We start from the raw sequence: 72,089 nt of genomic DNA, 5'->3' as shown, positions 1-72,089 counted from the left end.
CATATAGTTATCCTCATGGCTATGACAAGTAGACAAAATTGCCGGGGCTAAAATTGGGATCTTGGTGGTGGAGTGGGATAGCGGTAAGGGGAGATGGGGAGAGATAAGGGAGAAGGGGAGAATGGGTGGAACTTGGGGAAAAAGGATGACTGGGATAAACGAAGGCTGGATAGGGGAGCACGAAGCACAATTCTTAGTTAAGGGAGCCACCTTATGGTTGTCAAGAGGCTTCAACCTAGAGTTCCTCCCAGGAGCCCAAGGCGATGTCCCCAGTTAGTTCCTTGGGCACCTGAGGATAGGGAACCTGAAATGACCCTATCCTATAACGATACTGACTAATATCTTGCATATCACCTTAGAATCTTCATCTGGTGATGGAAGGAGATAGAGACAGAGACCCACACTGGAGCACTGGACTGAGCTCCCAAGGTCCCAATGAGGAGCAGAAGGAGGGAGAGCATGAGCAAAGAAGTCGGGACCACGAGGGGTGCACCCACCCACTGAGACAGTGGAGCTGATCTATTGGGAGCTCACCAAGGCCAGCTGGACTGTGACTAAAAAAGCATGGGATAAAACCGGACCCTCTGAACATGGCGAACAATAAGTGCTGATGAGAAGCCAAGGACAATGGCACGGGGTTTTGATCCTACTTAATGTGCTGGCTTTTTAGGAGCCTAACCAGTTTGGATGCTACCTTCCTAGATATGGACGGAGGGGGGAGGACCTTGGACTTTCCACAGGGCTGGGAACCCTGACTGCTCTTTGGACTGGAGAGGGAGGGGGAGAGTAGTAGGGGGAGGGGGAGAAGGGTGGGAGGAGGGGCAGAAGGATGGGAGGAGGGGGAGGGAAATGGGAGGCTGGGAGGAGGTGGAAACTTGTTTTTTTTCCTTTTCTCAATAAAAAAAAAATATCATTATAAATCCTACTAATGTAGATGCTTTTTAAAACATTTGTACACATATTTAAAAGAGTTTAAATCGAGTTATTATGTAATTGTGTACTCATTCTCCTTCTAGACACCACAGACTATTAAATAAAGAACACAGTTGGAAACTCATTACCATTTTTGAGGTTTTGTCTAATGTGGGCTTATGGACCTTCAAATACTACATGCTGTGGCTGGTACTCCTGTTTCCAATATAGAATTTGAGGGTAAGACCTTATTGCTGAAGACGTTACATGCTTGAGTCTTAGAGCATGGATAGACCAAACTTGTGCTTGCTTTGTAGCTTCATCTATAGTGGCTAGTTTCCATCATGCTAGAAGTTTCTCAACATGTGACTGGATTCTGGCCTCTGCATGGTATCAGGGACTGACTTAGCTAGAGTTATTTGGGAGTGAAGAAAGGAAAGACATAAGACAAACACACAGAAAAGCCAAGATCAGGTAGACTATGCACACTTTGATGGAAGGCACCAAATGCATCCCAGAAACTCATCAGATTCATTTTATTCATCTGAAGGAGGGTACAGGTTTAGTTAATCTTGGTAGAAAATCTTTGTATGGGAGAAGCCTTAGGTTGCAGTCATCCAGGTAGAGGATACTCGGGTTGATATTCTTTGTGTACCCTGTCAACATTTGCACTCAGACCAGAGGAAGACTTTGCTTCAGCATCAGAAAAGTGACACTTCCATGGATCTGAGTTATTAGGGTCTGTGAAATAGCAGTGCTGAGTCAACAGCACATATTCACTTATTACTTCCTCTGCTCCTTACACATTCAATCAATGCTTTGTCTGCTTCACACAAAATTTACCCATCAACCTTCTCAATCAGAGAGCCTTGTAATTTACATTAAAGACCTGCCTGGATTCTGACAAGATATGTTGTGGTAGTTTGAATGATATCCAAACTTATGCAGTGAAAGAAACCAACAAAACCAGAAAACTGGTGAAGATGTAATTGAATGAGGGTGCCATGTCCTAGCCCCGAACTAGTACAATTTGGCAACTTTGTCCATGTAGTTCTGTCTCCAGAATCAAGGATCCAACAAAGGGGTTATGGGGAATCTCCCTCACAGCTAAGAAAAACTACTTATGCCAGGTGTGTATCAGGGATGTCCCTGCATGGAGGCCTAGATAGGATAGTATGTGTAACTCTAATGATGAAGCCTTGATTACCTTGGAGACTCCATAATATTAGAGATTCTGGAACCATGATATACCTGTCAAAGAGAGATGATAACAGGGAGTGGTAATATCCTGAGACAGAAAAGTATATTGCAGTCAACAAAACTGAAAGAAATTGGAGATCTGAAGTGCATTTTGACATTAGACAGGAAGATGCAGGTTGAAGATTGCCTAGCTTGTTTTTTGGTCTTGAGTTGATACATTATTCCTCACTATGCTCCCATTCCTCCCTTTTGGGATAGTAAAGTATAGCCTGTGCCATTATATTTTGAAAGCATGTGATCTGCTTTTTGCTTTTGACTTTATATGTGATTACAATTAAGAGATTGCCAAGAATCTCAGATTAGACTCTGAACTTTTAAAAAGGGTTGAGACTGTTATAGACTATGGGAATCTTGAAATTGGACTAAATGCATTTTGCATTATGATATGACTACAAACTAATTGGATCCAGTTCATTGTATGTGGGGATTTGAATGAAAATGATCCCCACAGATTCATAGGAAGTGGCGTTATTAGAAATGTTACCCTGTTGTAGGAGGTATCTTGTGGAAGTATGTCGCTGGATGTGGGCCTTGAGATTTCAGAAACTCAAGCCAGGACAACTGTCACTCTTTCTTCCTATTGACTACTTTCCCAGATGTAAAACTCTCTGCCTCTTCTCCAGAACTATGTCAGTCTTTATGCTACCATGTTACCTGCCATTAAAATAATGGACTATATCTCTGAACTATAATTCAGCCCTAGTTAAATGTTTTCTTTTATAAGAGTTTCTGTAGTCATCGTGTTCATTCTCAGCTATGGAAACCCAAAGACATATGCCTTATGTTGCTTCAATGACAAGAACGTAACATGAGTAATTATTCACTTTATTGTCAGATTTAAGGTCTTTTTAGTATGATATTCAAACTTGGTACCATTTCTAGAACTTGAGGCTAAAGCATGTCGTAAGACTTAGAGGTAAACTTATACCCATTTTCCTGCTAAATGAATATAGCATTAAACTTACTCCTAGTGAGTTATCTTTATACCCATAGGTTGATGCATCTCTCAAGTCTCATCAGAGAAGCTTCTTTGGCATTAGATAACAATTAGTAAAAAGACTCACAACTTGTCAAAGCTCATAGAATAAGAGAGTATGGAGTTTTCAGCCTTATTTGGGACATCTATACCCTACCCCAATGTTCTGAGATCCTTGTAGGAAAGAAGGCAGAAAGAATGAAAGAGCCATACATGGTGGATAATTACAAGGAAACAGTGTTTTATTGACATGACAGTGAAGGTTGTTATGTGAACTAACTCTGTTGGGACAGCAAACACTAAATTTGCAAAAAACCTGACCTGAAAAAATTCCAATATGGAGAGCAGAGGTAGGCATAGAGTCCAGCTCTTTTCTGAGGCAGTATTAGTGTTTGATAGCTGCTTGGAGAATGAGAATAAGTTTTCTCTAAAGGTATGAACCTTGGTAAGTAGACCATGTTGCAAGGCAATGGATGACCTGTGAGTATAGGGACAGCACACATGGGATTTGTTGACTCCAGAAAAAATTAAAAATTTGTAAAAAAGGAAGACACATATTTCACTCTATAGGGGAATAATAAACATAAATTTCTGTCCCTCCCAGTCCCACAACTGTTCAGTCCCAAAGAAACACACAGAGGCTTATATTAATTATAAACTGTTTGGCCTATTAGTTCAGACTTATTATTAACTAGCTCTGATAACTTTAAATAACCTATAATTCTTGTCTATGTTTAGCTACATAACTTGGTACCTTTTATCAGTGGGGCACTCTTATTTTATTTCCTCTGTATCTGGCTGGTGACTGCATTTCTATCTTTCTTCTTTCTAGAATTCTCTTAGTTTGATTGCCCCACCTATATGTCCTACCTGGCTACTGGCCAACCAGTGTTTTATTAAATCTATAAAAGTTGAAAATCTTTACAATGTATAAAAGATTTATCCCATAGCAGCTCATTGCCCTGCATCTACTTCATATCTGGTTGTCCTGCCTATAGTTCCTGCCTGGCTACTAGCCAATCAGCGTTTATTTAAAACATAATTGAAAGAGTATAGACAATTCTCCTGCACCACTTCCCCCTCTTTTTTTTTTTAAACAAAGGAAAATATCCATAGTCTATTTTTTGGGAATGTGGGCACAGTATTCCAGGACACTTTCTGCTGGTTGGGGGTGCTGAAGAAAAAATTTCCTCACTCAGTAGCTGCAACAGAACAAAAGTGGCAGTTTTAAAATGTCAGCTTTCTGGACTATGCTGCCAACTCAATCTCTGGCTCCTGCGGGAGACAGAGCATTTGGATGGGGTTTGTGAGCAAAGTGCTATGATTTCTTTGATGGCAACTGAACTTGCTGTGTGCCTGGAAGTGGGGCACTGTGCACGCCTCAGAGGCACAAGCAGCTCCGCCATGCTGGTGATATGGTGCACAAGGCTCAGGGGCACAAAGCAGCTTCACCATGCTAAACTGGGAGGGGCAAGCAGGCAGTACCTGTATTTGACCTAGGATTGTCACAGTTTAGATTCTTAAACACTTACCATTTTAAAAGCATGTGCAGTGCCCCCCTTCCAGGCACACAGCGAGTCCAGTTGCCATCAGAGAAACCATAGCACTTTACTCACAAATCCCATCCAAATGCTCTCTCTCTCTCTCTCTCTCTCTCTCTCTCTCTCTCTCTCCCTCTCTCTCTCTCTCTCTCTCTCTCTCTCTCTCTCTCTCTCTCAGGAGCCAGAGATTGAGCCGGCAGCATGGCCCAGAAAGCTGGCACACCAAAACTGCCATTTTTTTTCCTGTTGCGGCTGCTGAGTGAGGAAATTCTCTTTGTGGCATCCCACCAGCAAACAGCAAAAAGCTGTGTTAAACTCTGTCTTTGTGTCTAGAATTCCTTTTAAAGCCTTCTCAGGTTAAGTGGAGTTAGTTTACCACATTGGAGCACCAGATCATTACCTGCTAGGGGAAAGCAGAAAATTCACTTTGACTTATAGGCACAAAAGAGGACTTCCTAATAGAACCAACATGACTGTCAAAAAAAAGTCAATGAGATCATTCCTAATGGTATTCTGATATACCCATAGATTGGTACCTAGCCCAATGGTCTTCAGAGTGACTTCGCCCAGCAACTGACGGAAATCAATGCAGACCCACAGGGAAATATTACATGGAGTTAGGGAAATCCTGCAGAAGAAGGGGAGGAAGTATTATAGGAGTCAGACAGGTCCAGGACACTACAATAAAACCAACAGAATCAACTAACCTGAACTTAGAGGGTCTTACAGGGAATGAACCTACTACCAGGGAGCCTGCATGGGATTGGTGTAGGCCCTTGACACATGTTACAGTTGTGTAGTTTTGTCTACTTAAGAGACTCCTAACAATGGGAATGGGGGATGTATGACACTTTTGCTTGCTTTTTGGGATCCTTTTCTTCTCCTTTTTGCTTTATCCTGCCTTAAAAAAGAGGAGGTTCCTAGTCACATTGCAACTTGATATACCATTTCTGATTGATATCCATGGGAAGTCTTTGCTCTTCTGCATAGAAATGGAAGAGGAGTGGATGAAAGAGAGAGAGGGGAAATAAGAGGCTTGTGAGTTGAGGAGAGAGTGGAATTAGGGGTCAGGATATTAAAAAAACAAATAGATGAACAGATACACACACAAAGAATATAAAGAAGTCCAACGAAGGTAAGATCAGATATCTGCACCTAGAATTAAAATCTTCGTAAACCCAGGAGCCTAGACAAGAGTTTAAAAACATATTATAAAAAGAAATAAAGATAGATAGGAGGAAGAGGAGAAGGAGGAGGAGATGGAGAAGGGGGAGAAGGATAAAGAGAAAGAGGAGGAGGAGAAAAGGAGGAGGAGGAGGAAAAGGGGAAAGAGGAAAAGGAGGAAGAGAAGGAGGAGAAGAAGTAGAGTTCCGGCCAAATAAGTCTCTCTACAACTCTAGCCAACAAATAAAGAGCAGTGAATACTCTGAGCTCTGGTTACTTTCTCCTTTTTATGTAGTCTAAGACCGCATCTCAGAAAATGAAATTTCAAGTAAGGGAGTTCACAAATCTATTCATTTAATCATCATTATATCTCTTATGTATAGACTAATCTAATCGAGAAAAACCTCTTTTTACTGGTGTGTACCTGGAGTTTTGTCTCCTAGGTGATCCTAGACACTGTCAAATTGACAATCACTGTTAAACATCATAGCCCTTTGTTATGTGATGGAGGAAGGTCATTGGTTAAATAAAAAGAAACTGCTTGGCCCTCATTGGTTAGAAGAGTAAACAGAACAGAATGATGGGAGGAAGAGGAAGTGAGCTCAGACTCCACAGCTCTCCTCTCGGGAGCAGTCGCCTCAGAGAGACGCCATGTTCCCAGCTCCCAGGCAGACACATGCGATGAAGCTCCGACCCAGGATGGACTTAGGCTAGAATCTTCCCGGTAAGCGCACCTAGGGGCGCAACACAGATGATTAGAAATGGGCTAAATTAATATGTGAGAATTAGCCTAGAAGAGGCTAGATAGAAATGGGCCAAGCAGTGATTAAATGAATACAGTTTATGTGTTGTTATTTCGGGCATAAGCTAGCCAGGCAGCCGGGGTGCTGGGGACACAGCCCTGCCACCCTTATTACTACAGTTATGTGATTGCCAAAGAGTAATTCCAGGAATAATTACTTCTCATACCTAAAATAATACCAGGTTTTAATTCTTATGCTCATTTTATTGAAAAATTTCAAATACTATAATTTTGATCATGTTTTTACCTTCTTCAATTCCTTCCAGTTCCTCATCAACTCCATATGAACAAAACTTTGTTATTTTTCTCTCACTTTCAAAAAATACACAGACAAACAAAATAAACATCAACAAAAATAATTCATGAACATCTCCCCAAATTCTACAACAAATGAAAATCAAAGTAAACAAACAAAATACAATGAGGCAAAAAAAGAAACAGGCCCACCAGAAAATGAGACAAATGTCCATATAAATATCATTGAGTTTGTTTTATGTTCACCAAATGCTCCTGGGATGGAGGCTGCCTGCAGTGTACATAATATACCCAGTGGGACTCCATTAAAGAAAAGTGATTTTCCTTGATTAGCAAGTATCAATTGTAGACAGCTTCTTAGTTTTGCTTGGGATACTGTGTCCAATTACACACCCCCACCAGGTCTAGGACCCTGTCAGGCTTGAACCTGAACAGTTCTTGAGTGTACCGTCACAGTCTCTGTGAGTTTACATGTACATCAATCCTATTATGTTTCACAGATAGTTTTTTCTTGAAGTTATGTTTCAACTCTATATCTTACAAACACTCAGCCTCTTCTTTAGCATAGCTCTTAGTCTCAATGAGGATTTGATGAATGTGTGCCATTTAGGACTGAGTGCTCTTAGATCTCTCACGCTGTCAACTTGTAGGTCTCTGTGTTAATTCTCATGTACTATAAGAAGCTTCTCTGATGCAGGTTGAGCAAAGCACTGATCTATGGGTAGAGTAATCATTTTATTGCTATGTTACTTTACCATAATAATAGTAATAGGTATTCCCATAGGCCTAAGACCTATCTAATATCAAATTATTGGCATTTTTAGCAGTGTCAGGTATGGGTCCACTCGTGGGATGGATCTTCAATTCAATAAGAAAGTGTTTGATTAATCCTACAACATTTGTGTTACTATTGCAACAGGATAACTTGTAGGCATGACACAGTTGCAACTTGCCAAGTATGTAGTTATATAACTCCACGTTTGAATACTAATACTTGTGACTTGTATTTGTTTTTCAATGATCAATAGAAAAATACCAAGATATAATGGATAACAGAGTAAAAATATATTATGAAAAAATAGTTTAATTTTTCTTTATTTGCTTGAAAATACTTCTTGAATCCATGGGTTTGTTCTGACAAAATATGATTTATTTTTCTCTAGAAAAGAGGTTACATAAATTATTCTACTTTGGTATCCTCCATAATCAATGAAAGTTGATACATGGAAAGTTGGTCAGGTTCTCTCATAACTAGAGTGTGTGGAAATACCCATTCAAACAAATTTAAAGCAAATTGTACCAATTTCTCAGATGCATATGTTGGTTGAATTTACTATATAGTTGTTCTAAAGAAATCTATGAAAGCTTGAAATGCTAACATCTTCTTCTAATAAGACAACATTTTGAGAGTCACTAAATATTTAAAAAGTATTAGAAATAAATTATAAAATATACTTTTGAATGGATAGTGATTTTGTCATACATACACATATTTGGTACATTATGTTTAAGTAGAAAAATAAGAGAGGAAAAGTCTTTCTAGAAGAAAATCTTCAATTGTTGAAATATTAACTAATTTATTTTTGTTTATATCATTTAAAAGGTAGAAACTTGAAGGTGCTACCTAAATTGATCTTAGGTTTCTACTTAATGTGAAATTTGTGTGGCAGTGCTAGTGCTCTATTTGTGGCAATCGTCATCTTTTCAAATCATTAAGTGCTTCTTGCTTTGTGATTTTGGCCCATGAATCTGGTATTCTTCCTATATCTGTAAATTTTCTTCCATATTTCTCTTCAAGATTTGCTTTGAAGTGACAGACAAACCATTTCCAATATGGCTGGGAAGATGAATCTGGGGTGATGCTCCATGTAGCATATTTACATCCTGCTTCTCAATATTTCTTTTATGGGACGTGCCGTAGGTCAGTTAAAATAAATACAATATCACTTGGTTATCTAGTCTTTCTTGGCTTTGTTTAAGACTGATGAGCTCACTGAATTTCTTTCTAATGTCTGAAATAAGTGCATCTTTAAGCATTAATAACTTATTTTCAAAATTTGCTTTCCATTGAACCAAAGATTAACTATCTGCATCTTTTTCAAAATACTTGTCAAATTCTTGCTTGATGGTTTCATATTTCTTGTTAGCTGGATGTTCTAATGCATTACTTGTTAGTGTCAGGATTTTCCCATTCTGAATCTGATTGTTAAACTGATTCTGCAAGTTAAGTACATGACTCCTCAGCTCCCAGGTCCAGTGGTTATACATGGATTCCATTTTACTCATGGCTATGACCTCTTGGGTGTTCCTGAAACAGAAAATGAAGTTCTCACTGAAAAGGGCTTTCCACAAATCCTGAACTCACAATTTTACGCCTGAGATCTTCATGATCTTTCTTTATTGGTCTAGCTAGAACTTCAATTACTGTATTTAATAGATACAGAGATAGTAGACAGCCTTGTCTTGTTCCTGATTCTAGTGGAATTGCTTTGAGTTTCTTTTCATTTAATTTTATGTTGGCTGTAAATTGACTTTATTATGTTTAGGTATGTTCCTTATATACTTGATCTCTCCAAGACTTTTATGATAGAAACATGTTTGATTTTGACAAAGACGTTTCCAGCTAGATCTAATGAGATCATGTTTATTTTTCAATTTGTCTATATGGTAGTTTATATTAACAGATTTTCATATGTTGAACCATCCCTAATCTGTGGGATGAAGCCTACTTGAAAATGGTAGATGATCTCTTTTTGTGTTACTGGATTAGGGTTTGGAGGATTTTTTGCTTTGGTTTTGTTATTGATGACAGGGTTTCTTTGTCCAGCCTTGGCAGTCTTGGAATTAACATTGTAGACCAGATTGACCTTGAACTAATAGATCCTCCTGCCTCAGTTTCCTGAGTACTGGTATTAAAAGAGTGTCATACCACCACCCAGATAAAAATATATTATTGAGCAATTCAATACCAGTGTTCATAAGGAAAATGGGTCTGTAATTCTCTTTCTTTGTTGAAATTCATGTAATTCAGGTATCAGGGTGGCTGTGGCCTTGTAAAATGAATTTGAAAATGTTCCATCTGTTTTTATTTTGTAGAATAATTTGAGGAATATTAGTGTTAGCTCTGTTTTGAACATCAGGTAGTATTCTTTGTTGAAATCTTTTGGCACTGGGCTTATTTTGGTTGGGAGACTTTTAATGATTGTTTCTGTTTCCTTGGGGATTATAGGTCTATTTAGTTTGTTTATATTAATAGGATTTAACCTTGATATATGGTATCTATCAAGGAAATTGTCTATTTATTTTAGATTTTCCAGTTTGGTGGAATACATGTTTTTGAAATATAAACTAATGATTTATTGCATTGCCTCAATGTCTGTTGTTTTGCTCCCCTTTTTTTCTGATTTTGTTAATTTGGATATTCCCTCTTTGCTTTTTACTTAGTTTGGATAAGGGTTGTTCAATGTTGTTGATTTTCTCAAAGTACCAACTCTTTATTTCACTGATTCTTTGTATTGTTTTTTATTTGTATTTTATTTTTCATCATTGTTTGATTATTCCCTTCAGTCTACTGCTCTTGGGTGTGCTTACTTCTTTTTGTTCTGCAGTTTTCAGGCATGCTGCTAGTATGAGAACTATCCAATTTCTTTATGAAGGAATTTAGAGCTACGAACTTTTCTCTTAGCACAACTTTCATTGTGTCCCATACATTTAGGTATGCTGTGAATTAATTTTCTTTGAATTCTAAAAGAGCTTTGATTTCTTTCTTTATTTTCATCTTGAGCAGTCAACTAAAGGGGAGTTTCCATGAGTTTGTAGGCTTTCTTTTGTTTCTGTTGTTGTTGAAATCCAGCTTTAATCTGAGGAGGTCTGATAGGATACAGGGCGTTATTTATATTTTCTCGTATCTGTTGAGACTTGCTTTATGGTGATTTTGGAGAAAGTTCCATGAGGTACTGAGAAAGTTCCATGACGTCATTTCTTTTTTGTGGTCAGTTTTTGAGATCATATGAGGTCAATTTTGGAGATAATTCCATGAGGTACTGAGAAAAATAGTGTATTCTTTGTGTTTTGGTGAAATGTTCTGTAGATATCTGTGATGTCCATTTGGTTCATCATATCTGTTAGCTACATTATTTCTCTGTTTGCTTTTGTCTTGATTGTTACGGGAGGTCCTCCCACTCCTCCAGCCTATCACCGCTGAGATACCAGCCCATTGGGGTGTGGTCTCTCTCCCTTTAAAAAAGCGGCCACTTCCCTCTCCTCTCTCTCTTCATTTCCTGCTCCGCCGGCGAATAGACTTCCTTCCTGGTTGCGCAGAGGGCTGACGGTGATCTGTAAGTTTTTTCCCCTTTAAATAAATACCACCCTATTAATCATAATTCCAAACTGGTGTGGCATTGTTCATGACTTACGCCTTCAATTGGCACCCAACGTTTGGTTTTAGAACCTCTCCTTTCCTTGCTCGGCTGCCGGCCGCGAGTTCGGCTTTGCGGGAGCCCTCCCTTCCTCAGCCACCACCTGGGCCTTGCAGCAGCGGCCTTGGCCTCCCCACGTGGATTTAAACTCCACAGGCCCGCATAGTCTCTGCCCACGTGGTTTGCTCTTTTCTTAGTCGTTTTTAAATCTCCCTTGCAAGCACAGCTCTTAAGTGGCACGAATCACAGCACACAGTTGCTGAAAGCTGCAACCCCTCTGGGTGACTCTGTCACGTGGAGGCATAAGCGACTTCCAGGTTGCTCTTCTCTACCCCTGGATTCTGGTTTCTGGTTCCATCTCTGGAATTGATTTAATTATATTTACTTTATTGAGCAACTTACATTTTCCAGTTTTAAACAAATACTAGGCGGACTCTGAAACAGGACCCTGTTTTTGTCAAGACTTGGCAACAGCGCCACCTGCTGGATAATAGGTACTATGGCAGTTTTCGTTTCCAACGCTAATTTTACTGTTCTGGTTACCAATACAATGGGTTATGGGGATAACTTAATTTACTGGTTACTAGGTTTCAGTATTCTTTTGCATATTCTATCATTTAGGAAGATCATGGCACTCCTAAGAACCATACAATCGATACTAGAAACTCATGCAGGTCAGGAGATTCAGGATTCAAAAGAGACAATAATAAAGACAATAATAAAAAGACTTGAAATGATTGAAGAAATGATTGGAGCTGGTGAACAGAGTAATAAGTCACAAGGACAGGATACAATGCCAACACCAGCTATCAGAACTGGCTTACCCAAGGTTTTAGCGGCATACCCTATACTTAATTCTGACAAAGCGTCAACTTCTAAAGGCTCAAAGGGAGTCAGAGAAGCTAGATGGACGCCAATAGCAATGAATGATCAAAAAGAAATTAAGCAAGCTATTGTTAATTTTGGCTTGCACTCTGCATATGTAAAGGAAATGATAAGGACTTGGGCTTCTAATGCTAGAGCTACCCCCCATGATTTCCATCAGTTAGTGTCTGCAGTTTTAGATCATGGACCTTCCTTGATGTTTGGAATTTATTTCAGAGAAGAATCCAAACATATGGAACAGCAAGGAAGAGCAAAAGGTGTTGAGGTTTCCCAAGATCAAATTCTTGGTGCTGGAAATATGCTGATCCACAGGTCCAAGCTCTTTATGATGATGAAGTACTGTGTCTATGTCACCAAGCAGCTTTAAATGCTTGGAATAGGATACAAGATCCAGCAAAAAGGGTTGAATCATATACTAGAATTAGGCAGGGACCGAGAGAACCCTTTATTGACTTTTTGCAAAGATTAATTAAGGCTCTGGACATAGGGGTAACAGACCCAGAAGCTAGACGAATACTTCTTGAATCTCTAGCTTTTGAGAATGCAAACATAGAATGCAAAAAGATAATTGGGCCTTTAAAGTCTAGATCAGCACCTATGGATAAATGGATTCAGCATACGATGAATGTTGAGACGTTTAGTTATAACGATGAACCTTGGGTAGGAGAAGCGATTTCCACAGCAATGAGGAGACATCAAACTGCCAGGTGTTTTAATTGTGGTAAATTAGGACATCTGAAAAGGGATTGCAGGCACAGAATTTCTAGGAATATTATCTCCTCTGGGAATGACAAAAATAGGAGACCTAGGCCTTCAGGTATATGTAGGAGATGCGGTAAAGGCCGACATTGGTCCAATGAATGCAGGTAAACAACAGACAAACAAGGCAACCCGTTACCATCGGGAAACTCCTTGAGGGGCCTCTCGCAGGCCCCCAAGCCAACAGTGGCCCAGTCATTCCCAGTCACAGTGGAGAACGTGCCTCAACAAGAAAATTAAAAGCTCCAATTTCTGCTGTAAAAAGTAATACTGGTCTAAATGATGAAATACGTGTGGAGAATGAGTAAAAAAACCCAGTAGGACAGAGTAAACGTATATTTTGGCAGACTTCTATTAATGATCAAAGACCAAAGCTAAGAGTCTGTATAAATGGCACTTTTATTGAAGGCTTGTTAGACACAGGTGCGGATGTAAGTATCATTACCCCAGAATCTTGGCATCCAAATTGGCCTCTTCAAGAGGTAGATGTTCAGTTCCTGGGAATTGGAACCCTATTTCTTGTAAAACAAAGCACAAGATGGGTTGAATGCATAGGGCCCGAAGGGCAAATAGGAAGACTAAGGCCATATATAGCCAATATTGCCATAAATTTATGGGGCCGTGTCCTGCTACAGCAATGGAATACCCAGATTAACATTCCTGTATTTCCAGGAACTCATAATTCTGGGAAGGATATGATGAGGTATTATGGAAAAAGGTCACCAGCCATTCAGGCTGTACAAGAACATACAGCAAATAACAAACCTTTAGAGGTACCAACAGCCCTACCTTTAAAATGGCTAACTGAGAAGCCAATATGGATCAAACAGTGGCCTCTAGCTGAAGATAAACTACAGGCATTGGAACAGTTGGTGCAAGAGCAACTAAATGCTCACCATATTGAAGAATCAACCAGCCCTTGGAATTCTCCTGTGTTTGTTGTAAAAAAGAAATCTGGTAAATGGAGAATGGTGACAGATCTAAGAGCTGTCAACAAAGTAATTCAACCTATGGGCCCACTACAATCTGGAATTCCTTTGCCTTCTCTGTTATCAAAAGGATAGCCTCTTATAGTTATTGATTTGAAAGATTGTTTTTTCACTATACCGTTACAAGAAAAGGATAGAGAAAAATTTGCCTTCACAGTGCCTACTTATAATAATTCTCAGCCTAATAGGAGATATCAATGGACTGTCCTCCCACAGGGTATGCTCAATAGTCCTACACTGTGCCAATATTTTGTAAGTAAGCCATTGGAAATAATTCGTAAACAATTCCCCAAGTCCATCATTTATCATTACATGGATGACATCTTGTAATCTGATTCAAATAAAGATACTTTAGAAAGGATGTTTGAAGAAGTAAAGAAAGTCTTGCCTAGGTGGGGATTACAAATTGCCCCTGAAAAGATTCAAAGAGGAAATTCTATTAATTACCTAGGTTACAGAATAGGGTTAGAGAAAATTAAAACGCAAAAGGCACAAATTAGGAGAGACCGCTTAAAGACTCTTAATGACTTCCAAAGATTGTTAGGAGACATTTCCAGTCTACGACCAGCTGTTGGGATAACACCTGATCTAAAAGTTCATTTAAACAAAACCTTAGATGGTGATAAAGATTTGAATAGTCCAAGACAACTGACAGCTGAAGCAGAAAAGGAACTGACAATGATTGAGGAAAAATTACAGGAGGCACATGTGGATAGGGTGAACCCAAATCTCAGCTGCATCCTAGTCATATTGCCTTCCAGAATTTCTCCCACAGGATTCTAATGCAGAGGGAAGATATTATTTTAGAGTGGATATTTATACCTTATAAACCAAGTAAAAAAGTAAAAACTTACGAATTAATTATAAAAGGTAAGCTGAGACTTCGTCAACTAGCAGGTATAGACCCAGCAGAAATTATAGTGCCTTTTACTACTGAAGAAATAAAAAAGTCATGGGAAGACAATGAACCGTGGCAAAGAGCTTGTGCTAATTTTTTGGGAGAAATTAATAGCAACTATCCCAAAAGTGGTAGACTTAACCTCATAAAAAGAACTTCTTGGATTCTTCCTAAAATTGTACGTGATGCTCCAATAACTGGAGCCCGTACTTTCTATACTGGTGCAAATAAATCAGGGAAAGCAGGTTACAAGTCAGATGAATTGAGTAAGGTGGAACAAAGCCCTTATAATTCTGTCCAGAATGCAGAATTATATGCCATTCTTATGGTTCTAAGAGATTTTAAAGAACCTCTTAATATAGTTACAGATTCACAATATGCAGAAAGAGTTATCTTGCATATTGAAACTGCTGAATTTATACCAGATGACACAGAGTTGACTTCATTGTTTATCCAGGTACAAGACATAATCAGGAACAGGCTTTGTCCGATGTACATAACACACATCCATTCCCATACAGGTCTGCCTGGTCCTCGAGCCCATGGCAACGCTGAGATTGATCAATTATTGATTGGAAGTGTGTTGCAGGCCTCGGAATTTCATAAGAAGCATCATGTCAATAGTAAAGGCCTAAAGAAAGAATTTTCCATTACTTGGCAACAAGCTAAGGATATTATAAAGAGATGTCCTACTTGTTCTTTCTATAATCAAACACCGTTGCCTGCAGGGAGTAACCCAAAGGGTACTAAGAGAAATGAAATCTGGCAGATGGATGTGTTCCACTTTATGGAATTTGGTAAATTAAAATATGTACACCACACCATAGGCACGTATTCAGGTTTTCAATGGGCTACTGCCCTGAGCTCCGAAAAGGCTGATTCAGTAATCACACATTTATTGGAAGTTATGGCCATCATGGGTATACCTGCACAAATAAAGACAGATAATGGTCCAGCATATGTATCTAAGAAAATGAAACGCTTTTTTGATTATTATAATATAAAACACATTACAGGTATACCAAATAATCCTACAGGTCAGGCAGTTATAGAAAGATCAAATCGTACTATAAAGGATATGCTGAACAAACAGAAAGGGACTGAAAATACCCCCAGAAATAGATTACATAATGCTTTATTAACTTTGAATTTTCTTAACGCTAATGAGAAAGGAACGACAGCAGCAGAGAGACATTGGATAATGGAAAAGTATGCTGAACTAAATCAAACGATGTATTTCATAGATGTGCTGACCTCTCAATGGAAGCCAGGAGATGTGCTACGTTGGGGAAGGGGTTTTGCTCTTGTTTCCACAGAAGAAAAATTGTGAATACCATCAAAATTAATAAAGTTTCGATTTGAAGAGGAGAAACCTCTTGGAAAGGAGAAATGACAACTCATCCACAATGATGATATTCATACAGGTGGTAAGAAAAACATATAGAATGGGGGCAGGGTTCTGTTCTTATCTACACAGGAAAACACTCATCTTTGAGAAATTCTAGGGACCCTGGATGTTTGGATACTGACAGATGGAAAAATACCTGCCCAATAGGAAATATCAAGAAAACTGAATGTGTTGTGTAAGTAATATTAAACCATATTTCTAAATTTATAAAGCTGATTTTGAAGTTGGACTCTGGCTCAGTCCCTCTCCAATTCCAAGCCTGTTAGTAAGAGAAAAGCCCAGAGTTTCTGGAGTTTCTGTCTCATGTCAAGAGCCATGATGTGGGACAGAAAGAAATATGAGTTTAGAAAACTTCTTTGCTTTTCCTCATATATATCATACTTTTCATTGAATATATCTATCATGTCTTTCATTGAATATATATATGTCTATATGATTAATGTTTAAGTTTTTCATAATGAACAATGAGTTTTTCCTGAAGTGACATTTGAAGTTTCCAGGAAGAAGATGGGACCCCATAACAACTCCACCTGGTTGATATGACGTCATGATACTGATAGCGCTACTACAAGACCTGCTTTGGGTACCAGCTGCACAAGACAGTTCCAACTTGGTTAGCTGAAATGGTGCACATCTTATACAACATTTTGGCCAGACCTGCACAAAATACTCAGAGACTATTGGCCAATTTTAAAAGACATTGATCCTGAAATTTAACCATCATTTTACTCTCACAGGATCCCCCAGAAAGAACGTCGCCCCCATGACAGCTGGAAGTAATTCAAGAGGATGACTTCCCCTCTCCCAGTAAAGTTGGCCCTTGGGTTTAGGGACATCATTTAGGGGTTGATTATAATTAGTATACGATTGAGGGTTGGGGGAGGAATTTTATAAACTCAGGGATTATTTTGGAAAAAAAAAGAGGGATGACGGGATAATAGATTTGTAATTGTGAGTTACTGTTTTTAGACAAATATATTGGTATAGATTCTTGTATATTGATACAAAGTTAAATTATATTGACTATTGTATGCATGCATGTTTCTACCTCTGTTTAAAATATTTTTATGTATTGACATATATTGTATTGATATATATATATATATATATAGTATATAGTATATATTTACCATATTGCAGTGTACATTTCCACCTCTGATTAAGATACTTATATAATGTTTGTGTATTGATATATATTTACCTACTGCAATGTATATTTGTACATTGTTTATATTTGGAGGTCATTGTCCTCATTTGTTTCACAGTCGTTTATTGTCTTAGTCTTTAAGTTAGATAAATATTGAGAATTACATAGACTAATAGTCATCTAAGTTTGTCATTTATAATTAGAATCCAAAGACAAACACACAGGCATCCTCAGGAATATTAACCTTCATCAGGCGATGAAAGGAGACAGAGACAGAGACCCACACGGGAGCACCGGACAGAAATCTCAAGGTCCAAATCAGGAGCAGAAGGAGACGGAGCATGAGCAAGGAACTCAGGACCACGAGGGGTGCACCCACACACGAAGACAATGGGGATGTTCTATTGGGATCTCACCAAGGCCAGCTGGCCTAGGTCTGAAAAAGCATGGGATAAATCCGGACTAGCTGAACATAGCAGACAATGAGGAATACTGAGAATTCAAGAACAATTGCAGTGGGTTTTTGACCCTACTGCACGTACTGGCTTTGTGGGAGCCTCGTCCGTTTGAATGCACACCTTACGAGACCTGGATAGAGGTGGGCAGTCCTTGGGCTTCCCACAGGTCAGGGAACCCTGATTGCTCTTCGAGCAGATGAGGGAGGGGGACTTGATCGGGGGAGGGAGAGGGAAATGGGAAGCGGTTGTGGGGACGAGGCAGAAATCCTTAATAAATAAATAAATTAAAAAAAATAATTAGACTAATCAGGTTCTTTAGATATATAGAGATTATACTCAGTATAGATAGATAATCTTCAACTTCTTCAAAGAGCTGTAGAAAATGGCCTTTAATCTAACTCAGAGTTTTGCGGTAGTGAGACACAATTGCTCCTGGCAATACCACTCTATTCCCGAGAGAATGGTGAGCACCAAAGACACTCCACCTGGAGCCTTTCTTTTTGGCAGAACTGGCCTTGGGGCAAAGAAATGCCCATATCTCAAACACTGACAAAGATAAAGAGTGTGCATCAATGGATAAAACAGGGCTTTCTTATCCTGCCAAGACAGGGTAAGATAGTTTTGAAAAGTTGCTTGCCTTTGAAAATGGTATGTCAGTTATGTTTGGCCTTAGCCAAAGTTGGTTGCTTCAACGCTGCTAATGTGACTTTGGGTGATTGCCTAGGTTGCTAGTTGTCTCTGTGATTTGTTGCATGTTTTGGAAGTTGTTTTACTGAACTTCCTAATTATCCAGGTAACATTATTTCCCTTCTCAGATCTTCGATGGGGTTGAAGACTATATAGCTGTTGTTACTTTTCTCTCATGACTTGGCCAAGTTATGTATTATACAAGACCTAAGCTAGTTAGAATAGGATATTTTTACTTATTGTATATAATTTCATAGTAGGTTTTGAACTCTCTTATTTAAACCAAAGGGGGTTTGTTACAGGAGGTCCTCCCACTCCTCCAGCCTATCACCGCTGAGATACCTGCCCACTGGGGCGTGGTCTCTCTCCCTTTAAAAAGCGGCCACTTCCCTCTCCTCTCTCTCTTCACTTCCTGCTCCGCTGGCGACTAGACTTCCTTCCTGGTTGCGCAGAGGGCTGACGGTGATCTGTAAGTTTTTTCCCCTTTAAATAAATACCACCCTATTAACCATAATTCCAAACTGGTGTGGCATTGTTTATGACTTATGCCTTCACTTGATGACTTGTCCATTGGTGAGAGTGGGATATGGAAGTCTCCTACTCTTAATGTGTGAGTTTCAATGTGAGATTCAAGCTTTAGTAATGTTTAGTTTACAATGTGGGTGCCCTTGCATTTTGGGCATGTATGTTAAGAATTGAGAAGTCATCATGGTGTATTTTTCATTTAATGAGTATGAAGTGTTCTTTCCAATCTCTTTATATTATTTTTATTGGAATTTTTTTTGTTATATATTAGAATGATACTATAGCTTCTTTCTTGGGTCTGTTTGCTTATAAAATGTTTTTCTAAGCCTTTGCTCTGAGGTAATATCTATGTTATATGCTAAGGTGTGTTTTTAAATTTTATTTATGTTTTTAAACAATTTTTTCTGATTTTATCTACCAATTCCAGTTCCTACTGCATCCCCTCCTCCTGACCCCCACCTGTCCCACCACCACACCCCATCTACTCCTCAGAGAGGAGTCAACAAAGTCTGATCCATCACTCTGAGGTAGAACCATGGCCCTCCTCATGTATCTAGGCTAAGTAAGGTATTCCTCCAATCTGCTTTTTGTCATTCCTATTGGTGGTGGTAGTGTGTGTGTGTGTGTGTGTGTGTGTGTGTGTGTGTGTGTATGTGCATGCATGTGCATGTGCTTCTCTTCTTTTGGTTTTGAAGTGTTCAATTATTTATTTCCTCAATTTTCAAGGGTGTAGTTGACCTCCTTGGGTTGAATTTTTCCTTTTAGTGTCTCCTGTATGGCTGTATTATAGGGTAGATATTGTTTAAATTTGACTTTCACATGGAATATCGTTTCTCCCTCTATGGTACTTGAAAGCTTTGCTATGTATAGTAGTCTGAGCTGGTATCAGTAGACTATTAGAGTCTGCAAAATATCTGTCCAAGCCTCTCTGGGTTTTAGATTCTCAATTAAAAAGTTGGGTGTAATTCCAATAGGTCTGTGTTGTACTGATACCATGCTGTTTTCATTATTGTCACTCTGTAGTACACCTTGAAATAAGGGAGAGTGTTACCTTCAGCAGTTCTTTTATCATACAAAATTGTTTTAACTATCCTATGTGTTCCTGTTTCTGCTTGAAGCTGAAAATTGTCTTTCAAGGAGAAACTTTATAACATACTCAAAAACCTTCATTCAGAACACCGGACGGCGGAGGCGGCCGGAGGACGCCCTCCGCAGCTGGCAGGGACCGACAGGGACCAGCTGGGACCAGCTGGGACCGGAGCGGTAGCAGAGGACACAGGCCGCAGGTGGCGGGAACCGTGGTGGCAGCAGAAGCAGGCTGCAGGGACCGCGTGCAACACCGAGAGCAGATCACCTCACTACAATTAAATCAAAGAGGTAGGCCTTCGGTTGGGGAGGTCCCTGGCAAAGGAGGAGCCGGATCCTATTCCGGAAGACCCTTCTGAGGGGTGAGAGGGATCTTGGCCCCCGGCAGGAACCAGGAAACAGAGCAAGGGCATTTTGTAAGAGGAGCCCCTGGCCAGCAGGGAAACCTGAACCAGTTTTAACACACCCCTTAGATAGCATCGATAGGAGGAGATGGGCAGGTGCCAAGGCAAGAATTCACCCAATAATCTGAAAAACAGCATGAAAACACCAGAACCCAATGATCTTACAACAGAAGGTCTTCAACACCCTAACACAGAAGAAGTGGAAAAAATTGACTTTATGAAATCAATAGAGTCCCTTAAACAACATGTGAAAAATGCCCTTATAGAAATGGATGAGAAGTATAACCAAAAATTTGAAGAAATGAGTAAATACGTACATAATACCCTGGGAAACCAAGAAAGAATGATCAAACAGGTAATGGAAACAGTTCAAGAATTGAAAACTAAAATGGAAGCAAGGAAGAAAACACAAACTGAGGACCAGCTGGATATGGAAAATCTAAGTCAATGAGCAGAGCCTACAGAAACAAGCATAATCAATAGAATACAAGAAATAGAAGAAAGAATCTCAGATTCTGAGGACACCATAGAGAAAATAAATGCTCTGATCAAAGAAAACTGCAAAGCCAACAAATTCTCATCACAAAACATTCAGGAATTATGGGACACAATAAAAAGACCAAACCTAAGAATAATAGGAATAGAAGAAGGAGAAGAGTCACAGCTCAAAGGCCCAGAAAATATTTTGAACAAAATTATGGAAGAAAACTTTCCCAACATAAAGAAAGATATTCCTTTGAATATTCAAGAAGCATACAGAACATCAAACAGACTGGATCAAAGAAAAACATCCCCTCGCCATATAATATTCAAAACACAAAATATACAGGTTAAAGAAAGAATACTAAGAGCTCCAAAGGAGAAAGGCCAAGTAACTTATAAAGGTAAACCGATCAGACTTACACCTGATTTCTCTATGGAAACAATGAAAGCCAGAAGATCCTGGATAGAAGTACTGCAGAAGCTAAGAGACCATGGATGCAGGCCCAGAATACTATACCCAGCCAAGCTTTCGTTCACTATAAATGGAGAAAACAAGACATTCCAGGTGGTGGCACATGCCTTTAATCCCCGCACTCGGGAGGCAGAGGAAGATGGATCTCTGTGAGTTCGAGACCAGCCTGGTCTACAAGAGCTAGTTCCAGGACAGGCTCCAAAACCACAGAGAAACCCTGTCTCGAAAAACCAAAAAAAAAAAAAGAACAAATTTAAACAATACGTAGCCTGGAATACAGCCCTACAGAAAATAATAGAAGGAAAATCGCAACCCAAGGCATCCAACATTGCCAACACTGCATACAATAACTGAGGCATCTAGCGACCCTTCACTAGCACAACTCAAAGAAGGGAGACACACAAATTCTACTTCCAAAAACAATAAGAATATCCGGCGTTAACAACCACTGGTCATTAATATCACTTAATAATAATGGTCTCAATTCACCTATAAAAAGGCACAGGCTAAGAGATTGGATACGAACACAGGATCCAACATTCTGCTGTTTGCAAGAAACACATCTCAACCACAAAGACAGGCATCTACTCAGAGTAAAGGGTTGGGAAAAGTTCTTTCAAGCAAATGGTCCTAAGAAAAAAGCAGGTGTGGCCATATTAATTTCTAACAAAACTGACTTCAAACTAAAATAAATCAAAAGAGATCGAGATGGACACTTTATACTCATAACAGGAACAATTTTTCAGGATGAAGTCTCATCCTGAATATTTAAACCCCTAATATAAAAGCACCCACTTAGCCGGGCGGTGGTGGCGCACGCCTTTAATCCCAGCACTTGGGAGGCAGAGACAGGCGGATCTCTGTGAGTTCGAGGCCAGCCTGGTCTACAAGAGCTAGTTCCAGGACAGGCTCCAAAGTCACAGAGAAACCCTGTCTCAAAAAACAAAAAACAAACAAAAAAAATAAAAAATAAAAGCACCCACTTATGTAAAAGAAATATTACTAAAACACAAGCAGACATCAAACCACACACACTAGTAGTAGGAGACTTCAATACACCTCTCTCAGCAATGGACAGGTCAATCAGAAAGAAACCTGATAGAGAAGTAAGAGAACTACTGGAGGTAATGAAGCAAATGGACTTAACAGACATCTATAGAACATTCCACCCAAATAGGAAAGAATATACCTTCTTCTCTGCAGCTCATGGAACCTTCTCAAAAATTGACCACATACTCGGAAACAGAGGAAACCTCCACAGATGCAAAAACATATCAGTGTCCACCTGTGTCTGATCAGATCAGCACGGATTAAAGTTAGAATTCAACAACAATCCTACCTCCAGAAAGCCAACAAACTCATGGAAACTGAACAGTCAACTACTGAACCACACCAGGGTCAAGGAAGAAATCAAGAAAGAAATTAAAGTCTTCCTTGAATTTAATGAAAATAAAGGGACAACATACTCAAACCTATGGGACACTATGAAAGCAGTGCTAAGAGGAAAGTTCATAGCACTAAGTGCCCACTTAAAGAAAACAGAGAAAGCATACATTGGAGACTTAATAGCACACCTGAAAGCTTTTGAAAAAAAAGAAGCAGATGCGCCCAGAAGGAGCAGAAGACTGGAAATAATCAAACTGAGGGCTGAAATCAACAAAATAGAAACACAGAAAACAGTCCAAAGAATCATTGAAACAAAAAGTTGGTTCTTGGAGAAAATCAACAAGATCGACAAACCCCTATCCAAACTAATTAAACGGCAGAGAGAGAACACGCAAATAAATAAGATCAGAAATGAAAAGGGGGTCATAACCACAGACACAGAGGAAATTTGGAGAGTCATTAGATCTTACTACAAAAGCCTGTATGCCACAAAACTAGAAAATGCAAAAGAAATGGACTTTTTTTTAGATAAGTACCACATACCAAAGCTAAACCAAGACCAGGTGAACGATCTAAATAGACCTGTTAGTTGCGAAGACCTAGAAATCATTATCAAAAATCTCCCTTCCAAAAAAAGCTCAGGACCAGATGGTTTCAATGCAGAATTCTACCAGAACTTCCAAGAAGAGCTAAAACCTATACTCCGTAATGTATTTCACAATATAGAAACAGAAGAGACATTGCCAAATTCCTTTTATGAAGCTACAGTTACCCTAATACCAAAGCCACATAAAGACCCAACCAAGAAAGAGAATTACAGGCCTATCTCACTCATGAATATCGACACAAAAATTCTCAATAAAATGCTGGCAAACCGAATCCAAGAATAAATTAGAAAAATTATCCATCATGATCAAGTAGGCTTCATCCCAGAGATGCAGGGCTGGTTCAACATACACAAATCTATCAATGTAATCCACCATATAAATAAACTGAAAGAAAAAAACCATATGATCATTTCATTAGATGCTGAAAAAGCATTTGACAAAATTCAACACCCCTTTATGATAAAAGTCTTGGAGAGATTAGGGATACAAGGGTCATACCTAAATACAATAAAAGCTATTTACAGCAAGCTGACAGCTAACATTAAATTAAATGGAGAAAAACTCAAAGCAATCCCACTAAAATCAGGATTACGACAAGGCTGTCCCCTCTCTCCATACCTCTTCAATATAGTGCTTGAAGTTCTAGCAATAGGAATAAGACAACATAAGGGGATCAAGGGGATTCGTATAGGAAAAGAAGAAGGTAAGCTCTCGTTATTTGCAGATGACAGGATAGTATAAATAAGCAACCCCAAAAACTCTACCAAAGAACTCCTACAGCTGAAAAATACCTTTAGTAATGTGGCAGGATACAAGACCAACTCAAAAAAATCAGTGGCCTTCCTATACACTAAGGATAAGGAAACAGAGAGGGAAATTAGAGAAGCATCACCTTTCACGATAACCACAAATAGCATAAAATATCTTGGGGTAACTCTGACCAAGGATGTGAAAGATCTATTTGACAAGAACTTTAAGTCTTTGAAGAATGAAATTGAAGAGGACACCAGAAAATGGAAGGATCTCCCTTGCTCCTGGATTGGGAGGATCAACATAGTAAAAATGGCAATTCTACCAAAAGCAATCTATAGATTCAATACAATTTCCATCAAAATACCATCAAAATTCTTCACAGATCTGGAGAAGACAATAATCAACTTTATATGGAAAAACAAAACACCCAGGATAGCCAAAACAATCTTATACAAGAAATGATCGTCTGGAGGCATTACCATCCCTGCCTTCAAACTCTACTACAGAGCTACTGTATTGAAAACAGCTTGGTATTGGCATAAAAACAGAGAAGTCGACCAATGGAACCGAATAGAAGACCCTGACATTAACCCACAAACCTATGAACACCTGAATTTCGATAAAGGAGCTAAAAGTACACAATGGAAAAAAGAGAGGATCTTCAACAAATTGTGCTGGCAAAACTGGATGTCAACCTGTAGAAGAATGAAAACAGACCCATATCTATCACCATGCACAAAACTCAAGTCCAAATGGATTAAAGACCTCAATATCAGTCAGAACACACTGAAGCTGATAGAAGAGAAAGTGGGAAGTACTCTACAACACATGGGCACAGGAGACTGCTTCCTAAGTATAACCCCAGCAGCACAGACATTAAGGGTAACATTGAATAAATGGGACCTTCTGAGACTGAGAAGCTTCTGTAAAGCAAAGGACACTGTCGCTAAGACACAAAGGCAACCCACTGACTGGGAGAAGATCTTCACCAACCCCGCAGCTGACAAAGGTCTGATCTCCAATATATATAAAGTTCTCAAGAAACTAGATCATAAAAGGCTAATCAACCCAATTATAAAATGGGGCATTGAGCTGAACAGAGAATTCTCAACAGAAGAACTTCAAATGGCCAAAAGACACTTAAGGTCATGCTCTACTTTCTTAGCGATCAGGGAAATGCAAATCATGACAACTTTAAGATACCATCTTACACCTGTCAGAATGGCTAAAATAAAAATCACTAATGATAGCCTTTGTTGGAGAGGTTGTGGAGAAAGGGGTACACTCATCCATTGCTGGTGGGAATGCAAACTTGTGCAACCACTTTGGAAAGCAGTGTGGCGGTTTCTCAGGAAATTCAGGATCAACTTACCCCTGGACCCAGCAATACCACTCTTGGGAATATACCCAAGAGAGGCCTTATCATACATCAAAAGTATATGCTCTATGATGTTCATAGCAGCATTGTTTGTGATAGCCAGAACCTGGAAACAACCTAGATGCCCTTCAATAGAAGAATGGATGAAGAAAGTATGGAATATATACATATTAGAGTACTACTCAGCAGTAAAAAACAAGGGCTTTTTGAATTTTGCATGCAAATGGATGGAAATAGAAAACACTATCCTGAGTGAGGTAAGCCAGACCCAAAAAGAGGAACATGGGATGTACTCACTCATATTTGGTTTCTAGCCATAAACCAAGGACATTGAGCCTATAATTAGTGATCCTAGGGAAGCTAAATAAGGAGAACCCAAAGAAAAACATATAGGCATCCTCCTGACTATTAACCTTCCTCAGCCGATGAAAGGAGACAGAGACAGAGACCCACATTGGAGCACCCGACATAAGTCTCAAGGTCCAAATCAGGAGCAGAAGGAGAGAGAGCACGAGCAAGGAACTCAGGACCGCAAGGGGTGCACCCACACACTGAGACAATGGGGATATTCTATTGGGAACTCACCAAGGCCAGCTGGCCTGGGTCTGAAAAAGCCTGGGATAAAACCGGACTCTCTGAACATAGCGGACAATGAGGACTACTGAGAACTCAAGAACAATGGCAATGGGTTTCTGATCCTACTGCACGCACTGGCTTTGTGGGAGCCTAGGCAGTTTGGATGCTCAACTTACTAGACCTGGATGGAAGTGGGGGTTCCTTGGACTTCCCACAGGTCAGGGAACCCTGATTGCTTTTCGGGCTGAGGGGGAGGGGGGACTTATTTGGGGAAGGGGGAGGGAAATGGGAGGCGGTGGCAGGGAAGAAACAGAAATCTTTAATAAATAAATAAATTAAAAAAAACCTTCATTCAGAGAATACTGAATTTCCACACAGAGATTTCCTATCATATCTCCAGGTTGGAAACTTAATAAGAAACAGGTACAAAGGCAATTAGTCATTCCAAAGTCCAATCCTGTTAGGTGGCCATCCTTATCTATGGTAGTGTTGGTACCTCTGTCGCTATCATCTTCTGGACTTTGCACACACCACCATCTCTATGCATTTGGGTTTGCTGATACCAGTGACTGTTGAACCTTGTTTTTCATCTGTCCATATCACCTGCTCTAGCTGATGTATAACTCAGAATAGAGTTTAGCTTTTAATAGCATGTCCCTATGTAGCTTTTCAAATGCGTACCTGCACATTCCTTTTTGCAACTTCATGCAAGAATTTGTCCTTAAACTATAGAACGGTGTCTCTTTCCACTCATCCTTTCTCCATCTGAATATACTGCAATTTTACCATGAAATGGCTGTCTTTTGCCATATAAATGAAAGACAAAGACACTAGGCACATATAAATATTTTATGTTTTAAAATATTAATGACAGCCTTATTAGAGTTCTTAAATAACATATTAAAAATTAAGATATTAACTACAATTGGAAAGAAAACCACAGGAATAATGCAATAAAATGATTTTTTTTTGTTTGCTCTGTAGAGACATTTTAAATTGATAAACAGATAAAATAATTTGATATTTTAATGCTTTGTGGATTAAAGACTTTTTTTAAAGATACTAGCTTATAGTATGTGGAAATAGACCTTATATATAATTGTCATTTATCTATAATTGTTGCCCAACTAAATTACTTGCTTTAAATCATTACAAGATTAGAGCTCTTTCTGTTCTGATAGACCCAATTACTCAGTATTATCCGTAGCACTGCAACAGATTGCCAGCTGCAGCCTCACTTCTTTCTTGTCCACAGTTCCTGCGGATCCTACAAACCATCCACTCCTAACCTCATGCCCCATTTGTTGCAGTATCCCAACCTCTACCTCCAGAAGACATCTCCTGCTCAAACATAAACCATGACTGGCAAAAAACTTGGAAGGCCTCCTTTAGAACTTTTCCTCTCCCCTTCTCTGGTCCCCAAGACCCTATCCCTCAGTCTTGTCCCTAGTTCTGTAACAGATCACCAGCAGCACACAAACCATCCCTTCTATCCTCCTGCCACTCATCACTATATCTCAGCCTCCAACACAACAAACATTCTTTATGAACATGCCAGCTGAGAAGCCCAGAGAAAAACAGGCAACACACAGCCATCTGGGAAAACCTAGAGAGGAAACAGAAACCAGGAAACAAAACAGCCGTGCACCACAGAAACTCATAAATCAGTGCGTTGTTCTATAAACATCCCAAACCCAAACTAGAAGTCAGAATAAGAACATAATCAATAATATCCAGGACAACTGAACCCTGCGTGAGAGCCTGCTATGTCAACACAGCAGAGCCTGAATATTACAACGTAAATGAAACACAAGAAAAAGACCTTATGGGAGATGGGAAGAGAAAAGTGAGAAGGGGAGGATGGGGAAAGCTTGGGGGAATGGGACAGTTGGGATGAAGGAAGGGTGGATATGGGAGCAGGGAAGTATATATCTTAATTAAGGGAGCCATTTTAGGGTTGGCAAGAGACTTGACTCTAGAGGGGTTCCCAGGTGTCCATGGAAATGTCCCCAGCTAGTTCTTTGGGCAGCTGAGGAGAGGGAGCCTGAAATGGCCCTGTCCTATAGCCATACTGATGAATATCTTGCATATCACCATAGAACCTTCATCTGGTGATGGATGGAGATAGAGACAGACCCACATTGGAGCACTGAACTGAGCTCCCAAGGTCCCAATGAGGAACAGATGGAGGGAGAACCTGAGCAAGGAAGTCAGGACCGGGAGGGGTGCGCCCACCCACTCAGAAGGTGGGGCTGATATAATGGGAGCTCACCAAGGCCAGCTGGACTGGAACTGATGGAGCATGTGATCAAACCGGACTCTCTGAACGTGGCGAACAATGAGGGCTGACTGAGAAGCCAAGGAAAATGGCACTGGGTTTTGATCCTACTGCATGTACTGGCTTTGTGGGAGCCTTGTCTGTTTGGATGCTCACCTTCCTAGACCTGGATGGAGCGGGGAGGACCTTGGACTTCCCACAGGGCAGGGAACCCTGACTGCTCTTTGGACTGGAGAGGAAGGGGGAAGGGGAGGGAGAGGGAAGAAATGGGAAGAGGTAAAAAATTTTAATTAAAAAATAAATAAAAAGACCTTAAATCTAGCTATATTATGGCTATATTAAGGTTCTGAAAGAAGAAACTAAAAATTCCCAGGAAAGATGCAGGAAAATACAAACAATAAAATGAAATAAATTAATCCTTTTAAAAAAAAAGCCAACAAAATATAGACCAATAGTTAAAAAAAAAACAAACAAACGAATAAACCTGTTTGATACCTGAAAATGGAAATAGAAGCAATAAAGAAAAGACAAACTGGGCGAATCCTGAAAATGAAAAATTGATGAACTCAATTAGTAACTACAGAGGCAAGGTCACCAACAGAATACAAGACATGGAATAAAAAAATCTCTCTTAGGCATTGAAGATACAATAGAAGAAATGGGCACATCAGTCAAATAAAATGTTAAATCTAAAAAAAATTCTGGTATAAAACATAGACGAAATCTGGTGCACTATGAAAAGACCAACCGAAGAATAATAAACATGGTGGAAGAAAAAGAATACCAGGTCAAACCTCAAAATATTTTCAACAAAATCATAGATGAAAATCTTTTTAACTTAAAAAAGGAGGTGCCTATCAAGGTATAAGAAGCATTCAGAACTCTCGAAAGATTGGACCAGAAAAAAATATCCCCTTGCTACATAATAATCAAAACACTGAAAGTACAGATGAAAGAAAAAAATTCTAAAAGCTGCAAGGGAAAATTACCAAGTAACTTATAAAGGCAGACATATTAGGATTAAACCTGACTTTTAGAGTTTCAACCATGACTCTAAATAAGAGACCACAGATACCTACCCAAATTACTATATCCAGCAAAACTTACAATCACCATAGTTGGAGAAAATAAAATATTCCATTTAAGGCATATTTAAGTAATATCTATCTATAATTGCTACCCTACAGAAGGTACTAGAAAGAAAACTCCAACTAAAGGAGGTAAACTATGTCCATGAAAGCCCATGAAATAATCTCATACCTGCAAAACAAAAGAACAGACACATACACACACACACACACAAACACACACACACACACACACACACACACACACACACACAGAAACATACCACTTACATCACCACCAAGAACAATAACAACAAAATAGCAGGTATATAAGTTTCTTATTGCTGTTATTAAAAATAGTGTAATCAAAAATTATTCTCAGGTGCACCTAGAACATGCACTTTAAAAATAATATTCTTATTAATTCTTTGAAATTTTAAAACAATGTATTTTTTATCTACCTTCTCCATCCTTATCTCTGCTTTGACAGAACTTTGTGTTGTCATCTCCTCATAGAAGAGAAAGTAGGAAGTAGCCTGAAATGCATGGGCACAGGAGACCACTTCCTATGTATAACCCCAGTAGCACAGACAATAAGAGCAACAATGAATAAATGGGACCTCCTGAATCTGGGAAGCTTCTGTAAAGCAAAGGACACAGTCAATAAGATAAAAAACCAACCTACTGAATTGGAGAAGATTTTCACCAACCCCACATCAAAGGACTGATCTCCAGAATATATAAAGAACTCAAGAAACTAGACATTAAAATTCTAAATATTTTTTAAAAATGTGGTAGTGAACTAAACAGATATTTCTCAACAAAAGCATTTCAAATGGCCAAAAGATACTTAAGAACTTGTTCAACTTTTTTAGCTATCAGCGGAATGGAAATCAGACCAACTTTGAGATACCATCTTACACCTGTCACATTAGCTAAAATCAAAACACCAATGATAACATATGCTGGACAGGTTGTGGAGTATGGGGAATCACTTATCCATTGCTGGTGCGAATGCAAACTTGTGCAAACATTTTGGAAATCAGTATGGCATTTTCTCAGAAAATTGGGAGTCAACCTACCTCAGAATCCAGCAATACCAAGAGATGCCCACTCATACTACAAAAGCATTTGTTCAACTATGTTTATAGCCGCATTATTTGTAATAGCCAGAATGTGGAAACAGCCTAGATGCCCCTCAATGGAAAAATGGATAAAGAAAGCATGGCACATATACACATTAGAGTACTACTCAGTGGTAAAAAGAATGACATTTTGAATTTTGCATGCAAATGGATGGAAGTAGAAACACTTTCCTGAGTGAGATAACCCCGACCCAAAAATATGAATGTGGTATGTACTCACACATTAGTGGATTATTAGCCATAAACAAAGGACATTGAGTCTATAGTTCATGATGCTAGAGAAGCTAAGAAATAAGGTGAATCCACCTGGCAATTGAATACAGACAAGATCACCGGGCAAAAGTTTGGAGCATGGGGGTGGGAGGTGGAGGGAAGTGGAGACAGGGAGGGAGGGGCAAGAAGGGGAGGAGTGGGGATAGTTTGGGGGAATCCAATAGTTGAGATGGAGGAAGGAAGGATATGGGAGCAGGGAAGGACATATCTTAATATAGGGAGCCGTTTTGGGGTTGGCAAGAGGCTTGGCTCTGAAGGAGCTCCCAGGAGTCCACTAGGATGACTCCAGTGGGGACCCTGGGCAGTGGAGGAGAGGGTCCTTAACTGGCCTTGACCCATAGTCAGACTGATTATTATCTTGAATATCAGCATAGAACCTTCATCCAGCAACAGATGGAGACAGAGACAGAGACCCAAATCAGAGCACTGGACTGAGATCCCAGCATTCAGTTGAAGAAATAAAGGAGGGAGAATGTGAGCAAGGAAGTCAGGACCACAAGGGGTTGGTCCATCCACTGAGGCAGTGTGCCTGAGCTAATAGGAACTCACCAACTCTAACTGGACTGGGACTGAAGGAGCATGGAATCAAACTGGTCCCTTTAAATATGGTTGACAGTAGGGGCAGACTGAGGGACCAATGACGATGGTACTGGGATTTGTCTCTTCTGCATATACTGGTTTTGGGGATCCTATTCTCTTTACATGCATACCTTTCCAAGCCTGGATGTAGTAGGGAAGGCCTTGGACTTCCCACAGGGCAAGTGGCTTGCCCTCTATTAGGACTGTAGGGGAGTGGGGGCAGGGTGTGTGGAGGAGAGGGAAAGAAGTGTGAAGAGGGGAGGAAGTAGAAATTTAAACTGGTATTATTTTTAAAGTAATAAAAAAATAACAGAACTGAAGAGTTAAGAAAAGGACCACATATAAGAGAAAAATAAGACATTAGACCTTCTGAGCCTGAGTTATCTCCCTCAGTATAATTTTTGTATTTCCTGGAAAACTTTATTCTTTAGAAGCTAATAAAATTCCATTATGCATGTAAAAAAACATTGTCATTCATATCTCTCTTTCCCCCAAAAAACCACTATCAAACAAAATAAAGAAAACAACAAAAATAATGCATGAAAACACCCTAAGAATACTAAAACAAGTGAAAATCAATATAAACAAGTAAAAAACCCATAAAGACAAAAAATGTCCACATAAAACAAAACGAGACAAAAAGTCCACATAAATATCATTGAGTTTGTTTGTTGTTCATCAAACAAACTAGACTAGGTGTGGAGTCTGCCTGCAGTGGAGATAATACACCCAGTGGGACTCCACTGGAAAATAGTGATTTTCCTTGGATAGCAAGTATCAGTTGCAGACAGCTTCTTTTTTTAATTGATTTTTATTGAGCTATACATTTTTCTCTGTTCCCCTCCCTGCCTCTCCCCTCCCATTCAACCCTCTCCCATGGTCCCCGTGCTCCCAATTTACTCAGGAGACTTGTCTTTTTCTACTTCCCATGTAGATTAGATCTATGTAAGTCTCTTTTAGAGTCCTCATTTTGTCTAAATTCTCTGGGATTGTGATTTGTAGGCTCGTTTTCTTTGGTAGACAGCTTCTTAATTTTTCTTGCAATACTGTGTCCAATTTCCCCCTCCGGGCTAGGACCCTGTCAGGCTTGAAGCTGAACAGATCTTGTGTACAGCGACAGTCTCTGTGAGTTCACATGTGCATCAGCCCTGTGATGTTTCTCAGGTACTCTTTCTTGGAGTTATGTTTCAACTCTAGATCTTACAATCTCTTGGCCTCCTCTTTAGCATAGCTCTGAGTCTCAATGAGAAGGATTTGATGAACATGTGCCATTTAGGACTGAGTGCTCTTAGGTCTCTCCCTCTCTGCACATTGTCCACTTGTAGGTCTCTGTGTTAATTCCCTTGTACTATAAGAAGCTTCTCTGATGCAGGTGGAGCAAAGAACTGATCTATGTGAATAGCAATAATTTTATCATCATGTTACTTTATATACAATTTACAATAATGGTAATAGGTGTTCTCATAGGCCTAAGGCCTATCTAGTATCAGATTCTAGGCCTTTTTAGCAGTGTCAAGTATGGATCCACTCATGGAAAGGGTCTTAAACTCAATCATGAAGTGTTTGGTTAATCCTACAACATTTGTGTTACTATTGCAGGTGTACAACTTGCAGGCATGTCACTGTTATAGGTGATAGAGTTTGAGCTATGTACTCCAGGTTTCAATACTAATATTTGTGATTTGTGTTTATTTTCAATGATCAACAGAAAAATACAAAGATATAATGGAAAAAGAGTAATAATATAATAAGAAAAACTAGGTATTTTTTTATTTTCCCCTTATTTGTGTGAAAATCTTTCCTGAATCCATGGCTTTGTTCTGAGTAAATGTTGACTGTTTTTTCCAGAAGAGAGGCTATTTAAATTGCTCTACTTTGACAACCTTAATAATTAATAACGGTTGATACAACGAAAATTAGCAAAGTTTTCCCATAATTAGAGTGGGTGAAAACATCTATTTAAACTAATTTAATGTAGTATTTCCTCAGATGTATTTGCTGGTTGAGTTTCCCACCCAGTTGTTCTAAAGGACTCTGTCACAGCCAGAAATACTAGCATCTCCTTCTAAAGAGACAACTTTTTCCAAGTCACTAAATATTTAAATGCATACTAGAAATAATCAAGTATGAAAGAGGATTTTGAATGGATACTGATTTTATCATACATTCTCATGTTTAGCACATTATGTTTAAGCAGAAGAAAGCAAAGGAGAAAAGGGTTTTTCTTAGAAGAAAATCTTCAAATATTGAAATGTTAATTAATTTGTTTTTACTTATTTCATTTTAAAGGTAGAACCTTGAAGAAGCTACCTAAATTGCCATTAGCCTAATGTGAAATTTGTGTGGCAGTGCTAATGTTCTGTGTGTGGCAAATACTGTTTTTTCAAGTCATTAAGTACTTCTTCCTTTGTGATTTTGGTCCATGAATCTGGAATAGTACCTAAGTCTGTAAAATTTTTTCCATAATTCTTTTCTAGCTCTGATCTGAAGTGACAGATAAACCATTTCTAATATGGCTGGGTAGATGAGTCTGGGGTGATGATCCATGTGGCAAAATCACCTCCTGCTGCTCGATATTTCTTGTATGGGAACCACTGGACGTCATTTAAAGTAAATGTATTGTTACTTGCTACAGAAATAGTACAGCAGTTAATGTCAAAGTAATCAGTATTATGATAATACCATCCATTGACAGCCCGAGGACGGTGGAATGGCACACTGTGGTCTCCAGCATGCTCGGGAATGGTGTTGGTACAAATTGCTTTACAAAAAGGACACTGCTTCCAGCAGCCACAGAGATGCTCAGAGAGAATTTTCTCAATGTCAGGAACCATTTCATCTATGGGCTTACTTGAGCAGTACTCTTCAACTTTTCTCAGTGCAGGATCCAAAGCTACACTCATGGCTTCTTTGAGAAACTCAGCGTCCTTTATCTCCTGGTGCTCGATGCTTATGAGGTCTCTTCTTGGAAAGATCAGGTGGCTCCCTAGGTGATCACAGAACAAATCCAACCAGTGAGAAGCAGTGCTGCTTTCATTTGCTACTTCTGTGGTCTTATGAATGGCAGAGAGGATGGCATTCTTTATGTCTTCTAGACTTATTTTTAAAAAAGTCTTTATTTTTTCACCTTCCTTTTTTGAACAGTGTCTTCTAATGTGGTCTCTAATGTATTCCCTGAAAAAGGATTCTGGATGATGAATGTACTGCCAATACTTATCAAAGTTTTCTTTTTCTGCCAGAGAAATGAGAACATGTTTCTCCAGGTTAGCCCTGTTTCCAATAAATTCAGCACATGTGATTCTCATGTCCCCAGCTACTTTAAGGCCCATTTTTTCCCATATTGTGGCAGAGATAGCAGGAGTGAGCTTGAGCCAGAGAAAAAGATGTGACAGAGTTGGCACTTTGGCAGGAGATCTTAAAACTCGTGAAGAAATTGTCTTTCTTGCTCCCCAGATAGTTCACAGGATCATTTGCTCTTTTAAAAGCCTTATGCTTTTCTTTGAAACTCTTAGGTGCTCTTTGGAATAGGCACAATGATAAGTCAATGGTGTAGTCTCTGGTAAATGTGTATTCTTCCTCAGGGGAAACAGATTTCAGTTCATTTCCTATTATCATCAGAATTTCATGAAAATCATGCTGACTGTAATCACGCTTTTGCTTCCAAATGTTTTTAATTATTTCATCAATTTTTAAATAAATGTTGTTGGTAGTTTTATTAATTGACTCTTTATGGCAAGTTTCTAATCTTTTTGAAATTATATAACACCTTTTTTTTTATTTGGACATGCTTGTCATTATTGATGTCAAACATTTCCCCATTCTTTTTCTTTAGTCTTTCTGAAATATTTTTGTCCTTTTTAAAACACTATAGGAAAAAGTTTTTAGCGTCTGAATCAATGTCAGGCTCTGTGACAAGGGGTACAGTAGAAGACACTTTGTAGATCCAACTTGTCCAAATTTGATTGAATTTCTCACGGAACTCTTTATCACTTAATTCTTTACCCTTCACATCTAAAGCCAACTCCTGGCTCCTCTCTAACAGTTCATTTTCATATTCTTGACTTTCGTTTATCTAGTTTTTCTTGGCTTTGTTTAAGACTGAAGAGCTCATTGCATTTCTTTCTGGTATCTGAAATAAGTGCATCTTTAAGCATTAGTAGCCTATTTTCAAAAGTTGCTTTCCATTGATCCAATGTTTCACTATCTGGGTCTTCTTTAAAATACATGTCAAATTTTTTCTTGATGGTTTCATATTTTGTACTTACTGGACCCTCCAGGGTATTAGTTATGAGAGTCAGGATTTTCCCATTCTGAATCTGATTGTTCGACTGATTCTGTAAGTCCAGAACATGGCTCCTCAGCTCCCAGGTCCAGTGGTTATACATGGATTCCAGTTTACTCATGGCTATGACCTCTTGGGTATTCCTTAAACTAAAAATGAAATTCTCACTGACCAGGGCTTTCCATAAATCCTGAACTCGGAATTTTACATCTGAATTCTTCATGATCCTTCCCTGGGATTCCTGCTGGGCAGTCCTAAGAATCCCAGTTTTCAACTCCTGGACATTGTAGCTATAGTGAGGATTGGGAGGAGCCATTGGTGGATTGCCATCCCAGAGGTGAGCAAAGTAGTAGACATGACTATTGACATCAAATCTAATTACATCGCTGAAGTGGGTTATTTTTGAGCACTCTTCCTGTTCAGCAGCTAATGCTTTCATCTCATCCAGTCTCTGTTCCAATCTCCTTTGGCCTTCAATGTTTTGGTATTTAGCTGTAACTTCTCCCACATTCTGATGGACAAAGATGCAACTGGGGGAGATTTTCACTTGTTTCATTCTCAAAAAGGCCTGGACAACAATTTGTAGGATATCCTGCATCTCTGATGGATTTCCCCCCAAAAATATTGATCAGAGTCTAGTTTGCAAGGCGATTGACAAATGTTGCCAACTCATTGTCCCAATTCTGAGATTTGTTGTTGAGTTCTGGAGCCCAAAGTCCTTCTGTGTCTACAACAAGCACAAAATCAAAGCCAAGTTCCTCTGTAAATGTCTCTTCCACCTTCAGGAGCTGCATGTAGTCCCCCTTGGTGCACCTGCCTGCACTGGCTGTGAACTCCAACCCAAACATTGCATTCAGTAGGGTGGACTTACCTGAGCTCTGTAGGCCAAGGACAGAGAGAACAAACAACCTTTTGTCTCCAACTTTCTCTGAGATCCTGTCAAAAACAGCTGCCACCCACTTTAGAGGCACATGTGAAGCATCCCCATCCATCAGCTCAATGGGAACACCAGCCACCATCAGATCTGCAGCAATCTGGGGGAGATGGAAAAAAAGGCTGTCTCTAGAGGAAGAAATTTATCCCAGAGCTTCATATATCTGGGCAACTTCTCAGAGAAGATGCTCAATTCCTAAAGTGCAGTTAAGAATCTCGGTAGAGTTGGCTTCTTTATGATTCTGCCAGAGTGTCAGGGAGCTGCTCTTTTGTGCTTTCTGCTTTTCTGCCTGTACCTGTTACCACAAATATTGTTGTTTTCCATGTAAAATCTCCAAGTGTTCCATAATTAGATTTTCCAAAACCACATTTAACCAGTATAAGAAGTAGAATTTTAGGTTATTTTCTGAGTCTTCTTTGAGAATGTGTAGGACAGATTTCATGAAATCATTGAGAGGGAAGGCCTTTTTAAACTGCTGCCACCGTATTTTTTGTTTTTCTTTCTCAATGTCACTCTTGTGTTGTTCAATGCTCCGATGCCCTTTTACTTACAGATGATAGAGTTCTTTGTGCTTCTACACCAATGGTGTCACAGTTTTCCCTGAAGGGGCAGCAAGTTTTCTTTTATCTGAGGTTCCTGAATTGCTCTAGGAATTTACTATTTGTCAGTGCTTTTTCTTTCACCTCCTTCAATGCTCTTTGGTATTCATCAATCATGAATCCTTGTTTTAGAGCGATTTATGAACAGTCTTCTATACTGAGAGCAGTGCCAGAGACTTCTAGTAAATGTTCAATGGCAGTTGTGAGTTCTACTGTTAATTCTACTTCATTTCTATTCCTAATGCCAATCCTCACACTTCTACCTGAATTATTAGTCATGAATTTTTCCTTTTCATCAATCAGACATATCACAGGTTTTGATGACTGCCACAGGTCTCTGACAAGGTTTTAGTTTTCTTTATTGTTATCAGAAGCTGACATGAGGATCACAATGAGAGAAGAGACATCCTGCAGGAAGCTGAGTTGTTGTCTATGTTCTTTGGAATCTCCATGAAGATTGGTGAAGGCCACACACTTATCAAATGTGTCCTCACCTTGACCCCAGAACAGAACCAGGAGATTTCCACCACTCCCTCCATCAGGAGACAGTCTTTGCAGCTTCCTCTGCAGTGTCTGTGAAAAAACACGTTGTGTTTACGTTTATTGAGGAGAGAGTTCATGATCTGAGATTTGGAAGCAGAGAGGCTATTTCCAATTCTAATGAAGGACACAGTGAGGGTAGAGACACAGCACATCTGTTGATTCCTGTGATTGTAACTTTTGTCCTGTGGTAATTTACTTGACTCTTGCCAGCTTCTCCTGATTTGTCTGAGAGACCAGAGAGAAAATTCCATCTCAAAAGTGGTGGGATTTGGCACCACAAGGGGAATTACAAATTGACAAATGTAAAGTTTGGACAAAATGTATTGTCTGGCAAGATCATCTGCACAGTGGAAAACGGCCATCTGGATGTCCATTGGGTGAATGTGGGGCTGGGATTCAGAGGGTGAACAATTAATGACTTCATCATTGTCATCAAACAGCTCTTTGTACAGATCAACAACATCATTTTCCTGGTTGGAGGGAACTACAGAGTCTTGGGCGTCTGCATTTCCATCATTTTTGAAGACCAGATGTCTGAACCCACAATCTAACATCAATAACTTTTGGAGGAAATTGATGGGAAGTTCCTGTTCATATCTTGGCTGTGTATTGTACACAGAAGTCTCATCGATCAGATGGAAGTCAGATCTGCTCATCCTTTTTGGGTAGTAATGTTCTAGACCCAGACATTGGAGTAAGTCTAGAAAAGGTCCTTTTCCTATCACCTCTTTTTCATTTCTATCATCATTTTTTCCCAAGTTTCTTCCTTTTATTCAGGAGACCTTGCAATTGCTTTTTTACCTCATCCATTTGCAAAGAAGAGATGGTGTCTACATAGTTCCCATCAATGAGTAATCTCAAATTATTCTCTAGATTCTCCCAATCATGATCTGTTCCAAACTTTCTGAGAAGATGTGCAACTTTAGTATAAAGTAAGTGCTCCATATGCTGCCTTCTTAATGTCATGGGTTGTGTTTTTTTTCTCCTGGAGAAATGGCTATAATTCCAAATGTGGTGGTCAGTGCTTTGAGCACTAGGAATGCCTGTGCCCTGTCAGTGCAGATAGTTTTGAGCCCCCGATATCTGTGTTGGATAGTTTGTGTTTCATCCAGTAGGAAGTTTATCTCAGCACACCCCAGGAGAGGCTGGAAAACATTGCTTTCCAGCTGATAGCCTGCACCTGCTGCAATGCAGAGTAATAGCAGCTGCATGTCTGGCTGCTCTGCTTCTCTGAGATAGTTCAACAAGGAGCTAAGAGTTGTGGCGACATCACAGGTAGCCTTTCTTTGAGCTTCTTCCACTGTTTCTGGGGATTCAGATGTGATGTTTGCTTTTGTGAATGATTTTTGAATTTCTTTTAAAATCTTTAAAAATTCAGACAGTTCAGTGATTTTAACTTGCTGTTCCTCTGACTCTGTCTGGTATATCCACTGCATGATTGACTTCACCTGAGGAAAGTTTTTCACTTTGTAGACAAGAGGTTCAAGAAGTTTGGGAAACTGAGATTTAATAAACTGAGATTTTTAATGTAAGAACTTTTACAAAAGTTGACAGTGCTTATGAGAAAATTCTCTAGATTACAATTTGTGAGGTATGTATTAATCCAAACATCATAACCTTTTGTTTTGTGTGCCAATGCTTGCATAAAATCCATCAGGTAGTTAAGCTTTTCTTCAGCGTCAGAAACCTTCCAGGATTTCACATCATCCAGGAAATGTCCTGCTTCCTTTATTGTACTCAGTATAACTTCTTCATCCTGAATGTGGGCAGCTGTAGTAATTAGGGGCGGCACGGGGCTGCGTTCCCAGCACCCCGGCCGCCTGCTCGGCTTGCTTATGCCCGAAATAACAACACACAAACTGTATTCATTTAATCACTGCTTGGCCCATTTCTATCTAGCCTCTTCTAAGCTAATTCTCACATATTAATTTAGCCCATTTCTAATCATCTGTGTTGCGCCCCTAGGTGCGCTTACCGGGAAGATTCTAGCCTATGTCCATCCTGGGTTGGAGCTTCATAGCGTGTGTCTGCCCAGGAGCCAGGAGCATGGTGTCTCTCTCAGGCGTCTGCTCCCGAGAGGAGAGCAGTCGAGTCTGACCTCACTTCCTCTTCCTCCCAGCATTTTCTTCTGTTTACTCCACCCACAGGGCCAAGCAGTTTCTTTATTGCTTAACCAATGAAATCAACAGATTGATATATGACACTCCCACATCAGGCAGCAAGGCCTGTCAGAGCAGAGTAATTTTCTACCAGGCAGCTAGCCACCAGAAAGGAGTTTTGAAAATCACTATTGTGGTTATACAGGATGATATCCCAAATGGGTACCAGCTGAAGTTCTCAGTCAACGACACACCAGGTTTTGTTGCTGGCAAGAAGACCAGTTGTCCACTGAACAATTCCATTTTTTTCTGATGCTCCACCTATCTGGGAGACAGATAATTGGACTTTGATTTGGAGCTGTTGATCAGTTGAAATTTTGTAGAATCTAACTGAGTGTGAGTCTGATGCTGTCATCCCTCCCTCAACTTCAACTTCAAAGCCACTGTAGCTCCCCTTTATGTAACCATCCAAGGACTCTGCTGTCTGATGCTTCACATGACCCAACTGGTCACTTCTGAAACCCTCTGAAATGGCCTTCCAGCAGTAGATTCCCCCAAGTTTCAGAGTGCCTTGATTAGCATGAGAGCCAAATCTGTTGAAGAAATTTTCAGTCCTGTTCCTGACTACAAGGAATCTGTCTAGTCCTTCAGTGTGTTCCAGTTGTTCTTCAATGATTTTCAATTCCTTGAGAGCAGTGGTGGAGAGCTGGAGTTGATTGTTGCAAAAGTGGAAGGAGGCTAATGGGTTGTAGCTGAACATCGATAAGCAGAAATAAGTGTGATTAGAATGTTACTAGTGGACATCTTTTTACTTGGCTTGTTTGAATTTATCCATTCCTCCTTCCAAATTAAATCCCCAGCCTCCACCCCTGGTTGACAGTGTTAACCTGAGACCGAACTTCTCCACAGTTTCAGTGAACAGGGATTCTTCTTCAGAAGATGTGAATTCTTTTGCTTCCATTCGTTTTCCTTGCTCAGATCCATAGAGGAATAATTTGTTTTGGGACCCTGAGTAGCTTTTTTCTCCTCATTAGCGGGTCTTTTTGGTTGTAGGTGTTATAAATTCCCTGCAGGGCCAGACCATTAGATGTGAATCTTATTAGGTCTCGATCTGAGAAATTTTGACTATTTGGTAGTATCTGTTCTATGTGGCTGAGATGTCTCTCCATTATTTCTGTGATGTCTTTTAGGGGCACTTCAGGCCCTGGCCAGCACTCTTCAGGGATTTTTATTGCTTGCCTCAGTTCTGCTTCTTTCCTCTTCACTTGCTCTTCCTGTCTGCTTTTCCCTTTTGAATGCAAGGCCCTCAGTTCCTGCAGTGCCTGTTCTGCCTGCCCCTGTCTCTTGTTCATCATCTCCCCTGGAGTCTCCTGGAACTCTGCAACACTGTGTGACTGTGAGAGGTCAAGCAGCTTCTCCAGAGCCTTTTCTTCCCGTGTGTATTGTGTCTGGGACTTCAGCTTCTGGAGGTCTTGTTCTTCTAAGTGTTGTAAAGCCTGGGCACAGGTCACACCCAAGCTTTCCTGAAGCTTAGGCAGCCAGTAGTCAACAGACAACCCCACTTCTGTCAGCATCTCCTGAAGATTTTGCCTTCTTCTAGGCTGAGGCTCAGCAGGCATGCACTTTGTTGTTTCCATTGCTCTGTGAAGAACAGATACTTATTTAGCCTGTCTCAACTGTAAGGATTTTTATCCACATTATTAAATGTGTAAGTGTTCTTAGCAGGGTAGTCTCCAAGGTTTTTCATGCCTTCATCTAATTGTCTTATTTACATTTATTTAAAATATTTGCTATTTAATTTTCTGTTCACTAAATATAACTTATGTTATCATTAAGAACTTCAATGTAGTAGATTGATTTTCGGCATTTCCTCCTACATTGATTCAATATCAGAATCATTAAGTTAATGGTTAGATTAAATACATAATTAGGTGACAACCAATTTTTCATGTTAAAACAAGAGTGATTTCCCTATGCTGATTGGCTTTTCCGTATTTATTTTTATGAAACCTATGTTGGCTGTTTCCAGTGAAATCTCCCTGTATATATCTTAAGTTATGTAGTATTGACTTGATCTATCAATGAATTTCTATTCTGTTTATGCCTGTTACCTATGTCTAACTTTTTCATTTTTTCCTAAAATATTGTCTTAGAGTAATTTCTATTGAAATAAAATGTCATGACTAGGGCAACTTATAATTGATTTTGTTTAATTTGAAACTTATGAAGTCAAATAGTTGGATGTATGACTATCATGTTTTGGGGCATGGCAGCAGGCAGGCAGGCATGGTACTGGATCTCACGTTTTGAAACATAAGAACAATACAGAGAGAAATTGAAAAAATTTGAGAGTGAGAAAGCAGAAGACAGAGACAGAGAGACACAGAAAAGGACAGAGAGATAGGGAGACAGATGAGGGAGGGAAATGGAGGGAGAGATTGGAAAGAGATAGAAGAAGAGAGAGAGAGAAAAAGAGAGAGAGAGGGAGGGAGAGAGAGAGAGAGAGAGAGAGAGAGAGAGAGAGAAAGAGAGAGAGATTAGAAATGTCTTGAATCTTTTGAAACCTCAAAGACTACCTCTAGTGGACTCCAACATAGCCAATACCTCCTAACCCTTCACAAGGTGTTCCACCAACTGGGGACTAAGCATTCAAATATATGAGCCTAATGGGCATTCTCCTTTAAACCACCACCAACTACTTCCAGGCTATCTAAAAACCCATGTCTGTAATATAATGCAAAAGTCATTCATTTCAATTTCAAAAGGCCTCATATTCTTTCAATCTCAACACTGTTTAAAATTCAAAGTCTTTTTTGAGATCAAAGACAATTTCTGAATTTTATTTTCCCATAAAATCAGAAATCAAATTACATATTTCCAACATAAAATGACAAAAGCTTACAAATTATTATTCCAGAGGGCATAAGCAAGGTCAAGGGCAGCAACCAGCAGCACAAATTCTGAATTCCATAGTGGTTCTCTGTCTTTTGTGAAAGGCTTTAGATGACTATAACTTTCTAGTTTTTCTAACTATAACACACTTCTCTCCCTTTGGCTGGTTACTCCCTGTATGCCAGTTTTTGACAGCTGTCTTATAGATCTTGCATTTCTAGTATTCAAGGTCTTCTTCAGAGTCTAGGATTCTATTTCTCAAAGTGGAAAAATGGCATTTCAGGGCTCTAGTCAGGGACACCCTTGCTTCAATCCTTGGCTTCAGTGGTTCTCCCAAATCATGGAGCATTATTCTCCAATCTTTTTACTCTTATATTCTCATAACTATAAAACCCCAACTATGCGGACCATATTGCCAAGTCTGACTCCCAGTTTGGAATGAAACTTGGCACCCTTGAATCACATTTGTAGAAGCTTTGAATTGTTGCTGCTTTATTCTATATAATTTCTTTTTAAAAAGGAAACAAAATATCTCTTCTAATTTTACACACAAATCCTAGTTCCCACTCCCTGCCCTCTTTCCATTCCCTCTACTTTTCGCCCCCTCCAACCCCCACATCCACTCCCCAGAGAGGGTAAGGGATATTGCTCCAATGAATGACAAAGGCCCTCCCTAATATATCCAGGCTAAGTAAGGTATCCATCCAAAGAGAATAGGTTCTTGTGGGCCCATATTTCGATATGGCACAAAAGCCATTAGCCCGGTCTGAGCTGACCATGTAGCTCTGCACACAAGCTGTCTCTGCCCTTAACAAAGGCCAGGATGCCTGCTCCTAGCTTCTTTTGTTAAGATGTGGATTACCTGAGAAGAGATGTTTGACTGAAGCTGATGACTTAAGGGTTCAGATATTTGGTGCTTCCTTTCTTTTGTAATTTGGAAGGATGTCTTATAGAGATGCTAATTCAGGGCCTACCTGACTGCTAGATGTGGATGTGACTTGAGCCCAGGCACTTGGTTGCCTAGGTGATGGCGTAATGTGTTTTCTCCCTTCCCCGCTCAATTTGGTGTGGGTATATAAAATGTTTGGAGAATAAACTGCGAGCTGGCCTTTTCCATGATGATGGTGTAAGCTGTGTCAGTTCTTTTCCTCGTGACTCCGTTCCAGCTGGTTTGAGGAATTAGGGAATTTATGTTGGACCCTCACAGGCCACGACAGGTTCTAAGCATCAGGAACAAATCCTGGTGACATTTCCAGTGGCCCTGCAGTCTTCCCAGTCATACAATTGTCACCGACATTCAGTGGGTCTAGCTTGGCCCTATGCTTGTTCATTCCCTGTCCAGCTGGAGTTGGTGAACTCCCATTAGCTCAGGTAAGCTGTTTCAGTGGGTGTCCCTCATCATTGTCTTGATCTCTTTGTTCATATTCTCACTCCTCCCACTCTTCAACTGGACATTGGAAGCTTAGTCTAGTGCTCCGCTACAGGTCTCTGTCTCTGTTTCCACAGTTGCTGGATAAAGGTTCTATGGAGTCATTTAAGATAGTCATCAATCTGACTACAAGGCACAGGCCAATTCAGGCACCTTCTCCACTATTGCTCAGGATCGTAGCTGGGGTCATCCTTGTGGATTCCTGTTGTGGGAGGTCCTTCCTCTCCTCCAGCCTATAGCCGCAGAGATACCAGCCCACTGGGGCGTGGTCTCTCTCCCTTTAAAAAAGTGGCCACTTCATTGGGACTTTGGGAGCTCAGTCCAGTGCTCCAGTGTGGGTCTCTGTCTCTGTCTCCATTCATCACCAGATGAAGGTTCTATGATGATATGCAAGATATTCGTCAGTATTGCTATAGGATAGGGTCATTTCAGGTTCCCTATCCTGGGAGGAAGAGGAGAAGGGTAGAAGGAGGTGGAGGAAAATGGGAGGCTGGGACGAGGAGGAAATTTGTTTTTTTTATCTCCTTTTCTCAATTAAAAAAAAATAAATAAAAAAAAGTGGCCACTTCCCTCTCCTCTCTCTCTTCACTTCCTGCTCTGCCTGCGACTAGACTCCCTTCCTGGTTGCACAGAGGGCTATTGTCTGGGCCAGTGATCTGTAAGTTTTTTCCCCTTTAAATAAATACCACGCTATTAATCATAATTCCAAACTGGTGTGGCATTGTTTGTGACTTACTCCTTCACCTGGCGCCCAACGTTAGGACCTCTCCTTTCCCCGCTCAGCTGCCGGCCACAAGTTCGGCTTGGCATGAGCCCTCCCTTCCTCAGCCGCGGCCTGTGCCTTGCAGCGGCCTTGTGGCCTGTGTCTTGTGCGTGGAGCAAGCAGTTTAATATAAATTATCACGCGCTGGCTTTTCTTGCTGCAGTTCTTTATACTTTTCTTTTAGACCCCTCAGATTGACTTCAAGTCCCCATGTACCGTATCGTCTGCCTCCCCACGTGGATTTAAACTCCACAGGCCCGCATAGTCTCTGCCCGCGTGGTTCACTCTTTTCTGAGTCATTTTTAAATCTCCCTTGCAAGCATAGCTGTTAAGTGGCGTGAAACAGAGCACGTGGTTGCCGATTGCTGAAAGCTACAACCCCTAGGGGTGACTCTGTCACGTGGAGGCATACACGGCTTCCAGGTTACTCTTCTCTACCCCTGGATTCTGGGTTTATGGTTCTGTGTACGGAATTGATTTAATTACATTTACTTTGTTGAGCAACTTGCATTTCCCAGTTTTTAATAAATACTAGGTGGACTCTGAAACGGGACCCTGTTTTTGTCACGACTTGGCAACAGCACCACCTGCTGGATAATAGGTAATATGGCAGTTTTCGTTTCCAACACGAATTTTACTGTTCTGGTTACGAATACAATGGGTTATATCATGCAAGGTTTATATGACTATGGGCATAACTTAATTTACTGGTTACTAGGTTTCAGTATTCTTTTGCATATTCTATCATTTAGGAAGACTATGGCACTCCTAAGAACCATACAATCGATACTAGAAACTCATGCAGGTCAGGAGATTCAGGATTCAAAAGAGACAATAATAAAGACAATAATAAAAAGACTTGAAATGATTGAAGAAATGATTGGAGCTGGTGAACAGAGTAATAAGGACAGGATACAATGCCAACACCAGCTATTAGAACTGGCTTACCCAAGGTTTTAGCGGCATACCCTATACTTAATTCTGACAAAATGTCAACTTCTAAAGGCTTAAAGGGAGTCAGAGAAGCTAGATGGACACTAATAGCAATGAAAGATCTAAAAGAAATTAAGCAAGCTATTGTTAATTTTGGCTTGCACTCTGCATATGTAAAGGAAATGATAAGGACTTGGGCTTCTAATGTTAGAGCTACCCCCCATGATTTCCATCAGTTAGTGTCTGCAGTTTTAGATCATGGACCTTCCTTGATGTTTGGAATTTATTTCAGAGAAGAATCCAAACATATGGAACAGCAAGGAAGAGCAAAAGGTGTTGAGGTTTCCCAAGATCAAATTCTTGGTGCTGGAAATATGCTGATCCACAGGTCCAAGCTCTTTATGATGATGAAGTACTGTGTCTATGTCACCAAGCAGCTTTAAATGCTTGGAATAGGATACAAGATCCAGCAAAAAGGGTTGAATCATATACTAGAATTAGGCAGGGACCGAGAGAACCCTTTATTGACTTTTTGCAAAGATTAATTAAGGCTCTGGACATAGGGGTAACAGACCCAGAAGCTAGACGAATACTTCTTGAATCTCTAGCTTTTGAGAATGCAAACATAGAATGCAAAAAGATAATTGGGCCTTTAAAGTCTAGATCAGCACCTATGGATAAATGGATTCAGCATACGATGAATGTTGAGACGTTTAGTTATAACGATGAACCTTGGGTAGGAGAAGCGATTTCCACAGCAATGAGGAGACATCAAACTGCCAGGTGTTTTAATTGTGGTAAATTAGGACATCTGAAAAGGGATTGCAGGCACAGAATTTCTAGGAATATTATCTCCTCTGGGAATGACAAAAATAGGAGACCTAGGCCTTCAGGTATATGTAGGAGATGCGGTAAAGGCCGACATTGGTCCAATGAATGCAGGTAAACAACAGACAAACAAGGCAACCCGTTACCATCGGGAAACTCCTTGAGGGGCCTCTCGCAGGCCCCCAAGCCAACAGTGGCCCAGTCATTCCCAGTCACAGTGGAGAACGTGCCTCAACAAGAAAATTAAAAGCTCCAATTTCTGCTGTAAAAAGTAATACTGGTCTAAATGATGAAATACGTGTGGAGAATGAGTAAAAAAACCCAGTAGGACAGAGTAAACGTATATTTTGGCAGACTTCTATTAATGATCAAAGACCAAAGCTAAGAGTCTGTATAAATGGCACTTTTATTGAAGGCTTGTTAGACACAGGTGCGGATGTAAGTATCATTACCCCAGAATCTTGGCATCCAAATTGGCCTCTTCAAGAGGTAGATGTTCAGTTCCTGGGAATTGGAACCCTATTTCTTGTAAAACAAAGCACAAGATGGGTTGAATGCATAGGGCCCGAAGGGCAAATAGGAAGACTAAGGCCATATATAGCCAATATTGCCATAAATTTATGGGGCCGTGTCCTGCTACAGCAATGGAATACCCAGATTAACATTCCTGTATTTCCAGGAACTCATAATTCTGGGAAGGATATGATGAGGTATTATGGAAAAAGGTCACCAGCCATTCAGGCTGTACAAGAACATACAGCAAATAACAAACCTTTAGAGGTACCAACAGCCCTACCTTTAAAATGGCTAACTGAGAAGCCAATATGGATCAAACAGTGGCCTCTAGCTGAAGATAAACTACAGGCATTGGAACAGTTGGTGCAAGAGCAACTAAATGCTCACCATATTGAAGAATCAACCAGCCCTTGGAATTCTCCTGTGTTTGTTGTAAAAAAGAAATCTGGTAAATGGAGAATGGTGACAGATCTAAGAGCTGTCAACAAAGTAATTCAACCTATGGGCCCACTACAATCTGGAATTCCTTTGCCTTCTCTGTTATCAAAAGGATAGCCTCTTATAGTTATTGATTTGAAAGATTGTTTTTTCACTATACCGTTACAAGAAAAGGATAGAGAAAAATTTGCCTTCACAGTGCCTACTTATAATAATTCTCAGCCTAATAGGAGATATCAATGGACTGTCCTCCCACAGGGTATGCTCAATAGTCCTACACTGTGCCAATATTTTGTAAGTAAGCCATTGGAAATAATTCGTAAACAATTCCCCAAGTCCATCATTTATCATTACATGGATGACATCTTGTAATCTGATTCAAATAAAGATACTTTAGAAAGGATGTTTGAAGAAGTAAAGAAAGTCTTGCCTAGGTGGGGATTACAAATTGCCCCTGAAAAGATTCAAAGAGGAAATTCTATTAATTACCTAGGTTACAGAATAGGGTTAGAGAAAATTAAAACGCAAAAGGCACAAATTAGGAGAGACCGCTTAAAGACTCTTAATGACTTCCAAAGATTGTTAGGAGACATTTCCAGTCTACGACCAGCTGTTGGGATAACACCTGATCTAAAAGTTCATTTAAACAAAACCTTAGATGGTGATAAAGATTTGAATAGTCCAAGACAACTGACAGCTGAAGCAGAAAAGGAACTGACAATGATTGAGGAAAAATTACAGGAGGCACATGTGGATAGGGTGAACCCAAATCTCAGCTGCATCCTAGTCATATTGCCTTCCAGAATTTCTCCCACAGGATTCTAATGCAGAGGGAAGATATTATTTTAGAGTGGATATTTATACCTTATAAACCAAGTAAAAAAGTAAAAACTTACGAATTAATTATAAAAGGTAAGCTGAGACTTCGTCAACTAGCAGGTATAGACCCAGCAGAAATTATAGTGCCTTTTACTACTGAAGAAATAAAAAAGTCATGGGAAGACAATGAACCGTGGCAAAGAGCTTGTGCTAATTTTTTGGGAGAAATTAATAGCAACTATCCCAAAAGTGGTAGACTTAACCTCATAAAAAGAACTCCTTGGATTCTTCCTAGAATTGTACGTGATGCTCCAATAACTGGAGCCCGTACGTTCTATACTGGTGCAAATAAATCAGGGAAAGCAGGTTACAAGTCAGATGAGTTGAGTAAGGTGGAACAAAGCCCTTATAATTCTGTCCAGAAGGCAGAATTATATGCCATTCTTATGGTGCTAAGGGATTTTAAAGAACCTCTTAATATAGTTACAGATTCACAATATGCAGAAAGAGTTATCTTGCATATTGAAACTGCTGAATTTATACCAGATGACACAGAGTTGACTTCATTGTTTATCCAGGTACAAGACATAATCAGGAACAGGCTTTGTCCGATGTACATAACACACATCCATTCCCATACAGGTCTGCCTGGTCCTCGAGCCCAAGGCAATGCTGAGATTGATCAATTATTGATTGGAAGTGTGTTGCAGGCCTCAGAATTTCATAAGAAGCATCATTTCAATAGTAAAGGGCTAAAGAAAGAATTTTCCATTACTTGGCAACAAGCTAAGGAGATTGTGAAGAAATGTCCTACTTGTTCTTTCTATTATCAAACACCGTTGCCTGCAGGGAGTAACCCAAAGGGTACTAAGAGAAATGAAATCTGGCAGATGGATGTGTTCCACTTTATGGAATTTGGTAAATTAAAATTTGTACACCACACCATAGACACGTATTCAGGTTTTCAATGGGCTACTGCCCTGAGCTCCGAAAAGGCTGATTCAGTAATCACACATTTATTGGAAGTTATGGCCATCATGGGTATACCTGCGCAAATAAAGACAGATAATGGTCCAGCATATGTATCTAAGAAAATGAAACGCTTTTTTGATTATTATAATATAAAACACATTACAGGTATACCAAATAATCCTACAGGTCAGGCAGTTATAGAAAGATCAAATCGTACTATAAAGGATATGCTGAACAAACAGAAAGGGACTGAAAATACCCCCAGAAATAGATTACATAATGCTTTATTAACTTTGAATTTTCTTAACGCTAATGAGAAAGGAACGACAGCAGCAGAGAGACATTGGATAATGGAAAAGTATGCTGAACTAAATCAAATGATGTATTTCATAGATGTGCTGACCTCTCAATGGAAGCCAGGAGATGTGCTACGTTGGGGAAGGGGTTTTGCTCTTGTTTCCACAGGAGAAGAAAAATTGTGGATACCATCAAAATTAATAAAGTTTCGATTTGAAGAGGAGAAACCTCTTGGAAAGATGAAATGACACCTTATCCACAATGATGATATTCATACAGGTGGTAAGAAAAACATATAGAATGGGGGCAGGGTTCTGTTCTTATCTCCACAGGAAAACACTCATCTTTGAAAAATTCAAGGGACCCTGGATATTTGGATACTGACAGATTGAAAAATACCTGCCCAATAGGAAATATCAAGAAAACTGAATGGGTTGTGTAAGTAAAATTAAACCATCTTTCTAAATTTATAAAGCTGGTTTTGAAGTTGGACTCTGGCTCAGTCCCTCTCCAATTCCAAGCCTTTTAGTAAGAGAAAAACCCAGAGTCTCTGGAGTTCCTGTCTCATGTCAAGAGCCATGATGTGGGACAGAAAGAAATATGAGTTTAGAAAACATCTTTGCTTTTCTTCATATCTATCATACTTTTCATTGAATATATCTATCATGTCTTTCATTGAATATATATATGTCTATATGATTAATGTTTAAGTTTTTCATAATGAACAATGAGTTTTTCCTGAAGTGACATTTGAAGTTTCAGGAAGAAGCTGGGGCCCCACAACCACAACTCTACCTGGTTGATATGACGTCATGATACTGATAGTGCTACTACAAGACCTGTACCAGCTGCACAAGACGATCCCAACTTGGTTAGCTGAAATGGTGCACATCTTGTACAACACTCTGGCCAGACCTGCACAAAATACTCAGAGACTATTGGCAATTTTAAAAGACATTGATCCTGAAATTTAACCATCATTTTACTTTCACAGGATCCCCCAGAAAGAACGTCGCCCCCATGACAGCTGGAAGTAATTCTAGAGGACGACGTCCCCTCTCCCAGTAAAGTTTGCCCTTGGGTTTAGGGACATCATTTAGGGGTTGATTATAATTAGTATACGATTGAGGGTTGGGGGAGGAATTTTATAAGCTCAGGGATTATTTTGGAAAAAAAAAGAGGGATGATGGGATAATAGATTTGTAATTGTGAGTTACTCTTTTAAGACAAATATATTGGTATAGATTCTTGTATATCGACACAAAGTTAAATTATATTGACTATTGTATGCATGCATGTTTCTACCTCTGTTTAAAACATTTTTATGTATTGACATATATTGTATTGATATATATATATATAGTATATATTTACCATATTGCAGTGTACATTTCTACCTCTGATTAAGATACTTATATAATGTTTGTGTATTGACATATATTTACCTACTGCAATGTATATTTGTACATTGTTTATATTTGGAGGCCATTGTCCTCATTTGTTTCACAGTCGTTTATTGTCTTAGTCTTTAAGTTAGATAGATATTGAGAATTATATAGACTAATAGTCATCTAATTTTGTCATTTATAATTAGACTAATCAGGTTCTTTAGGTATATAGAGATTATACTCAGTATAGATAGATAATCTTCAAGTTCTTCAAAGAGCTGTAGAAAGTGGCCTTTAATCTAACTCAGAGTTTTGTGGTAGTGAGACACAATTGCTCCTGGCAACACTGCTCTATTCCCGAGAGAATGTTGAGCACCAAAGACACTCCACCTGGAGCCTTCTTTTTGGCAGAACTGGCCTTGGGGCAAAGAAATGCCATTTAAAGTAAATGAACGATCACTTGCTACAGAAGTAGTACAGCAGTTAATGTCAAAGTAATCTGTTTTATGATAATGCCATCCAATGACAGCCTGAGGACGGTGGAATGGCACACTGTGGTCTCCAGCATGCTCGGGAATGGTGTTGGTACAAATTGCTTTACAAAAAGGACACTGCTTCCAGCAGCCACAGAGATGCTCAGAGAGAATTTTCTCAATGTCAGGAACCATTTCATCTATGGGCTTACTTGAGCAGTCCCCTTTGACTTTCCTCATTTCAGAATCCAAAGCTACACTCATGGCTTCTTTGAGAAACTCAGTGTCCTTTATCTCCTGGTGCTCGATGCTTATGAGGTCTCTTCTTGGAAAGATCAGGTGGCTCCCTAGGTGATCACAGAACAAATCCAACCAGTGAGAAGCAGTGCTGCTTTCATTTGCTACTTCTGTGGTCTTATGAATGGCAGAGAGGTTGGCATTCTTTATATCTCCTAAAATTATTCCTAAAAATGTCTTTATTTTTTCACCTTCTTTTTCTGAACAATGTCTTCTAATGTGGTCTCTAATGTAATCCCTGAAAAAGGATTCTGGATGATGAATGTACTGCCAATACTTATCAAAGTTTTCTTTTTCTGCCAGAGAAATGAGAACACGTTTCTCCAGGTTAGCCCTGTTTCCATTGAATGCAGGGCAGGTGGCTCTCATGTCGCCAGCTACTTTAAGGCCCATTTTTTCCCATATAGTGGCAGAGACAGCAGGAGTGAGCTTGAGCCACAGGAAGTTCACAAAAGATGTGATGGATGTTGGCCTTGGCAGGAGATCTTAAAACTCATGAAGAAATCGTCTTTCTTGCTCTCTAGATAGTTCATAGGATCAGTTGCTCTTTTAAATGCCTCATGCATTTCTTTGAAACTCTTAGATGCTCTTTGGAATAAGCACAAGGATAAATCAATGGTGTAGTCTCTGGTAAATGTGTATTCTTCCTCAGGGGAAACAGATTTCAGTTAATTTTCTATTATCATCAAAATTTCATGAAAATCATGTTGACTGTAATCATACTTTTGCTTCCAAATGTTTTTAATTATTTCATCAAATCTTAAATAAATGTTGTTGGTAGTTTTATTAATTGACTCTTTATGGCTAGTTTCTAATTTTTTTGAAATTATATAATATCTTTTTTTCATTTGGACATGCATGTCATAATTGATGTCAAACATTTCTCCATTCTTTTTCTTTAGTCTTTCTGTGATATTTTTGTCCTTTCTGAAACACAGTAGGAAAATATTTTCAGCATCTGAATCAATGTCAGGTTCTGTGACAAGGGGTACAGTAGAAGACACTTTGTAGATCCAATTTGTCCAAACTTGATTGATTTTCTCACTCAACTCTTCATCACTTAATTCTTTATCCTTCACATCTAAAGCCAACTTTTGGCTCATCTCTAACAGTTCATTTTCATATTATGACTTTTGGTTATCTAGTCTTTCTTGGCTTTGTTTAAGTCTGATGAGTTCATTGCATTTCTTTCTGGTGTCTGAAATAAGTGCATCTTTAAGCATTAGTAGCTTATTTTCAAAATTTGCTTTCCATTGAACCAATGTTTCACTATCTGGGTCTTCTTGAAAATACTTGTCAAATTCTTGCTTGATGATTTCATATTTTGTACTGACTGGACCCTCCAGTGCATTAGTTGTAAGAGTCAGGATTTTCCCATTCTGAATCTGATTGTTCAACTGATTCTGTAAGTCTAGAACATGGCTCCTCAGTTCCCAGGTCCAGTGGTTATACATGGTTTCCAGTTTACTCATGGCTATGACCTCTTGGGTGTTCCTGAAACTGAAAATGAAATTCTCACTGACCAGGGCTTTCCACAAATCCTGAACTCGGAATTTTACATCTGAGATCTTCATGATCTTTCCCTTGGATTCCTGTTGGGCAGTTCTAAGAATCCCAGTTTTCAACTCCTGGACATTGTAGCTATAGCGAGGATTGGGAGGGGCCATTGGTGGATTGCCATCCCAGAGGTGAGCAAAGTAGTAGACATGACTATTGACATCAAATCTAATTACATCGCTAAAACGGGTTATGTCTGAACACTCTTCCTGTTCAGCAGCTAATGCTGTCATCTCATCCAGTCTTTGCTCCAGTCTCCTTCGTCCTTCCATAGTTTGGTCTTTAGCTGTAACTTCTCCCACATTCTGATGGACAAAGAAGCAACTGGGGGAGATTTTTACTTGTTTCATTCTCAGAAAGGCCTGGACAACAATTTGTAGGATATCCTGCATCTCCGATGGATTCTCTCCAAAAATATTGATCAGAGTCAAGTTTGCAAGTCCAATGACAAATGTTGCCAACTCATTGTCCCAATTCTGGGATTTGTTGTTGAGTTCTGGAGCCCGAAGTCCTTCTGTGTCTACAACAAGCACAAAATCAAAGCCAAGTTCCTCTGTGAATTTCTCTTCCACCTTCAGGAGCTGCATGTAGGCTCCCTTGGTGCACCTGCCTGCACTGGCTGTGAACTGCAGCCCAAACAGTGCATTCAGTAGGGTGGATTTCCCTGAGCTCTGTAGGCCAAGGACAGAAAGAACAAACAACCTTTTGTCTCCAACTTTCTCTGAGATCTTGTCAAAAACAGCCATCACCCACTTTAGAGGCACATATGAAGCATCCCCATCCATCAGCTCAATAGTAACACCAGCTACCATCAAGTCTGCAGCAATCCGGGGGAGGCAGAGAAAAAGGCTGCCTTTAGAGGAGGAAATTTCTTCCAGAGCTTCATATATCTGGCCAACTTCTCGGAGAAGGTGCTCAATTCCTAAAGTGCAGTTAAGAATCTTGGTAGAAATGGCTTCTATCTGCTCCTGCCAGAGTGTCAGGGAGCTGCTCTTCTGTGCTTTCTGCTTTGCTACCTGTACCTGTGACCACAAATATTTTTGTTTTTCATGTAAAATCTCTAAGTGTTCCATAGTTAGATTTTCCAAAACCACACTTAACCAGTATAAAAAGTAGAATTTTAAATCATTTTTTGAGTCTTCTTTGAGAATGTGTAAGACAGATTGCATAAAACCATTGAGAGGGAAGGCCTTTTCAAACTGCTGCCACCGTATTTTTTGTTTTTCTTTCTGAATGTCACTCTTGTGTTGTTCAATGCGCCGATGCCCTTTTTCTTGCAGATGATAGAGTTCTTTGTCTTTCATACACCAATGGTGCCACAGTTGTCCCTGAAGGGGCAGCAAGTTTGCTTTTATCTGAGGTACCTTGGATTGCTCCAGGAGTTTCTTATTTTTCAGTGCTTTTTCTTTGGCCTCCTTCAATGCACCTTGGTATTCATCAATCATGAATCCTTGTTTTTGAGCTATGTGTGAACAGTCTTCTATACTGAGAGCAGTGCCAGAGACTTCTAGTAAACGTTTAATGGCATTTGTGAGTTCTTCTGTTAATTCTGCTTTATTTCTATTCCTAATGCCAATCCTCACCCTTCTGCCTGAATTATTAGTCATGAATTTTTCCTTGTCATCAATCAGACATATCACAGGTTTTGATGATTGTCACAGATCTCTGACAAGTTTTTTGTTTTCTTTATTGTCATCAGAACCTGACATGAGGATCACAATGAGAGAAGAGACATCCTGCAGGAAGCTGAGTTGTTGTCTATGTTCTTTGGAAGCTCCATGAAGATTGGTGAAGGCCACACACTTATCAAATGTGTCCTCACCTTGACCCCCAGAACAGAACCAGGAGATTTCCACCACTCCCTCCATCAGGAGACAGTCTTTGCAGCTTCCTCTGCAGTGTCTGTGAAAAAACACATTGTGTTTACGTTTATTGAGGAGAGAGTTCATGATCTGAGATTTGGAAGCAGAGAGGCTATTTCCAACTCTAATGAAGGACACAGTGAGGGTAGAGACACAGCACATCTGTTGATTCCTGTGATTGTAACTCTTGTCCTGTGGTAATTTACTTGACTCTTGCCAGCTTCTCCTGATTTGTCTGAGAGACCAGAGAGAAAATTCCATCTCAAAAGTGGTGGGATTTGGCACCACAAGGGGAATTACAAATTGACAAATGTAAAGTTTGGACAAAATGTATTGTCTGGCAAGATCATCTGCACAGTGGAAAATGGCCATCTGGATGTCCATTGGGTGAATGTGGGGCTGGGACTGTGTGGGTGAAGAATTAGTGACTTCATCACTGTCATCAAACAGCTCTTCGTATGGATCAACAACATCATTTTCCTTGTTGGAGGGAACTACAGAGTCTTGGGTGTCTGCATTTCCATCATTTTTGAAGACCAGATGTCTGAACCCACAATCTAGCATCAGTAGCTTTTGTAGGAAATAGAAGGGAAGTTCCTGTTCAGATCTTGGGTGTGTATTGTACACAGAAGTCTTATAGATCAGATGGAAGTCAGCTCTGCTCATCCTTTTTGGGTAGTAATGTTCTAGACCCAGTCATTGGAGTAAGTCTAGGAAGGGTCCTTTTTCTATCACCTCTTTTTCATTGTTGTCATCATTTTGCTGTTAATAAGTTTCTTCCTGTTTATTCAGGAGACTTTGCAATTGCTTTTTTACCTCATCCTTTTGCAAAGAAGAGATGGTGTCTTCATAGTTCCCATCAATGAGTAATCTCAAATTATTCTCTAGATTCTCCCAATCATGGTCTGTTCCAAACTTTATGATGAGATGTGCAATTCTACTAGAAAGTAAGTGCTCCATATGCTGCCTTGTTAATGTCAAGCGTTGTGCTTTTTCTTGTGGAGAAATGGCTGAGAGTCCAACTGTGGCTGTCAGTGCTTTGAGCACTAGGAATGCCTGTGCCCTGTCAGTGCAGATAGTTTTGAGCCCCTGATATCTGTGTTGGATAGTTTGTGTTTCATCCAGTAGGAAGTTTATCTCAGCGCACCCCAGGAGAGGCTGGAAAATATTGCTTTCCAGCTGATAGCCTGCACCAGCTGCAATGCAGAGTAGTAGCAGCTGCATGTCTGGCTGCTCTGCTTCTCTGAGATAGTTCAAGAAGGAGCTAAGAGCTGTGGTGACATCACAGGTAGCCTTTCTTTGAGCTTCTTCCACTGTTTCTGGGGATTCAGATGTGATGCTTGCTTGTGTGAAAGATTTTTGGATTTCTTTTAAAATCTTTAAAAATTCAGACAGTTCAGTGATTTTAACTTGCTGTTCCTCTGACTCTGTCTGGTATATCCACTGCATGATTGACTTCACCTGAGGAAAGTTTTTCACTTTGTAGACATGAGGTTCTAGAAGGCTGCGAAACTGAGATTTAATAAACTGAGAATTTTTAATGTAAGAACTTTTACAAAAGTTGACAGTGCTTATGAGAAAATTCTGTAGGTAAAAATTTGTGAGGCATGTATTAATCCAAACATCATAACCTTTTGTCTTGTGAGCCAATGCTTGCATAAAATCCATCAGGTAGTTAAGCTGTTGTTCAGGGTCAGAAACCTCCCAGGATTTCACATCATCCAGGAAATGTCCTGCTTCTTCTCTGGAGCTCAGCAACTCCTCTCCATCCTGGATGTGGGCAGTGAGGCCTGTCAGAGCAGAGTAATTTTCTGCCAGGCAGCTAGCCACCAGAAAGTAGTTTTTAAAATCGCTTTTGTGGTTATACAGGATGATATCCCAAATGGGCACCAGCTGAAGTTCTCGGTCAATGACACACCAGGTTTTTCTGCTGGCAAGAAGACCAGTTGTCCACTGAACAATTCCATTTGCTTCTGCTGGTCCACCTATCTGGGCCACAGACAATTGGACTTTGATTTGGTGCTGTCGATCAGTTGAATTTTTGTAGAATCTTACTGAGTGTGAATCTGATGCTGTCATCCCTCCCCCAACTTCAACTCCAAAGCCACTGTAGCTCCCCTTTATGTAACTATCCAAGGCTTCTGCTGTCTGCTGCTTCACAAGGTCCAGCTGGTCTCTTCTGAAACCCTCTGAAATGGCCTTCCAGCAGTAGATTCCCCCAAGGTGCAGAGGGCCTTGATTAGTATGAGAGCCAAATCTGTTAAAGAAATTCTTAGTCCTGTTCCTGACTACAAGGAATCTGTCTGGTCCATCTGTGTGTTCTAATTGTTCTTCAATGATTTTCAGTTCTTTGAGAGCAGCGGTGGAGAGCTGGAGTTGATCTTTGCAAAAGTAGAAGGAAGCTAGTGGGTTGTAGCTGAACATCGATGAGCAGAAATAAGAGTGATTAGAATGTGACTCGTGGACATCTTTGGACTTGGAATGCTTGACTTTATCCATTCCACCTTCAAAATTAAATCCCCAGCCTCCAACTTTGGTTGATAGTGTTAACCTGAAACCAAACTTCTCCACAGTTTCAGTGAACAGGGATTCTTCTTCAGAAGACGTGAATTCTTTTGATTCCATTTGTTTTCTTTGCTCAGACCCATAGAGGAACAATTCCTTGGGGACCCTGAGTAGCACTTCTCTCCTCGTTAACAGGTCCTTTTGATTCCAGGTCTTATAAATTCCCTGCAGGGCCAGACCACTAGATGTGAATCTTAGTAGGTCTCTATCTGAGAAGTTTTGACTATTTGGCTGTGTCTGTTCTATGTGGCTGAGATGTCTCTCCATTGATTCAGTTATGTCTTTTAGGGGCACTTCAGGCCCTGGCCAGCACTCTTCAGGGATCTCCATTGCTTGCCTCAGTTCTGCTTCTTTCCTCTTCACTTGCTCTTCCTGTCTGCTCTTCCCTTTTGAATGCAAGGCCCTCAGTCCCGCAGTGCCTGTTCTGCCTGCCTCTGCCTCTTGTTCATCATCTCCCCTCAAGTCTCCTGGAACTCTGCAACACTGTTTGGCTGTGAGAGGTCAAACAGTTTCTTCAGAGCCTTTTCCTCCCATGTGTGTTGTACCTGGGTCTTCAGTTTCTGGAGGTCTTGTTGTTCTAGGTATTGTAAGGCCTGGGCACAGGTCACACCCAGGCTTTCCTGAAGCTTAGGCAGCCAGTAGTCAACAGACAACCCCACTTCTGTCAGCAGCTCCTGAAGATTTTGCCTTCTTCTAGGCTGAGGCTCAGCAGGCATGCACTTTGTTGTTTCCATGGCTCTGTGAAGAACAGATACTTAATTAGCCTGTGTCTCAACTGTAAGGATTCTTATCGACATTATTCAATGTGTGAGTCTTCTTAGGAGACTTGTCTCCAAGATTTCTCATTCCTTCATCTAATTGTCTTATTTACATTTACTTAAAATCTTTGCTATATTATTTTCTGTTCACTGAATATAAATTATGTGTCTAGCTATTTTAAGAACTTTAATGTAGTAGTCTGACTTTAGGCCTTTTTTCCTACATTGACTCAACATCAGAACCATTATGTTAATGGTTAAATTTCAATACATAATTAGATGACAATCAATTTTTCTATTTTAAAATAAGAATGATTTCCTTAAGCTTATGGACTTTTCTGTATTTGTTTCTATGAAACCTACGTAGGCTGTTTCTAATGAAATCTCCCTGAATACATCTTAAGTTATGTAGTACTGATTTGATCTGCTGTCATAAATAAATTTCTACTCTGTTTATGCCTGTTACTTACTTCTAACTTTTTCATTTTGTCCTCGTATACTGTGTTAGAGTAATTTCAATTGAAATAAAACATTGTGACTAGGGCAACTTATAAATGATTTTGTTTAATTTGGAGCTTATGATGTCAGATGCTTAGATCTATGACCATCATGTCAGGGGGAATGGTAGTAGTAAGGCAGGCATGGTACTTGAGCAGTAACTGAGAAATCACATTTTGAAATATAGGAACAATACAGAGAGAAAGTGAAAGAGTTTGTGTGTGTGTGTGTGTGTGTGAGAGAGAGAGAGAGAGAGAGAGAGAGAGAGAGAGAGAGAAAGACAGAGAGAGAGAAAGAGGACAGATATAGAGAGACACAGAAAAAGACAGAGAGATAGGAAGAAATAGGAGAGAGGGAGATGGAGAGAGAACTTGGAAAGAGAGGAAGAGAGGGAAAAAGAAAAAGAGAGAGAGAGATTGGTAATGTCTTAAATCTTTTGAAGCCCCAAAGTCCACCTCTGGTGGTCTCCAGCATGGCCATACCTCCTAATGCTTCATAAGGTGTTCCACCAACTGGGTACTAAGCATTCATATATATGAGGCTATCGCCATTCTCATTCAAATCACCACGTACTTCTCCCAGGCCACCCAAAAACCCATGGCTGTAATATAATGCAAAATTCCTTTGGTTAACTTTCATTTTATATTCTTTCAGTCTCACACTGTTTAAAATTCAACGTCTCTTCTGAGATCAAAGATAATTTCTGAATTGTAATTCCCTATAAAATCAGAAATTAAATGACATATTTCAACATACAGTGGCAAAGAATATAAATTACTATCCCAGGGAGCATAAGCAAGGGTGAGGTCAACATCCAGCAGCACAAACTCTAAATCCCATAATGGCTCTCTGTCTTATACCAAAGGTTTTAGGTGACTCCAACCTTCTAGTTTTGCTGACTATAACACACCTCTCTCCCTTTGGCTGAATGACAGTTTTTGGCAGCTATCATATAGATCTTGCATTTCTAGTATCTTGTCTTCTTTTGAGTTCAGGATTCTATTTCACAGATTTGAAAAATGACCTTTCAGGGCATCCAGTCAGGGTCTCCCATGCTTCAGTTCTTGGCTTCAGTGGGTCTCCCGAAACATGAAGACTTATTCTCCAATCTTTTTACTCCTGTATCCTCATGATTGTAAAGCCCCAAGTATGTGAACAGTATTGCCAAGTCTGACTTCCAAATTCGAATGAAACTTGGCACCCTTGAATCACATTTTTGAGGCTTTGAATTATTGCTGCTTTATTTTATTTTTTATTTTATTTCTTTAAAATACTATCTTTTTTAGTATACATACCAATCACAGTTCCCACTCCCTGCCCTCCTCCAATTCCCTCCACCTTTCACCTCCCCCCCATCCACTCCCAAGAGAGGACAAGGCACATTGCTTCAAGGAAGGATCAGTGGGGAGGGCTGAGCAAGGTATCCATCCAAAGGGAGTGAATTCCAAGCATCAGTGACAAACTCTGTTGACACTTCTAGTGGTCCTGCAGTCTGCCCAGTCTTACAATTGCTACCCACATTTAAAGGGTCTTACTGGTCCTTTTCTGGTTCCTTACCTGTCTGGCCAAAGTTGGTGAACTCCCATTAGCTCAGATAAACTCTTTCAGAGGGTGTTCCCATTATAGTCCTGACTACTTTGTTCATATTCCCATTCTTCCCACTCTTCAACTGGATTTTGGGAGCACAGATCAGTGCTGTGCTGTGGGTCTCTGCCTCTGTTTCCATCAGTTGCTGGATGAAGTTTCTATGGTGATACTTAAAATAGTCATCAATCTGACTATAGGACAAGGCCAATTCAGGCACCCTCTCCACGATTGCTTAGGGTCTTAGCTAGAGTCATCCTTATAGATTCCTGGGAGTTTCTCTAGTGCCAGGTTTCTTGCTAGCCCCATAATGCCTCCCTCAATCAAAAGAAAATATATTTTTCCTTGCTTTCTGTCTTTGTCCTTCCCCCTTCTCAACTATCTCATTTTCTCAAGTTTTCCTCCCCTCTCCCCTTCTACCCTTCTCTGTCCCTTCTGCCCTCCCTTCTCCCCCTACCTCCATTGTCCCAATTTTGTGAGGATATCTTGTCTATTTCCAAACCAGTCAGAATAGCTAAGATCAAAAACACCAATGATAGCTTATGTTGGAGAGGAAATGGAGTAAGGGGGATACTCCTCCATTGCTGGTAGGAATGCAAACTTATACAACCACTCTGGAAATCAGTATGGTGATTTCTCAGAAAAGTGGAAATCAGCCTACCTCAGGACCCAGCAATACAACTCTTGGGCATATACTCAAAAGATTCTCAATCATACTACAAGGGCATTTATTCAACTGTGATAATAGCAGCATTGTTTGTTATAGTCAATGTTGATGGAGTGGCGGGCTGCTTCCTGACACTCAGGAGGTCTCCCGGCCACCGGGTAGCTTTACCCAAAATAATTACATGGAAACTGTATTCTTTTAAACACTGCTTGGCCCATTAGCTCTAGGCTCTTACTGGCTAATTCTCACATCTTGATTAACCGATTTCTAATAATCTGTGTAGCACCATGAGGTGCTGGCTTACCAGAAAGGATCTTAACCTGCATCCATCTTGGAGAGGAGAGCTATAGCGTCTGCCTGACTGCCTTCTTCCTCCCAGCATTCTGTTCTGTCTACTCTGCTTATCTAAACTGCTGTCCTATCAAAAGGGCCAAAGCAGTTTTTTCATTAACCAATGAAAGTAACACATAAACAAATGACCCTCCTCCATCAAGTCAAACCTTGAAATAACCTAGATGCCTCTCAAGTGAAGATTGGATAAAGAAAATGTAGTACATTTACACAATAGAGTACTATGCTATGTTAAAAAAATGACATCTTGAAATTTGCATGCAAATGGTTGGAATTAGAAAAAAACATCCTGAGAGAGGTAACCAAGACCCAGGAAGATGAACATGGTATGTACTCACTCATAAGTGGATACTAGCTGTAAAACATAGGATACGGAGCCTATAGTCCATGACCATAGAGAAGTTAATTAATAAGGTGAACCCTAAGAGAAACATGTATTGCTGCTTTTTATGAGCAGGGTAATTCCTTAGGCCCTTTCTTTTTACAAGTTGGAAGCTTGGGTGAGTGTTGTCTTGTCCTAAAATCAATAATCTATTTATTCTATTTCAGATCACAGGTTCTTTGAGTTTCTCATCTCTGTCAACATAAGTATAGGCTCCAAAGTTAAATATCTTCATGTTGATTTTTACTTCAAGATTCACATTTTGTATTGATTTTTCACCCCTTCCTCTTTTTTATTGTAGACTTTCACAAAAGTCATTACCAGAAATTATATGACATTAGTCCATCTTGAACTTGCCTTGTCAAGTAAATTACTCCAATACTTTTCAATTTTTTGCTCAGGTAGATTCTTAAAATAAGAGCAGATCAGAGCCACATTTTATTCTAAAATCTCACAAGAATTTTCTAAAGCCAAGTAGCTATATTATTCCCTTCTGAAACTTCTTGAGTTAAGCCATTTTGTCTTATGTGGCATACATCTCAGTGGCCATGTTATATAATTTGTTTCAGCCATTAATGTTGAAATTGATTTTCAATATTTTGTTTCTGAGAGGTGTATATATATTGATAGTGGGAGACATCAATACTTTGCTCTTAGCAATGGACTGATCATCCAGACAAAATAGACAGAGAAACCCTGGTTCTGAAAGAAGGGATGAACAAAATGGGTCTGCCAGATACCTGTAAAATATTTCACCAAAACACAAAATAATATCCCTTCTCTTCAGCACATCATATGACTCCAAAATTGAGTCACACTCAGGCACAAAGCAAGTCTCAACAAATATAAGAAAATTGTAATACCCCCTAGATCATATTAGACAAGCACAGATTAAAGCTGGATGTCAACAACAACAGAAACAACAGAAAGCCTGTAAACTCATGGGAGCCCAACAACTGTCTACTCAATGACTACTAGGTCAAGGTAGAAATAAGGAAAGAAATTAAAGACTTGCTAGAATTTAATGAAAATGAATGCACAATGTACCCACATTCATGGAACACAATGAAAGCAGTTCTAAGCTGGTAACATTAAGTATCTACATAAAGAAATTGGAGCGATCTGATAGTAGCAATATAGCAGCACAACTGAAAATTTAGATAAAAATATAAGCAAGCATACCCAAGTGGAATATATAGAAGGAAGCCATCAAAATGAAGGTTGATGTCAATAAAATAGAAACAAATGAACACCCCCCCCCAGAAAAAAAACCTAAAACAAAGAGTTGATCCCTTGGAAAAATCAGTAAGATGGATAAACCCTACCCAAAGTAAGTAAAAGAAGGAGAGAAAATATCCAAGTTATCAAAATCAGAAATGAAAAAGGGGTATAACAGACACTGAGGAAATCCAGAGAATTAATACATTGTACTTTAAGAACTTCTACTCCAAAAAATCAGGAAACTAAAAGAAACAGATAAATTTCTAGGTTGATACCACTTACCAAAATTAAATTTGTATCAGATTATTAATATAAATAGATCTATAATTTCTAAGACAGTAGAAGCAGTCATTAAAAGTTCTCCAACCAAAGAAGGGGGAAATGGTTTAGTGCAGAATTATACTAGACTTTCAAAGATGGGCTAATACAAATACCCCTCAATTTTTTTTACAAATTAGAAACAAAATGAACTTATCCAAATTCATTTTATGAGGTCACAGACTACAGTCATCCTGCTACCCAAGCCCATGCAAACCATACAAAGATTCAACAGAGAAAGAAAATTTAGACCAATTCAACTTATATGTGTTATGAAAAAATAAGTGGCATATAAAATTAAAAGTACATTAATATCTATATGATTTTATAATGTAAACACAATAAAATATACATAAAATTTTCTTGCATAAAATTACAAATATTTAATGGATCAGATTAAAGGTATGTAAACGATAGATCCATATTTTCTGTTTCTTGTTGTTAAAACTGCATTTGACTTGTCAAGGTTTTATCTCTAGAGAGAAGAAATTCATACAGTGTACGTATAAGCTCATTATAAAATGGAATTGGTTATATTGGCTCATATGACAGTAGCTGTATATTTCAACCATGGTTATCTTCATACTGGAGAGTCATACTGGAGAGTCAGAAATCCTTGTTCCTAATATAGGAAGATGGATTCTTTAGCATCCAAATCCATGCTGAAAGTCTGTAAGTCCCCTGGACTGTTTCTGGCATTGAGTACATTCTGAAAATCTGAATAAAGTAGAATTTGATGTCTTCTGATAGACGTGGGAACAGTTACTCATAAAAGAAATGGACTTGCCAACTTATCTGCTACCTTTATTCCATTTTATCTCTTCATGTGCCATGTTTACAACACCGAGAAGCCCAACCCTACTCAGGGCTGTCTCTTTGCAGTCACCAAGCAGCATGCCAGTCCTGTCTGAAACAGTTTTCACACACTGTATATATGCGTGCTACCAGGCAAGTTAACTTTTGATTCAGTTGAATGGACAGATTAGAATACCTGTCACATCAAGTGTCACCAACTTGATCCATATAGAACCAATGACTTTTAAATGCTACTCAAGTAATTTTTCAATGTCTACAAACTGACTCTGAAGTTCACACTAAAGAAGAAAATACACAGAAGTACCACTAAAACACTGAAGGAAAAACAGCATTAATACTTTAAGACATAATGCAAAGATACATCAATCATTGATATTTAGTATTGATGGAAGAACTTTAAGGGATGAATGACAAATAGCTTCCAGAAAGATAACCACAGAAATAGAATCAGTGAATCATTGCTAAAAAACAAAGGTAATCTCATTGAGAAATGATAGAAAATCTTTTTCAGCATAGCGTACTAGGAAAAAATTAAAATAAAACCCTGTCTTTAAAACTTTAACTTAAAGTGGAACATAATTTTGGTCTCATGGCAAATAGTATCCAGTCATGCTACACTAGAATCTGTAGGAACAACTAGGGATAGTTTGAGAGCAGTTTTCCTGTGATATGAGCGAGGAAAGGAAACACTGATTTCAGTAGCAAAGAAAAATGGAAACAGTTTAGTACTCAGTTTGAAGGAGAGGGCCCAAAGTCCAATTTAGGAGGTTTAGCCTCAAGCAAAGAATTTTTCACTCCAAGTACAGAGTAGTGTGTGTGTACAGGATTAAAAGCAAGAGTGAAAACAGAAATGACAGAGAATCAGAACACAGTACACTGATACTATATGTTAAACATAATGAAGCCACTTACTTTGTATGTTAATTTTTCCATTTATAATTAAACAAGACTGAATCCCTACAAAGTTTTCATTGCACTTTTAGTTTCAGATAAATGAAAGAGGAGGGAAGTTGGGGGGGGGGCGAACCACCTTCAACATAGACCCATTGTGCTTCCTTGGTCATCATGTTTTGTTCCTGCAATACAAATTATCTAAGCCAGAAATCAAGATATGTAGTGAAAGAAAGAAAAGTGAGACAGATTACAGATAGACTCTCTACCTGTGCCCACATGAGTTATGGTAAGGAGACAGATTCTATTCTTCCTGTTTAGGCAAGTGACCTCCTTAAGATACCCTGTGCATTTGTGTCCAGATGAGTGACAGTATGAAGTCTGCAACCTGATTAGTGATTTCAACTTTTATATTTCCCTTAATTCATAGTTAATTTAATATTTTTGAATTAGCTTTATCCTGCCCTTTTCTCTATTCTGCACATCACCCTCCTCCCGTGCTCTTTGGTAATAGGCTCTTCCATAACACAAGTGTTGATCTTTTATTCTGTTATCTAGCATTACTTTGCAATGAAAACTAAAAATTTTATTAATGAAATAGTATGCACACACACACTGAAATAGTCCCATTTTAGTTGCACAAAAATGTTAATTAACATCAAAATATATAATATCTCTGAATTTCAAGCTCCTAGATCCATTTGTTTTGGGGTAACGTCGTATACATGACCATTATTCAACCTATGCCAACAAGTGAAGTCTCAGACTAGGAAATACTTTCATGGTGTTTCTTTGTGTAACTTCTGTGTTGTTCCTTTGGTTTCAAGTCCCACTGTTTAATTTTTCTGAATACTTCCCTTTCTTCATCTTATCAGGTAAAATTTGGTATTTGATAATGCCTGCTTGCTCTCAATCTAATCCATGTATGCAAACTACGTGTATTTCACCTGTGTCTTTGTTTTTATGCTATTTATAGACTAGCCAGTTACCCCAGTAAACAAGCTGTCCAGAGCGCAGACTTCCAAGTTTTGTTTGCTCCAATGTTCTTACAGCTATGGATTTTCTAGCTTCTCTTCTCCCCAGGATCTAAGATTACAGGCAGGCCAGGTAGGCAGGGGGTCAGCAGAAAGAAAGCAACAATCCTGATTTTTCTTCAGGCCTCCACAAGCACTTGGTATGCACACAATGCCCATATACACATGCAGTCTGTGAATGGTGTGTTCTGTTTCTTCTTTTTGTTCTTGTTCTTCTTGTTGTTTTTGTTCTTGCTGTTCTTCTTCTGCTTCTGCTTCTTCTTCTCCTTGCTCTTGTTGCTCCTCCTCCTCCTCCTCCTCCTCCTCCTCCTCCTCCTCCTCCTCCTCCTCTTCCTCTTCCTCTTCTTCTTCTTCTTCTTCTTCTTCTTCTTCTTCTTCTTCTTCTTTTGAGATAGGGTTTCTATGTGTAGCTTCAGTGCCTGTCCTGGAACTAGCTCTTGCAGATCAAGCTGGTCTCGAATTCACAGAGATCTGCCTGCCTCTGTCTCCCGAGTGCTGGGATTAAAGGCATGTGCCACTACTGCCCGGCCTAATAATCAAGTTCTTTTTGTTTATCATATGCCTTCATTATCCTCACATCACTTTTGATTTAATATTAGTGTAATAGTTTTAAGAGTATTCAGAAAATTGGACTTGCATTGTTTCATTAATGTTTACAATCTTTCCAAAAATGGGGAAGTCATCTGGATAGTTGTCCTCTTTCACCCTCCTCCAAATGCCTAGGTTTCACTCATAGGTCTGCTTTATCATGCTGTGACACAAAGAGCAGAAATTACTGTTTTTCCTCAGATCAGAAGTTATTTCCCTCACCTTCTATTGACCAATCTTTTTTTTTTTTTTGCATGAAATACTAAGGTCTAAAGCGGAGCATGTGTGTCATCTCTGTTCACATTGGCTTACGCTTTCTATTGCAAAAATGCAATGTGTTTTTCTGGAAAAAAAATGCAACTTTAAGAGGTAAAGGACTTATGGCTAACTAAACCTTGTAAGAAAACAAGAAATTCTGCTTAAAGAGGAAGACTGTCCCAGTGAGAGGTTTTCTTGTTTAACCTGGGGCTACATAAGAAGTCTTCCATGTCACTAACTCTTGAAGATGGAAGTCACAGACAGTAAAGTCTGTTTCTGTCAAGGTTGGAGTCATTTCATGTTTTCAGTGGAACAGTTGGCAATGTAAACCATAGATTCAATGCCAAATTATATTTATTTATTTTTTTAATTTGTTTTCTTTACTTTTTCTTTTTTTAATTAATTAATTTATTTATTAAAGATTTCTGCCTCCTCCCCGTCACCGCCTCCCATTTCCCTCCCCATCTCCTGATCAAGTCCCCCTCCCGAGGGGTGCACCCACACACTGAGACAATGGGGATGTTGTATCGGGAACCCACTAAGGCCAGCTGGCCTGGGACTGAAAAAGCATGCTTAACATATAGGACAATGAGGACTACTGAGAACTCAAGAACAATGGCAATGGATTTTTTTTTATTTATTTATTAAGGATTTCTGCCTCGTCCCCACAACCGCTTCCCATTTCCCTCCCCCTCCCCCGATCAAGTCCCCCCCCCCTCATCTGCTCGAAGAGCAATCAGGGTTCCCTGACCTGTGGGAAGCCCAAGCACTGCCCACCTCTATCGAGGTCTCGTAAGGTGAGCATTCAAACTGCCTAGGCTCCCACAAAGCCAGTACGTGCAGTAGGATCAAAAACCCACTGCAATTGTTCTTGAATTCTCAGTATTCCTCATTGTCCGCTATGTTCAGCTAGTCCGGATTTATCCCATGCTTTTTCAGACCTAGGCCAGCTGGCCTTGGTGAGATCCCAATAGAACATCCCCATTGTCTTAGTGTGTGGGTGCACCCCTCGTGGTCCTGAGTTCCTTGCTCGTGCTCCGTCTCTTTCTGCTCCTGATTTGGACCTTGAGATTTCTGCCCGGTGCTCCCGTGTGGGTCTCTGTCTCTGTCTCCTTTCATCGCCTGATGAAGGTTAATATTCCTGAGGATGCCTATGTGTTTGTCTTTGGATTCACCTTATTTAGCTTCTCTAGGAACATGAATTATAGGCTCAATGTCCTTTATTTATGGCTAGAAACCAAATATGAGTGAGTACATCCCATGTTCCTCTTTTTGGGTCTGGCTTACCTCACTCAGGATAGTGTTTTCTATTTCCATCCATTTGTATGCAAAATTCAAGAAGTCCTTGTTTTTTACTGCTGAGTAATACTCTAATATGTATATATTCCATACTTTCTTCATCCATTCTTCCGTTGAAGGGCATCTAGGTTGTTTCCAGGTTCTGGCTATTACAAACAATGCTGCCATGAACATAGTTGAGCATATACTTTTGTTGTATGATAGGGCCTCTCTTTGGTATATTCCCAAGAGTGGTATTGCTGGATCCAGGGGTAGGTTGATCCCGAATTTCCTGAGAAACCGAAACACTGCTTTCCAGAGTGGTTGCACAAGTTTGCATTCCCACCAGCAATGGGTGAGTGTACCCCTTTCTCCACAAGCTCTCCTGCAAAGGCTATCATTGGTGTTTTTTATTTTAGCCATTCTGACAGGTGTAAGGTGGTATCTTAAAGTTGTCTTGATTTGCATTTCCCTGATCGCTAAGGAAGTTGAGCATGACCTTAAGTGTCTTTTGGCCATTTGAAGTTCTTCTGTTGAGAATTCTCTGTTCAGATCAGTGCCCCATTTTATAATTGGGTTGATTAGCCTTTTACGGTCTAGTTTCTTGAGTTCTTTATATATTTTGGAGATCAAACCTTTGTCAGTTGCAGGGTTGGTGAAGATCTTCTCCCAGTCAGTGGGTTGTCTTTTTGTCTTAGTGACAGTGTCCTTTGCTTCACAGAAGCTTCTCAGCCTCAGGATGTCCCATTTATTCAATGATGCCCTTAGTGTCTGTGCTGCTGGGGTTATACATGGGAAGTGGTCTCCTGTGCCCATGTGCTGTAGAGTACTTCCCACTTTCCTTTCTATCAGGTTCAGTGTGTTCGGACTGATATTGAGGTCTTTAATCCATTTGGATTTGAGTTTTGTGCATGGTGATAGATATGGATCTATTTTCATTCTTCTACAGATTGACATCCAGTTTTGCCAGCACCATTTGTTGAAGATGCTCTCTTTTTTCCATTGTATACTTTTAGCTCCTTTATCGAAGATCAGGTGTTCATAGGTTTATGGGTTAATGTCAGGGTCTTCTATTCGATTCCATTGGTCGACTTCTCTGTTTTTATGCCAATACCAAGCTGTTTTCAATACTGTAGCTCTGTAATAGAGTTTGAAGTCAGGGATGGTAATGCCTCCAGACAAACCTTTATTGTATAAGATTGTTTTGGCTATCCTGGGTTTTTTGTTTTTCCATATAAAGTTGATTATTGTCTTCTCCAGATCTGTGAAGAAATTTGATGGGATTTTGATGGGGATTGCATTGAATCTATAGATTGCTTTTGGTAGAATTGCCATTTTTACTATGTTGGTCCTCCCAATCCAAGAGCAAGGGAGGTCTTTCCATTTTCTGGTGTCTTCTTCAATTTCTTTCTTCAAAGACTTATAGTTCTTGTCAAGTAGATCTTTCACTTCCTTGGTCAGGGTTACTCCAAGGTATTTTATGCTATTTGTGGCTATCGTGAAAGGTGATGCTTCTCTGATTTCCCTCTCTTCTTCCTTATCCTTGGTGTATAGGAAGGCAACTGATTTTTTGGAGTTGATCTTGTATCCTGCCACGTTACTAAAGTTGTTTATCAGCTGTAGGAGTTCTTTGGTAGAATTTTTGTGCATGGTGATAGATATGGATTTATTTTCATTCTTCTATAGGTTGACATTCAGTTAGGCCAGTACAATTTGTTGAAGATGCTTTCTTTCTTCCGTTATGTACTTTTAGCTCCTTTGTCGAAAATCAGGTGTTCATGGTTTTGTGGATTAATATCTGGGTCTTTGATTCGATTCCGTTGGTCAACATCTCTGGTTTTGTGCCAATACCAAGCTGTTTTCAATACTGTAGCTCTGTAATAGAGTTTTAAGTCAGGGATGGTAATGCATCTGGAGGTACTCTTATTGTATAGTGTAGTAATAAGGGCGGCGGGGCTGCGTTCCCAGCACCCTGGCCGCCTGCTCGGCTAGCTTATGCCCCGAAATAATTACACGACACTGTATTCTTTTAATCACTGCTTGGCCCTTTAGCTCTAGAACTTACAGGCTAATTCTCACATCCCGATCAACCCATCTCTAATAATCTGTGATAACCGGTCTTACCGGGAAGATTCAAAGAAATATGAGTTTAGAAAACATCTTTGCTTTTCTTCATATCTATCATGCTATTCATAGAATATATCTATCATGTCTTTCATTGAATATATATATATATATATATGTCTATATGATTAATGTTTAAGTTTTTCATAATGAACAATGAGTTTTTCCTGAAGTGACATTTGAAGTTTCCAGGAAGAAGATGGGGCCCCATAACAACAACTTCACCTGGTTGATATGATGTCATGATATTGATAGCGCTACTACAAGACCGGCTTTGGGTACCAGCTGCACAAGACAGTTCCAACTTTGTTAGCTGAAATGGTGCACATCTTATACAACATTTTGGCCAGACCTGCACAAAATACTCAGAGACTATTGGCAATTTTAAAAGACATTGATCTTGAAGTTTAACCATCATTTTACTTTCACAGGATCCCCCAGAAAAAACGTCGCCCCCATGACAGCTGGAAGTAATTCTAGAGGACGACGTCCCCTCTCCCAGTAAAGTTTGCCCTTGGGTTTAGGGACATCATTTAGGGGTTGATTATAATTAGTATATGATTGAGGGTTGGGGGAGGAATTTTATAAGCTCAGGGATCATTTTGAAAAAAAAAGAGAGATGATGGGATAATAGATTTGTAACTGTGAGTTACTGTTTTTAGACAAATATATTGGTATAGATTCTTGTATATTGATACAAAGTTAAATTATATAGACTATTGTATGCATGCATGTTTCTACCTCTGTTTAAAACATTTTTATGTATTGACATATATTGTATTGATATATATATATATATATATATTGTATATATTTACCATATTGCAGTGTACATTTCTACCTCTGATTAAGATACTTATATAATGTTTGTGTATTGATAAATATTTACCTACTGCAATATATATTTGTACATCGTTTATATTTGGAGGTCATTGTCCTCATTTGTTTCACAGTCGTTTATTGTCTTAGTCTTTAAGTTAGATAGATATTGAGAATTATATAGACTAATAGTCATCTAAGTTTGTCATTCATAATTAGACTAATCAGGTTCTTTAGATATATAGAGATTATACTCAGTACAGATAGATAATCTTCTTCAAAGAGCTGTAGAAAATGGCCTTTAATCTAACTCAGAGTTTTGTGGTAGTGAGACACAATTGCTCCTGGCAACACCACTCTATTCCCGAGAGAATGTTGAGCACCAAAGACACTCCACCTGGAGCCATTCTTTTTGGCAGAACTGGCCTTGGGGCAAAGAAATGC

At 39.5% G+C, this 72,089-nt stretch overlaps 1 protein-coding gene and 1 pseudogene across 1 annotated transcript; both read right to left on the bottom strand.

Annotated features, from left to right (window-relative positions):
- Positions 1-20,254: 20,254 nt before the first annotated feature.
- LOC121457380 lies at positions 20,255-41,666 on the bottom strand (annotated as a pseudogene).
- A 183-nt stretch (positions 41,667-41,849) lies between these two features.
- LOC121457379 (interferon-induced very large GTPase 1-like) lies at positions 41,850-58,792 on the bottom strand. Its single transcript, XM_041666051.1, is given in 4 exon segments — positions 41,850-41,902; positions 51,723-52,544; positions 52,547-58,468; positions 58,471-58,792. Coding segments are annotated over 4 exon segments (7,119 nt in total).
- Between the last annotated feature and the right edge of the window lie 13,297 nt (positions 58,793-72,089).

This window comes from Microtus oregoni, unplaced genomic scaffold (genome assembly GCF_018167655.1).
Source record: "Microtus oregoni isolate MIOR12 unplaced genomic scaffold, Mior012 000016F_ref0000370, whole genome shotgun sequence".
Taxonomy (NCBI): Eukaryota; Metazoa; Chordata; class Mammalia; order Rodentia; family Cricetidae; genus Microtus; species Microtus oregoni.
Note: the sequence above shows the minus strand (reverse complement) of the source record. Positions and strands in the feature narration are given on the sequence as shown.